The sequence below is a fragment of the Peromyscus leucopus genome, chromosome 22, assembly GCF_004664715.2.
Source record: "Peromyscus leucopus breed LL Stock chromosome 22, UCI_PerLeu_2.1, whole genome shotgun sequence".
Classification (NCBI taxonomy): Eukaryota; Metazoa; Chordata; class Mammalia; order Rodentia; family Cricetidae; genus Peromyscus; species Peromyscus leucopus.
The window spans coordinates 47095920-47168008 of record NC_051081.1 but is presented as its reverse complement, the minus strand read 5'-3'; the positions used below and the strand labels follow the sequence as shown (position 1 = coordinate 47168008).

The 72089-nt window shown below is 37.8% G+C and overlaps 1 pseudogene; it reads right to left on the bottom strand.

The window, feature by feature from the left end:
• Positions 1-26149: 26149 nt before the first annotated feature.
• On the bottom strand, positions 26150-51415 carry LOC114698820 (annotated as a pseudogene).
• Positions 51416-72089: the final 20674 nt, after the last annotated feature.

Sequence of the window (72089 nt, the reverse complement as noted above, 5' to 3'; positions counted from 1 at the left end):
CAATTTTGAGCTTCATTCAGAAGACCTGTGCTTCTTCACTGAAGCTGTTTTCCCCCCTTTGTATCCCAGTGAATTATGGCTTCTTCATCAGCAATAGTGGGACAATCTAGAGTGCAGAAGGCCACCAAGCTGCTGCTACTGAACTGATGCAGAATAGTTTATGAGAATAACTTTTTCTTTTACCAACTATTCATATCATTTGTTCACTTCCCCACATCTAAAATGGTTTTGAAATATATTTTGTCAATTATTTTCATTGGTTTTCTGTGCATGGAGTCTGCCCAACTTCTTCATGACTCTTTTGTCCGAACAAGTTTCTCATAATCTCTTTCTCCTTTCTCTTGCTATGTCCCATTTGTTATACCCTATGTTTTTAACTCTGAATGGGGTAAAATAAATACCCCATTTATTTTAGCTCAGAATTCAAGGTTAAAGCTTGCCACTGCAGAGTAGTCAGAGCAGCAGGAACTTAAAACAGTTCATTACATCACCTTCAGAGTCAAAAGCAGAGAGAAATGAATACATGGATGCTACTTCTGCTCAGTGTCATCTCTACACATTCATAGTCAGCACCTCCAAATCCTAGGAATTGCACCACCCAACACAGGTCTTTCCACGTCAATTATAATAATCAAGACATTCCCTTACAGACATGTTCACAGGCCAACCTTATCTAGAGAATCATCTATTGAGATTCCATTCCCAGATGACTCTAGATTGGGCTAAATTAATAATTAAAACTAACCATTATACCTGTTCTTTGATTTTTAATTGTACCCGATAACAAACCTATTGTAAGTAGAAAATGATTAAGCCCATAGTGAGCTTAAGTACCTAACTTAGAGAATAACCCAACTCAGCAGTCCAGTGTACCCTAGCATCCTGGGTTGAGCATTGCTTGTTCATCATCACAACAGACATGGCTCAATAAGCACTATGGTCCCTGTAACTCTCCATCATCCCATTAGAGGTTTTTGTTGTTGTTTTGTTTTTACTGCTTATAATTAGTTGCCAACACATCAAAATACATATTCTACTGAAAGTACATCACTGTGGCTTCATGGTTAAATAAAAAAGAAAGAAAAAAATTTCATTGTAATTGTATGTTTCAACTTTCTGAATCCTTAAACATCACACATTATTAAATGCATATTAACTTTGTCTTCAGCTTACTACACATTAGAAAGAGACCCAGAGGAAGGCAACTTAACTCTGAAGTGTTCTTTTGCAGGGGCGACTCTCAGAAAGGATAGGAAATGTGGTGCCCGAGGCATCGTTCCTAGGGAACTCTGTTCCTGGAAATACTGAGCAAGGTGGCAGGCATTGGTGATCCATGCAGCAAGCTTCAAAGGTTTTGACTCTGTCACCTTCTCCTTTTAGTCTGTTTTTCTTCCCAAGGCAGGGACATTGATTTTCTTTTTCTAAAATCTGTTCCCAATTTATTCATCTTAGCCTTAGGGCCCAAGTTGCAGCTTGCTATCAAGTGCTCAGACAGACACAGGTCTTCTCAGCCTGGCTGGTCATTAAGTGGGACTCTGAGACTAATTTTGGAGCAAAGTTTTTTGTGAAGAAGTGAATTTCACTTTGTGGAGATCATGTCCTTCAAGCCAATGCGATTCCCTCTGAGCTCGCGCTGTCTAGGTCTCCTACATCTGGTGGAAAGTGGAACAGCCTCCTTCTATTCAGAAGAGAGAGTTGTCCACTGAGACAGCATTTTCTTAGTTAAGCTGATCCTTTTGACCTTCCAGAACAGAGTCTTTATCCAGGATACATGAAAAATGAAAAATTACCTTGTGTTTTGTGATTTTTATCTTGAGGACCAAGTGAAACAGCAATATAGCTAATCGACTTAGGGCAAAATCACACCATCTGCACACCCAGACCAAACACTGCCCAAAACAACAGATATATTATGCTTTGTAATGGAAATTGTAATAGAAAGTGTAGACTTTCCTTTCTTCTCATCATTACTACAGCATATGAAAGTTCCGATTTTTATACATGATAGTAACTTAACAATAGTTGCTTTTAGATGATTTAAGACACCAAGGCCAACCACCCAAGAGAACCTATGTACATAGAATAGAATATGAGTGCTGATTCTGGGACCATATAATATATGAGAGCTGATTGAGGGTATCCTAGTCTGCAAAGAGAAAGCTGTGTTAGGGAAAGGGATTTTTCTATCATGCCTGGAAAGACAGCCCGGAATTCATCTTTACACCATACTTTCTCATAAACAGTCTAAAACTCAAATTGCAGAGGTATTTCTTTCCTACTGTTAGCCCTCCATGCTTAATGAGATTGCTGTTTTCTCCTGAATAATCACAAAGAGATTAAAAAACATAACAGTTAAACAATTTAAATTAAAACGTTATACAGTTTCAAAATCATATACTTTAAGAAATATTTTCATTGCATGAGCAATTAAAACATCAGAATGAACTTGGTTTTATCCTCATTATTTGACAGCTGAGATTGTTGTATTCAAAGGTAATTGTTTTATATTAGACTTCCTATTATCTGCTCAACAAAGACGCAGAAACTGAAAACTAAAAGGAAAACCATTTGAGTTTGTTCTGACACTATGAGATGAATAAAGGAGTTCTCATTATGAACTGGAGAAAGATAAATATAATAATTACTATATTGAGGTTCTAAATGTTAGTGTTAAAGAATGTAAAAAGAATCAAGGGAGGGAGAAAGCTATCGAAATTTGGCCTGAGTACAGCTTTCCTGTCCCAGAGAAGACACTGTCTCTGAGAGCAGATTTCCTGGACCTTGTTCTTACAATCTTCCTAACCCCATTGTGGCATGTTTTCCTGAGACTGATAAGTAGGACTTGTACCGTAAATGTAATGATTGTAATGGGCACCACAGGTCAATTGTTGTCTAGATTTTGGCCAGTTGTAGTTTTCCGTAATGATCTCCATCTACTGCATAACAATGTCTCTCTGATAAGGGTCGAGAGGTGCACTTAGCTGTGGGTGTAAGAGTAAGCGTGTTTAGCATGCAGTTAGTGATTATACTAGTTTAGGAAGTGGCAATGCAATGCCAGTTGATGTGCCAATGTGAATGGGGGGGTGTCACCTAACAAGAATCCACATCTAGATGAAGAGCTACAAACAATAGCTGCTAAGAGAGGGAGATTCAATCTTCTCCAGAGGTGAATCCCTGAAAGTGTATCAAATGCCATGCTGTAAACAATGTACATATGAGGAATACTAAATGGACTCAGCATGCTGCCTTTGTGTGTGTGTGTGTGTGTGTGTGTGTGTGTGTGTTTGTGTAACAATAATGATTAAGAAGTCAGGAACTTCAGAGAGCATGGGGGAGATGTAAGAGGCACTAAGGGAGTAGAGGGGTGGGTGGAAATGATGTATATACAGCATTCGTGAATAAAATTCTAAGGAAAAGAATTAGTTAAATTTAAAAATCTTGTATTGATGACAGGAAATCTTGATTAGAGATGTAGTAGTAGAGATAAATATGGGTGATTTTACATGAGACGGTTGCCTAGAAAGGAGCATGAAGAGATGCTGTAGAGAGACAGCAGAACAATGGCAAGAGGAGGTCAGATAAAATTTCCAGGCCATATCCTGATGCGATCTTCAGTACGACACTTCCTCTACCAGGATTCAACATAATCGATTGCGTTCACTTGTCGCCATAGTAATCTCATTCCATGTTTGGTTTGCTGGTTTGAGTTCATATGAGGAGTCTGTCTCTAGATGACTTATTTACTCATTATATTTAAAGTATGCATATTTATTGGGGGTTTGTGACAATTTATTATGTGTTAAACCATATCAAGTTTGGATACCTTGATACATCTATTCCTTAAATTATTTTCTAAATTTGGATCAATACCAATAGATATAAACATTTATTTTATATAATGTCATATTCTAACTTTTCTGTGAGTTCTCCTGGGTGAGATATTAGGGTACTGTCAACAGACCACTGAAACAAAAGTAGCAATGGCCATTGACAAATTAGTGAATTTATTTATTGGAGTTGTCTATAAGAATTAGGTGAGAGGTTACCTACTTACAGGATCCTGCATGGCTAACTTAGAGGCAGCTGCATCACTGAAAACATCTAGGCTCGTAAAGATGATGACCCACAAAACCTGCAATCCTAAAGCTCCTTCAGTGGTGCTCAGGAGGCAACTGGACAGCTTGGGACCACCAGCAATGGTCACCGCCGATATGACCTCGGGGCTGGGCCTTGCGACTCTTCTAAAATCAGGAATTTCCTGAGACTCATCTTTGAGGACCTCCTTCTAAATTACGATTAGTTCCTGAGTTTCAAGGTCTCCAGGGGCCTCCCTCCAGGATGGAATGTTTCAAATCGGAGGGAGTTGCCACAGAGCTCTTAGGCACATATACATTGCACACTGACCACTTAGAACAATTAGCATTTTCATTGTTCTTCTTGTTATTTTGTGTTTTGTCTTCTGGAAACAATTGTCTCTTCACTGTTTTTTTTTTTTTTTTTTTTTTTTTTAGAAGACTATAAATCATTTTTTTCCTGTTTTCTGAGACTCACCTGGTATTTCCACAGTTGAAGGAAAGTACTTTATCCTGATTTTTTTTTTCCTGTTTCAACTTCTCCAATTGACAATGGAATTGATGGAATGGAGTGTCACAGGGTTTGTAAGGCCCAAATTAGTAAATGATATGTTTCCAACGTACAGAGGAATGCCTGGCACCTCTTTTGAGAGCATTACCCCTTTGGCTAAGCAATCAGAAGTCCACCAGTCGTCAGAATGGGACTGTATGCTAATTGGTGAGGAGGAGAAGTGTAGGTAAGGAAGCTATTCAAAGTAGTCAGAGGTCATTACATTTACCTACCACATGACAGAAACGTAGTGTTCATCTTTCAATGTAAATTTGTAGCTCTGATTCTTTGAAAGTCCTTTCCTGTTGACTTCCTTCCAGCCATATCCTCATACACTATCACACTAACACATCTGCTTCATTAACATAATGGTGATGAACACGACATCATATTTTTGCTGGGAATACAGTGACTTTGTTGTAAACTTTAGTGTTTCCACTAACACCAATAGGGGATATGTATTTTTAAAGCTCATATTTCCAGTATAGAGGCTTACATGAACACACACACACACATCACCACCACCACCTCCATGACTACATTGGCAGCATAAGCTTCTGGGAGATGATACGGAAAGCTGCCATCAGTTTGATAATGCAGTCTATTGCCACTTTCCTTTCAAAGCCCCACTGTGTAGAAGACTCAGTAGTAAGTATGGGACTTTCAGAAGTGATATAATTTTCACTTCAAACAGAAAGTTGATCGACTGCATCATATACTTACTGGGGAGGAAAATAAGGTCCAAATTATGCTATAGTGAATCACACTGTTAAACAGATGTAGAAATAAAGCATAATTAATACAAACTGCAGGCACACAATGCCTTTTCACAGGTGATATTCAACTCTTAAAGAATAATTAATAGAGTATATCAAGGAAGTTGGGGTAAGGGAAAGCAACCTCCCTGGAAGCAGGCAGATGTTTATTGACAGCTTAAATCAGCCAGCATTAGTTATGTGACCTGGAGGAAGTTCCTTGACCATTTGTAGCTGGAGTCTTCCAGTATTCTAATTTAAAGGGCTCTGCATGCCTTCTAAACACACTGTTTCCTTGGTCATCCTCTGTTTCTACTAATACCTTCCATCACGTCAAGTTCTTTGCTTCCTACTTCTGTTCCTAGCTGCTCATTAGGCCCTGGTGCCACACTTCATCCTCACATGTCAAAGACAAACCACGTAAAATCCTCCTAACAATTCCTTTCCAAGCAGGATTTCCCTGTAGTTTTTTTTTTTTTTTAAATCTTACTGTTTGAAACTACCTCCCAATCAGCCACACAAGTAAGAAGAATGAGAAGAAATCTCTCTCCTCTGTCTTTTCAACTAATTACCAGGGGCAAAAATTTTCAGCTTTCAGTAATCGTTCAACTCCCTATTTCCTCCCCATATTGGTCATCGACTTCCACCCTAGGTTGACTCTTCATCTGTATTATTTGAACGTTGTTTTCTAATTTTTTTCAAATTAGTTCATTGCATCAGTTTAGTGTCCTCGAAGCCATCCAGTTCTTTCCTAAAGCATCTGATTGTAATGCCAGAGCTTTGCTGAATCTTTTCTGTGGTTTCCCAGGGCCTGAAAACCACCCTGCAAGCTCATTTGCATTGCACAGACTGGTGGTCTTGGCTGGACCTGTCATTCATCACACCCCTCTTCACTGTCTGCATGAGTCATATCTGCTCTACTGAAGTTCGTCCTGTCTCAAAATGTTACATTTTGTAGCTTTCTCTCTTTGCTGGTATTTATGGTATTTGCATGGAATGAGCTCTTCTCTCTCTCTCTCTCTCTCTCTCTCTCTCTCTCTCTCTCTCTCTCTCTTTCTCTCTTTCTCTCTTTCTCTCTCTCTCATGTATTATACATTTTTATTCTTCAGATATGACCTTAACTATGTTCAATTTGACAGTATTTTTAGCTGCAGATCTGGGAAGATTTTCAAGTTTTTGTGTTCTAGAAGCATCTTGCAGAAAGGTACTTGTTATCCAGCTATCATCTGTGAGATTCTATTCTGCACTACATAACAAGGTTCTGGAGGACACACATCCTGCATCTGATGCTAAGTATGGCATGCAGTGGCTGACCCACAGGTGATCACCAGCAAATCTTCACCAACACCTGGAACATCAGTAAAATCCGCAATGCTTTTCTCCTCTTCACCCTCTGCTCCCTCTCTCTTTATGTGTTATTCTTTCTTTTTCTCTTTTGAAAGTGTCCCGTTGTAACACAGGCTGGCCTCAAACTCACTGTGCAGCCAAAGCTGCCCTTGGGATTTGATCTTCCTGCCTCTACTTCCCAAGTGCAGGTATAACAGGCCATTTCTGGTATGATGGGCCTTTGCCATCGTGCTAGGTTCTCCATCTCCCTGCCCCCCAAAACTCTTGGTACTGAAGGATAAAAGAGGATACATTGTGTTATAGCTTCCTAGGCAACATACAGTCTTATTAAGAAGATAAACCCCATTGATTATACATGCTTAGTGAATTATGAATACCTTTGGAAAAGACTAAATTTTTTTTTCTTTTAGCTCACATGTAATGCAACTGTGGTCGTCTAGTTTGATGAACAAATAACCCCTCTTTTTTGAGATAAGGCTGTTGATCAAACCATCTTCAGATGTCTGGTGTTTGCCGAACATTAGGGTTGTTTCATAAAGCATGCATACCCAGTACCAGCTAGGAATGGGGAGACCAGAGACTACTCCAGAAGTTTCATTGGCATCAGTTGGATTCCTTTGTACAAAGCTTCTTCAGACAGTAGTGAGCCTCGTGTCAGGTTTGGGAGGAACAGTAAGCTCTCAGAGATGCAGTGGGATTGCATCATAAAGTTGGCCAGTAGGTGATACTGACATTTTTTTTTAATGAATTGTAAAACAGGCAAAGATGAAGGGTCACCTTAAAAGACATCTAATGACTTTTCCAAAGCAGAACCATGTCACTGTAATGACATAATGTTAATGAGTTCACAGATGTAACCACCATTCATGAAGGTTCCCACTGGAGCAGAAAGGCACAGTTTTTAGGCACATAAATTTTACTGTATTTTCTGGACCAGTGCTATGTAGTCATTTTAAATGAGTTTCTGTCTTCTTCAGTGAGTTTTTTTTTAAATCTAACAGTGTGAATATAATCCACACTTACAGAAATATTCATATAGCATTACAAAATATATATTATATAATCATTGGATTTCAGTTACATACCAATCGCTGGTGTGTTTATAGCATATTTACTAAAATTGTAACTGTCATTTTGGCATCTGAAGTTTGTGCCATTGACCGTGGCCTTAAATATGGAATGTCCAATGTCAGGCTGGCTAAAGATGAGCTGAGGCAGACATTAGAAATCCTGATTCCCCATCATATATTATGCTTCTTCTTCTGGTTGATGAAGCTGTTGCATAATATCATATCAAGTCTGAGAAAATGGATTGTTGTCAGGCTAGTCGTGGTCAGGCCTTTGACACAGCATAAGCACAGTGAATTCTACCTTCACATTAGTATTCTTCCTCAGTGGGATATACTTTAACTATAAATCCAATTCTAATTTCACTTTTTTTGTTTAAACTTTATTTTCTATTTCCCATTTTCTCTCAAAATACATAAAACTCTTGTATTGTGAGAACTCCAGACACAATACAACCTTTACAAAAAATCAATACATATTATTTTAGGTAGTATTAAGATCATAGTGCACCCAAGTATAGATGTAACCAATCGTCTTATTAAAATAAGAAACACAGAGCCAATGTAAAAGAGAAAGCTGAGAGGCCAGAACTCAGAGCTAAAATCTTACCTCCTGCAGTGCTCCTAGCTTCCCCGAGAGAGAGCTTCTTCCTGTTTGTCTGTCTTTAAATAGTCTTTCTGTTCTGCCTTCTCATTGGTTGTAAACCCAACCACATGACTGCCTCGTCACTGCCTGTAAGTACCGCCCTCCAGGTCTTAAAGGCTTATGTCTCCAATACTGGCTGTATCCCTGAACACACAGAAATCTACCTAGCTCTTCTAACCACCACGCTCTTGCTATGGCTCTAATAGCTCTGACCCCAGGGCAACTTTATTTATTAACATACAATTAAAATAACATTTCAGTACAAATAAAATATCACCATACCCAAGCATGGAGTAGAGTGTGACCATAGACACCCTCTTCCTAGATGCATATATAAGGTCTCCCTACCCACAGCATGAAACAGAGATACACATCTTCCCATTCATACTGGCATTGACATTATCACTCAACTCTCATCATTTATATTTGGATTTCCTTTCTGTATGTATACCCTATAGGTTTGGGGAGACATATAATAATATATATCCACCAGTCTGCTATCATCCATAATGATCCCACTCTCCTAACATATTTTATGAATTCTTTTTATTCATCTTTCCTTGTTCTGAGTCCATGAAATGGATTAATCTTTGGGCTCTTTCCATGCTAGCTTTTCCTAGAATGCTATAGTGTTAGAGTTAGGCAACCTCTACCTTTTATTATTATTATTATTATTATTATTATTATTATTATTATTATTTTACTTATTTATTTTACATCCTGACCACAGTTTTCCTTTTCTCTTCCCACTGCCTCCCTCCACCTCCCCTCCACTCCTCCACAATCCACTCCTCCTTTGTTTCTGTTCAGAAAAGGACAGGCCTCCCATGGGTATCAACAAAATATAGCATATCAAGTTGCAGTAAGGCTAAGCACCTTCCCTTGTATTAGGGATGGGCAAGGCAATCCAGTAAAGGAATAGAGCCAGCCAGGGCATTGGGGGCAACCCCTGCTCCCCTTGTTAGGAGTCCCACAAGTAGACCAAGCTACAGAACTGTCATGCACATATATGGGACCACCTAGGTCGGTCTCATTTCTTTCAGACTTAGTAAAATACTCTTAAGCTTATTGATAATGCATTTTCATATCATGATAGCTCACTCCATTTTAGTAATGAACAATACTTTATTATCTGGATTTCTCCAGCTATTTTTTTTCTGAAGGGGGTCTTGCTTTCTTTAAAGTTTGGGTGTTGATGAAGAATGAATCAATAATTATATCTTTGGTGATTTTTGTGTATATGATTTTCAGTTCTCTTGAGGAACTACTTTGAAGTGGTAATTTTCAATCATGTATTAAGTACACAGCATATATAGGTCATGTGAGACACTGGCAAATGGTTGGCTACAAGGACGACAACAATTAACTTTCTCATTATCAACCAGGGAGGATGTCTACGCACAGCATCCTAGCAGACATTGTATCATCAGAGCTGTGGATTCTGCAGATTCTAATAAGCAGGCAAGGTCTTCTTATTCTGTCTTAAATTGCTTCCTCACAATGGCCTCTGATATTTAATATTATTTAACATGCTTAGCTTGACACTTGTGCATTTTTCTATGTCCATCTTCCTTGGGAAAATGTCTATTCAAGTCATTTTTCTAAATTTCACCCAGGTGGTTCAATGCTTCTGTGTAATCATGCTTTTGAGACAATTCCTTGAAACAGATAAACCATAGTGATGTCTAAACAATGTATAAATTGCAGAGCCTATGAAGCTGACTATTGAAAAATAGGTAAAGTTCTCTATATACAGAACACTAATTACTATGAAAATTATCCTCTCAGACAGAGTCCAAGACACTAGCCAACTGACTAACTGAGAACTGTACTTCCTGTGAGGACAGAATCAAATGAAACAATCCTAAAATGTTACTAGCATATGAGCCAGCATCAGGCTGCCATGCTAAAAGGAAAACACCAAAGATTCCTTCTTGGAGTCTTTGTGAATTGGGGAGACTGAGCCTATAATAGAGGAAACTGAGGGAGTGAGATTTATAGTGTGGAATATTCAATAAAAGGAAGCCATATGTGTGTGTGTGTGTGTGTGTGTGTGTGTGTGTGTGTGTGTGTGTGAGAGAGAGAGAGAGAGAGAGAGAGAGAGAGAGAGAGAGAGAGAGAGAGAGCTCCAAAAATATACAGAAGATCCCTGAACCATGGATTTGAACCCTATGGCTGTAATGGAAGTAATTCCAATGAAGAGTGGACCAAAATCTTCAACAAGCACAGATGCAGAGAGGAGCATAAAAATACATCACTAGAAGGTTTCATGATACACATCTGTTGGCATGCTATTATCTGAATATAGCAACATGAATTATCTGGACTTTGACATGTTGAAGATGTGAAGTATAATTCACATACCTTATAGTTATTTAATATAACATTTAAATAGTATATAAAGTATATATTATTTTCTCCTCCCTCCACCTTCCTAATTGTGTGTGCACTTCAGAGATCTATGCAGATATAAATAATAATGTAGGCGTCAAGGTCACTTGCAGTGTTTATGCATCAAAGGAAATGGTGCAGTGAACTGCTCCCTCAGCACAAGTTTCTTCTTTTGACAGGGCAATCCTTTCCATTGAATGAAAATTCCTTAACAATAGCTAATTTACAGAGGTATCACCTCGCCGAGAAGCTAAAAGCTGATTCTGTTTCCAAAGTCTGTTTTATTTTTGCAAGGGTATCTTGCAGTTTTCAGGGTAATGATTAACTGACTTAAGAGAGATCCCCTTTTCCTTTGTAAAAAAAAAAAAAAAAAAAAAAAAATACTTGCCTGTTTTTAAACTACTTATTCTTGAAATTCATTTGAGATTGGTCCATTCTCTTCCTTGTAAAAATTAGACCACTATTTTTGTGAAAGTTGGTTGAATACATTTTAATTAATATCCATATCATGATTAAGCTCATGTTTTATGGCATTGGGATTAATCTGTCATTTTTTTTAACAGCAGGACATTGAAGATTTTCAAGTGCTTTTTGGTTTTTCCCATGGGGCAAAAGTAATATATATACATTGTGTCCAAGGATATGAGGGCACAGACTCTAGAGCCATTATTCCATTGAAAGTCTTTGTTCTAACAACTTCTGCTTGTTTTTCCTTTATTACTCTGTGTCCATTCTTCCCCTAAATGAATAAAAATGCGATCTGATGTGAAGAACTGAGAATTGCATCATGTAATATGCATAAAGGGTATAGAATTCGCATGCACATTTTCAAACAGTAAATGTTTTATTATTGCAATATATGTATGCAAGTGTATACATATATATGTGCATCTACAAATATGTGTTTGTGTATATTTATACATATTTACCACAGATAGAGGAAAATAAGAAAAAAAGTTATTTCGTGTCTTAGAGGGGCACAGTTAATATTTTATTCCTTCAGAATGTTTCTCTGTTAATATTTATATGAATTCATGATGATATATTTATTCATTTTGAGAGGACTGTGGCTCTCACACTTTAACAGCTGTTTAAGCATCTTGAATTGTGGCATTACAGGTTGTACCTCCCACACAACTCTTATTTAAATATTAATGATACTTTTAGATAGGTATTCTTTTAATCTAAAATCCTATAGGCAATTTTATGTGACCATAAATTCCTCATGGGAAGAAATGAGTTTTCTCCTATGTTAATGTGAGGGAGCTTTGAAACTCTGTGCTTACTCTTTTATTCTTTGATTTCTTTTAATATTTTTCCCTTAAAGGTCTTTTCTATTTCTCTACTTTAAGATTTATTCATGTACTTACTGATGATTTGAGTATATATCTCAGGAGTCTCAACATGGATTTCTGCTGCATAATATCCAAATTACAGTCAACACTTTGTCTGTCGGCCCCCTTTGCATTATCCTGACCAAGAAGAACTATTGATTGTTTAATTAGACCAACATTCATGTGGATGAAAAATGCCAACACTTACAAGCCACCCTTCACCTCCCACTTCCCTAATCTTCACATCTAGGTAAAAAACAAACATCAAATCCTTTGACCTTAAAATGTATGCTCCTTCTTCAACATTTCTTTGAAAAAAATATTTAGTGTGTGTGTGTGTGTGTGTGTGTGTGTGTGTGTGTGTGTGTGTGTGTGCGCGCGCATGCCTGGGTATATTTATGTGTATCACATGTGTGTAGAAGCCTGGTCAAGTCAGAAGAAGGCTTAGATCACCTGGAACAGTAGTGGCATTTGGTTATGAGCTACCATATAGATACTGGAAAATGAACCTGGGTAATCTGCAAGAACAGTAAGTGCTCTTTACCACTGAGCCATGTTTCCAAGACCTCTTTTCCGCCTTTTTTATTGTCTAAAAGTCAATCACGTGATGTTACTGTTATCCTTAAATCCTCTTTTTAAAATAAAATGGTTTAGTGTCCTGTTGCTGGGTCCATTGCATCTTTTGTGATGATGTAATTCGGTTCCATCGTTGATAAAGATTAAGTTCCAGCTCCACTATTTATCTTCTAACAGCTCCTGACTCAGGGACTTCACATTCTTTATCTACTCAAACTTATAAATTTGGGCAAGATGGTATTCATGAGAAACACTTGTACAAGAAATGGCTTATATATAATCACTGTAGAGTTAGGAAGAAACCATATTTGCCATGTTAGGATGATTTTTATGCTTTTATCTGATGTTCCTTTATGTTCACTTTCTCTCTTTTTTTTCAAACAGAATAATATCCCATGAACTGATTCGTTTTAACCAATGCATTATCAGTATGTACAAGAGTCTGATGCATAAGCAGAAACTTAATGGTTAATGAATATGAAATGACATGAATAGTCACACCTTATTTTGAACTTGCTGCTGTTTAGAGAGAGCATGCTATAAAATGTTATAATAATGAAATCTGCATTTGGACAACATAAGGGTGTATTTTAAATTGTTTCATTGATAGAGTAGATATATTTATATAATACCGTTACATTGCCTTTTTAGTAAAACTAAACTGGAAAAAAATCTTGTTCAGCCCAATGAATGCAAGAGCATGGGACAGAAGCAGGATCCCTGATGTTGTCATGGAAAGAACATAGCAATTACAGGCATTATTTTAAGTTTTATAGTGTACTGTTGAGTACTAAAATACATTTTTAAAAAATCTTTCTTGAGTGTTCCTACAGGAATACATTGCTGGCTTAGTTTACTCTGTAATTTTAACTTGTGACAATCAATAGATGAAGCACCTCTATAACATTAATATATTTGATGTTTACTAATGTGTGTGCCCTCTCCAATGCCTTCTTCTCATTTCCCACATACTGGAGACTGAGCCTGTCATGCATTTTGTTTGCATTAGTGTTTCTTATTGTTCATTGTTATCAATAAACACCATTGGTTTCTGGTCAAATCACAGGGAATACAGCACGCTTCTAAATGAAGTGTGAAAATTCCATCTACGACGGTGGCATGACATTACTGTATCTGCTGAGCTTTATTATGGAAATACTGAAGTGCCAATTTTGTGTAAAGTGGATAAATGCTGTAAAATTAATCAAAACACAGTGGCTCTCAGACTTTCCAAACACAATTATGTTTCAAATACTGTGGAGAGAGTATAGCTTGGTCTCATGCTGATTTCAGAGATTTTATTTTTAATGTACAATTTCAACTATATTTTCCACTTATGCTGGAATGTAATGTTCTATGTAACCAAAGAAAGGACTTTGTCTGTAGAAAAGACAATCAGAACAAGGAATGATATTTTCTACTATTAAATTTTGATCAATTTGTATAATTTCTTTGAGCTCCAATTACTGTTGTAGAATATAGTTCTTTTTGTTACTTGAAAATGAAGTGAACTAATAAAGAGCAATTAGAATAGAAATGCATGTATACATGTCTATATTTGTGTAATACAGATACATATCATGCATGTATATAATTATTACTGTCATTATTGGACATAATTGTTTTAAAGGACTACTTGGTAACCTTCTCAAGATAATAAAAGATAATTTCTATAAACACATAGAACAGAATAGTTTGAGTCAAATAGGAAATCTTAATCAGATATTTCTGTTTTTAATTATCTTATTAAAGTTAGACTTTAATTTTTTTCTCCTTAAGTTTATTTTCTTTTGTTTTTTATGATAATGTCCTTTATATGCCATTTACTGCTAAAGACTTAGTTTAGGGCATTCTAAAAGTATTTATTAAAAGTATCAACATTCTGTTAGAATCCTTACTTGACACAATAGTTTGTATAACCATTGTTTATTTATTTAATTGTTTTTTCATCATATATTTACTTTAAGAATTTTATGAGAGGATAGTTATATGAGAAAAAAGCAAAATTAATGCTCCTATTTCTGTGATATTTATGGTTTATGCAGAGACCAAACAAAAACTCACTAGGAACATGTCTTAATCACAAAGTTAGAGAAGATTTTCCTGGGACAGTGATGTACATGTGAAAATCTGAATCCAGTGAACAGGATGATTGGGACATAGTCCCAACCCATGGTCCTATAGAGAAGTCTGAGTATAGTGAGTATCTATTCCCTGGAATAACTATGGTGATAGTCATTGAATGGGAAGTTTTGACTTGGGAACCAGGATACAATAGATATCAAATGAATAGTGGGACAGAACAGAATATAATTCTCAAGGGTGATGCATATTATATTCCCTAGGACCCCCAAACTCTCAAACATTGTAATGATGGACAAAGATGTTTAAAATATTAAAAGTATTATTCTAGGAAAAATTAGTGTTACCAAAGACATCTTAGAAATTTTCCACAAGAACTTTTCAGAGAGTACTACAAGCTTACTTGTGAAGGAGACTTTCTCAGAGTCTGCGTGGAGAGGATGTGTGGGGGTTAGAGGAAGGAGAGAAGAATAGTTCAAGCAATCTTAAGTATAAGAATCCAAGCTATAATAAAAATGTTAACTTTGCATGTAGCATTAATTACTGTAAGTTTATGGTCATCATTAAGAGGCATTCAATCTTATTTCCTTGTCTTTTTTTTAAATTTTGTCTTATTTTCTCTACACAACATCCCAGAATGTGACATCTTCATGCTCCAAGTGAGTATCTGAGAAAACAGGAGAGATATCACATGTAAGAAAGCACTCATAGGTGTTTGCACCAAGAGATGCTGTGTAAGAGCCAGTGAAGACTCTGCCCACCACAACTTGATGATACCCCCACCAAAAAATTTCAAAATTAGAAAATAGTTTAGAAAATTATAATGAAATCATGTGATCATACACAGCAACCCTTAGAAGCATTGAAAATTCTCATAATTTATGTAAAAAATGTAAGTGTATATCATGGCATAAGTTGATTTCTCTATTAATTTCTTCTATTAATTTCTTCAATTAATTGCATGCATGGACATGTCACAATATGGAGTTTGCTTAGTTGTTTTGGGGTTTATCCATATGTTCTGTAGTATTTTGCTGATTTTCAGCTATTATAAATTGTATTTATTGTATGTGATCGCATGTCTATAATTTAGAAATTATAAGTTGTATAAATAAAACATCTCAATGCCTCTGTTATGAAACTCTTCTTCTTTCTCCTTTAATTTCAGGATGGCGGGAACATTGACTGAGAGGCTGATGCACAGGAATCAGCAAGCTTTGCACTTCTGTTTGTCAATGTCAAGAAGAGCGGAGCACTTAGAAGACACTCAGTAGTCCCTGACAGCTTGCTGCTACTGCAGTCAAACCTCTGTGTTGCAGAGAGAAAACTATGAGAAAGACATCTGGTTTCCATAGCAATTAAGGCCATCGGGTACCAAGTGAAACATCTTCCTATGAAAATCTGCAGGAAGGCTCAGGTAACTACTGACTCAGTGAAGGAAGTCATGTGATTGCTTCTGCCACCAATTTCTTTAATGGCTTCTCTATCTAGTCCGCATGCTGAAGCCACACACATGTTGAGTTGGCATAAAGGAGTCCTTACTTTTAAAAGAGAGGAAAACAAATGCCATACAATAATTGCATGTACAAAATTAGAAAGTGGTAATGATTGTAAGAGATAAGAGTTTATTTGGGGGCTTGAGAGAAGGCTCAGTGATAAGAACAATGGCTACTCCAAGATGGCAGTCTATTTTCTGACGCCAGCACTCATGCAAAAAATGAGTGAGGCTGCTTAGTGACATCATAGCCATATTTACACTGTAGTGAAACTCCCTGGTAACATGTAGATGATGAGAAGCTTATAATTCACTCTGTGCAACCAAATCACATGCAATCAATAATGCACCTATGTAATACTGATTATATTATATATATATATATAAATATGTATATGTATGTGTTTATGTAATATTGATAATAAATAGGTACATCTGGACTATGGATTTGCTACACTGTAATTTTTGTTGTTATTTCAGTGCATTCATTCTAGTTGTGAGAATCAATTCTCCCTCACACAGCCGGCTTTCCTGGACTGGCCGCAGCCCTGAGCATCTGCTATTTGCTCTGTCTCATGAGTGCATCGAGGGATCAGACTCAGTGATTGACCTTGCGATCTGTGTTTGTGTAAGTAGCCTCTGTGGCATTGACACAACCTGAAGACACCATAATGATAGATTTCTCAGACGTGGTGTAGTCATTAATCTGAGCATGATTCAAAATATTTTTTTATTACTTACCACACAGAAATTTTAGAAACAGATGAGTGAAAGGGTGAGGGACAAAACCATTCTTTTCCCCAATGATGTGCATAATTGTCTATAAGGTATCTGTCTATCCCCCATCTAACTATGGTCTACCTGTCATCTGTCCACTTGTCATCTACCTATCTATGTACCTATCATCTATTTATAAACCTACTGAATTTGGAATTTGGAGGTAAAATTTCTCTCTCTCTCTCTTTTTCACTATCTCTTTTGCATACATTGCACACAAACACACACACACACACACACACACACACAGAGAGAGAGAGAGAGAGAGAGAGAGAGAGAGAGAGAGAGAGAGAGAGAGAGAGAGATCTCGAAGATTATTGGCACTTACTTTCACAGTTTAATTTATTCCATTTATTCCACTTAAGGCCTTTCCTCAGACTGAAGAAGTCTTCTTCCCTTTCCCTTTCATGGTAACAAAGGTGGGGATATTGGAAAATAAAAGGTAGCAATATTCTCCTCTTCCATCTTTTCTTATGGGAGGGAAGAAACAACTAAGCTTTGAGTAGGCAGAGCTTGTAAAGAGCTTTGCCCTTAGGTTGTGAAGGCTCAGACTGGGGAACCCCCTTTTTATGAGCTGGACCCATGCTTGCCCTTTGCAGAGTTCAGCGAACTGAATTTGGGAGTGATAGTGTGCTTGGTGACTATTTGAGGTGACAAGAGTTTTACTCAGAGAAATTCTTTCACTACAGTTTGATGTTACGAATTTATTGTTTTTCTTCTTTGAGATTCTCATCAAAAATTAGTGTAAGGAAGTGTTGGTATATGATTGATAAGAGGAATAATTTCTATTTGACTATCATGCAAAAAATTAAAAAACATTCTCAGTAACAACACTGAATTAATCTCTTTGATAAGGCACATTAGCATTCATGTGGATATTAGTATGTTATTTTCACTTGTACCTGTTATAAAGTTATAAAGTGGCAAGGTATAGATTTATGGAAATGGACTAATTTAAGCTATAAGCACAGTTAGCAAGAAGCCTGCCACGGCCATACAGTTTGTGAGTAAAAAAAAAAAAAAAAAAAAAAAAAAAAAGAGTAGGTTTATGATTTCTTGCTTTTATTTTATTTTACTAATTAGGTTTAATTATTTCTACACACAATTATTTTGCCTAAAATTCTAATTAAAATGAGCAAATTTATTACTTGAAAAATTGTTTTTATTATAATTGAGTAATGATTTTTAGTTGTAATATTGCAAAGGACATCATTGAGGAGAAAGATGCAGGAGTGTGTTAAAAATGTGCAAGTACTTTTAGATTTGGACCCAGATCTGAGAAAAACAGGGTTATGTATTGAGCTGCATGTGACCATGAGGCAAGGTAGGGGATTACTGTGAAAATCTACCTTTTCCTCAAGGTTTTAAAAGGTATTGAAATTGAGTGCAATAGACACTGAAATTTAATAACTAATATTTGCTGAGTGCTTAGGCTGTTCTGAGTATGACTCATCACTACAGCAACCACAAGACTGCTTTATGTAACTGCTATCCAGAAGGAAATGAAAACATTGAGAAACCACATAATAGGAGTCAAATCAGGATCTAGAAGTCAATGCGTCACTTCCAGACACAAGCTTGCAATTGTCATCTGTAAGACCATACCTAGCAGAAGGTCTTTGATTTTTTAAATGTAATTAGGGTGGAATGAAAGATTATCTGCACTGATGGGGTATGGTTTGTTAAGCCCCTGTATTGTGGTTTTTAGTTAGCCTTTGCCTGTCACTCATATGTGCTCACTGTGAAGCCAAGATATGCTAGAACTTCATAAAACACTGATAGAATTCTATAAATATTTGGAAAGGTTATTCATAAAATTAATTATATTAAAATCTTATATTAAGTATGTGTCTGACTGAATATGAAAAAGTGTATAGACCTTTTATAGAGGCTTACCTGTCTGCTTCCTGCAAACATTATAAAAGGGAGGAAAAACAAACCCCTGATCGATAGATAGGACATTGCAATGAGGCGATAATGTCAAAATATGAAGGACAAGTGGCTACCAAACAGATTAAAAAGTGTCCAATAATACTAGTCATTAAGGAAATGTGAATTAGAACACTAATGAGACTCTATCTCACTTCAGTCATAGTAACAGTCACAATGAAAACAACAATAAATGCCAATGATAGGTGGAGCAAAGGGAACCCTTACATATGATTATCAGGAGTGTACTAGTCTAGCCCAAAACTAAATATATACCTACAGTATGACCCAGTTATACCACTGCTGGGTATTTACCCGGACGATACTAAGCCAAACTCCCAAGATAATTGTACAACTGCATGTATTATGACATTATTCATGATAACTAGGCTATGGAATTAGCCCTGGAACACAGCAACAGAAAGCCTGATGTACAATCAAATTTTATTCAGACACGAATAGTAAAATGATATAGCTTGCAAAATGATAGTTGCAACTGAAGACTATCACAATGAGTAACATAAGTCAGCATCAGAAAGACAAATGTCATATGTCTCATTCCATTTGTATCGTGTTTACGGGAATATCATGAAACTACGTGAAAAGATGCATAGTGTGCTAAGGGGACTGACTGTGGTGGGGAGGGGACAAAGAGGAAGACAAGACATCATATACTTTTACAAAAATGCCCTTACGAACCTCAAGAGTATGTACAATGAACATAGAATGGAAAATGATGCAGCAACAATTATTAGTCCTTTTAAATTGCTCAGCATTTTTTTACAAGAGAGAGGAGAAACCAGTCATCGTATTCAGCTGTAAAGCCTAAGTTGTTTAGCTGTATTCAAAAAAAGTTATTGTTTGAGAATTTCATAGATGTATATAATATATTTTGATCAATGGTAACCACCCCTCTCTCTTCTCCACTTTTTTCCCATATCTACCACCACTTTCCTTTCTCAAGTTCATGTACTTTTTAAAACCTGCTGAGTCCATTAAATACTCCCAGTATGTGCATAGATGTACGGCCAACCACAGAACCATAACAGCCTATTAGTTTGTGCACAGGTGTTGGGTCACCACTGGAATACAAGAGCCTATCAGGAGCTACCAATAAAGAAAACTGTCTCTCCCGCCAGCAGTCGCTGGTTGCCAATATCTCCTCAGCTACGGGTGAAGATACATTATCCTGTCTCCAACTCCTGCTAGAACTTTGGCTGTCTTGATATTGCACAGGTTTTGTAAGTGAAGCCACAGCCACGTGTGAGTGCATGTGTACACTGCCTGTCACATCTTGAAAACCTGAATTCTGACAATACTTCCATCTCTTCTTCCAAGGTGATCACTAGTCCTTGATGGAAAGGTGCAGGGGTGGTTGTCTGTGCCTTACCCTGAAGCACCACCCCTAGTGAGGTCGCAGGTAACTGCTAGGGACTTGCCCCCCTCTGACGCATGGCTTGGTGCTGGAGACCACACAGCAGCCTGTCCCATTCAGAGAATTCCACACCAGTTCTTCTTTGCATTTGGAATTGTTGTGAATCTCTTCATTAATCTCCATCTATTGCAAAAGGAAACATCTCTGATGAGGTTTGAGAGCTGCTCTACTCTACAGATGCAAAGATGTGTATTTAGAAGGCAGTTTAATACTATGTCCTTTTAGCAGAACAGTGATCTTATAAAGGAAAAGAAGCAGCTACATTTATAGGAAGCCAAACTTAAAATAATCTTAGGTATAGTGGCACTCAAATTTCTCACTTGATTTCTTGTTGAATAAATTAAAGGGTCAGCTAAACAGATGGAATTTTATGAAGAAATGCATATAAAGTAGAAACATAGCATATGCCAGAGTGTAATTACTAGATTATTAATTTATCCTAGCTAAATGTCTTGTCCATGATCTTATCCACATGAACCTATGTTCTGATACTAATTATAGTAACTGGGTCAGGCTAATAAGGAAAGACATAAAAAACTCTCTGGTAGATTGCACTTTTTAAGAGGACCTTAAAAGTTGTGCAGGAGTGGAATTTGTACATGTATTACAGTGTTATCACATTGGGGAGCTTAGTTGATCTAGGGGACTGGAGAGCAATCACCATCATTTATTGGCTTCTATTCCATATGTCTTTAACTCCTCCATAATGGGGTAACAGAACCCACTGGATATGCTTCCTCTTATCTGGTAGGATATACTCTACCTGCAGAACAAAATGTCTAGATATGTAACTGATGTGATTGCACTCACAATCTCACAGACGCTTTTGTTATCTGCACAACACGTGTATGAGATCAAACCAGCCAGGATTCTGGCATGGATTGGAGAGGAATTCATGACATCGTCTGAGCAGAACTAACTGGATTTGTGATTATTAAAAAGAGACGACATGGTGTTTTCAAGAGGATGGGTTGGGGGAGGATCTGGAGAAATTGGAAGGGGAGTATGGGAACGGATATGAGCATATTCATTGTAAACATGTATGAAATACTCAAAAAGAAATAAAATCTAAAACTAAAAATAAAACAAGTGGGGTGAAACTGTCAATAATTACAGAGACTTGTCCATGCAGATGTACAAGTGTCTCAGAAGTTTGACTTAGAAACTTCTGGGTAAATAGCCAGCAGTGATATAGTAAGGACTGATGAATTTTAGTACATAACATGTACAATTAAACTATAATAATTAAGATACATAATTAGCTCCATAATTAAAATATTAAAATTAGAAGAAAATAATATATGTATTATTTCTGAATTTTTATTACATTATATAGCCAATATATAAATATTGAATAAATTAATTATTGAGTTAATTATTAATAACTAATTGCAGAAAACCATGCATCAAAACCATGAGACAGCTATCTAGGGCCCTGTTCTTCATAATTATAAAATATCACACTAAGTGAAGTTTCTATTGTTCCTCACTGAGAGATGAATGTATTTAATAAAAGTGTCTGATGATTAGATTCATGTATTAGATGAAACCCCAATTCACATTGCTTTACTTGACTTTTCCAATAAAAAAAATACAGCTACAAATCCTATCCTAGTGATTAATTCTACAGTGTCATTTTGAGAAAAAAATGAGATAATAATTGTAAAACAGTTTTTTAGACATAAAGAAATGTATGTGTTCTCATGTGTGCTTGTGTCTGCTTATGTGCATGTATGTGTGTGTGTAAATGTATGTGTATGTGTAGTTTTGTGTGTGTGTGTGTGTATGTGTGTGTGTGTGTTTAGGAATTATGTAATGATATGCATTGATGTTTTCTTTTCATAGATTTCAAAGCTAAGTAAACATTTCCTTGGGAAGTAAAGATATTCATATTAATCATGACACCACATGAATGCAAAGATGGAAAAAAATCATTACATTGGAAAACTTTTTAAATCAATTTAAAACTTTTGAAATTTGTTCTGAATACTTACGACCCCCTATAAAATACCCCTGCGCACTACTTTTAAAAATATACAGTATTCTAGCATAGGAAAAAAATCACCAATTAGATAAAACCATCTAAAATTTGACATTACATTGACATCATTATTAAGTGTCAGAAAAACCTGATTGTGGGTCTTTTCTCTTTCTGTATTGAAAAGATACATCCAGTACATGGATACAGGCATTGGTAAGAAAATGAAGCAGCATTATCCTTTGATGGATGAAGAGAAAAAATATACAACTACAGATTATGAAATGTAGACCACTTCAGGAAGTCAAATTCTACACCGGGGCAATGACTGGTCTGTACAACCCAAGGGCTTTGTGCATTACAATCAGATGGGAAAATATCTGAGTCATGATTTTACTCCACTTGTAGACTTCGATGTGGATGTTACACTCATCTGCTGTATGTAACAAACTGATTGAAAACATTGACGAAGGGGGAAGTCTTTCTGTTCTATTTCTAGAACAAAGCAATATTTTCCTTGGTTACATACTGTGAAAAAAATGCTAAAAATTTCTGATATTTGGCCTATACTCAAACAGATCAGAAAAAAGGAGGCTATTTCACAAATTAGTATAATATGAACATCAATTTAAATGAAGAGGTTTATCATATTATCATTATGATTATGTATGGAAACATGGTTAACTATCATGATTTATGTGGCTCTTTTTCCATAATGATTCAGTAATAATGTACCACAAATTTAAGCTGTTGTATGTAGGGAATTTAGGCATTAAGAAGGGTTTGCCATAGCTTGCTAGGTAAGCATGTTGTTTATAAAATCAAAATCGAGGTTAAATCCTGTCTATGTATTAGTGTGGATTTAGAGAAATAATTTTACCTTTGTAAAATCATATTCCCGGCTATAAAACATGAATTGGAATAAAGGTAATACAATTTTAGAGGTGGGCAGCTGTTTTTGTGCCCACCCAATGTTCTTCTTACATTGCTCCTAACAGTTTATCTAGGATTCAAAATTAGCTCTGAATGATTAAAACAAACGTATTTTTTTTTTTTTTACCATCCTGATTCCTTGTCAATAAATCCTTTGTTATTCACCGAGACTTACACTAGTGCAGCAGCCAAACTAGCAGTCTTTGACATGGGGGAACTATGGTGATATTTTAATTGTGCTGAAATGTGATTTTATTTGTACGTTAATAAATAAAGTTGCCTGGGGGTCAGAGCTAATTGCAAGCCATAGCAGAAACTGGGCGGTGGTGGTGCACGCCTTTAATCCCAGCACTTGGGAGGCAGAGCTAGGCTGATCTCTGTGTGTTCAATGATATAGCCAGCATGGAGACACACGCCTTTAATCTTAATACCAACCATAGAAGACCTGGAGGTCTGTATAGATGGGCAGTGACGAGGAGATCATGTGGTTGGGTTTACAACCAATGAGAAGGCAGAATAGAAAGTCAATAAAAAGCACAGACACACAGGAAGTAGGTCTCTTGAGGAGAGGTAGGACAGCAGCGGCAGTGAAGGGTAAGGTTTTTAATCTCAGCTCTTAGCTATTGCTCTGACCTCTTGGCTTTCATCTCTGAATCGGCTCTGTGTTTCTTATTTAAAAAGACGGTTGCATCTACAGGGAACAGTCTAGAACACTCTTTCTTCAAGAGAGTCCCAAAGTTCATCACAAAAATATATCATTCACGTGGACAGAAGATTCCTGGAAATGTAAGATAGTCAAGTTGGTCCACATTTCAAATCATCATGGCAACCACTCTAGTTTGGAACACATTTAGCTGTAGGCAGAAAACTGTAAGTGGTAATCTTTATGTGTGTTCTATAAATTGTGTTTTACCCAGATTTACTTTCACAGACATTTCTCAACTGTGAGACATTCCATAGATACATATTATATAGTTATAGAATGATATAGAGGAGTTTTATCATTCTTGCACTAACATCTATATATTTATCTCTCTCTCTATATATACTATACATTAGTGTATGTATATGTGTGTATACATACAAATTCAATAGAAATTCTACTGAAATACATTGGATTGCATAAAACTGTCAATACACCAAACACAGAAAGCAAAATCATTTTATTCCAAGTAAAAAATCTAACTAAAGGAAGTGTATATAATTGCTTATAAATCATTGATGTACTTATTTTTAACTGCAGGTGTGGTTTTGTCTTTTAAAACTATCATTTTACACTATTATCATGAGATTTCCATAGAATCTTAATTCTGTGATATGTGCCAAATTGAAAAAGTGTCTTATTTTCCAGGAAGACTTACACAATTATATACTCTTTAGAAAGGATAGGATCCACTGCAAATTACTCCAAATAAACAGAATCCTGGGGCAATAGAATCTCATCCATAGCATATGGAGTATTCCATTTTTTAATGTAGTTAATTTATAAATTTGATTTTAAGGCTTTAGTTTATGAATTTGATTTTAAGGCTACTGTTTATAAGCATTAATTTCATTATGCATGATTATAAAATGCCCTTTGAAATAGAACTGTTTATCTTGGATCGTATTTGCATTTATTTTTAATAACCTAATTTCATTTTGACATGTAAAAATATTTAACTGCATGGAGGCTGGACATTTTTGTATTCTTGGCTAAATAACAGCACAATGAAATCATATTTTATTAATGATCACATCCAGGAATATAGGAACCAGGGGACGCTTCTGGATCGATTGTGGTGATCAGATGGTGTAAATGAATGGACTTGCACATCGATATTGGCTGTTCTCCAAAAAGTACTGATTCTGAGAAGCAGTCAGTGGTTTGGAAAGGGAGAAATAAGAATCACATGGAGTGTCTGCCTTGATGACATGTTTATCTTTGAGGAGGTAACTGTGCCTCCCAGTTTGGCTTCTCTGGAGTTTAGCCTTGACAAATCCTACCCTTGTCCTCGCTCACACCTGACCATCTCTCCTTTCATCTATCGGTGCATACTACCTGAGATTTCACCATCTCCACCTTCTGATCTCCCCTCCACAGAGCCCCCGTCACATCTGTATCATGGGCTGCTGTTAGCAAAGGCTGTCTAACAAATCAGCCCAAACACAGTGATGATTGCTGCAGGCATTCCCTTTCAGCTGTCTTTCTCCAAGAAGCTGCTTCTTCCATTCACTCTCTTTGACGTCTATCACCTCTCCCAACTCTTCCTCCGTGGGCTGTGTGCTTTTCTCTACAATGGATATTTATTGAAAAGTAATTGTTGCCTGTTATCTAGAATTGTATTTTGGATAAATTGATTAGCAGAATAAAGTATTCTAATGGCAATCCTACCAAATTGTCTGCTTTTCTCCTGCTATTGCATAAATGTTCCTTGAGATTAATTACTTACTTTTTTATCTTCAGGGTTCAGCAGAACACTCAGCATATATTTGGTGCTAAGTGATTAAAAGATGAGTGAATAGATGAATGAACAATCTAATACGCTTAGAGTTGGGGAAACTTTTATGGCTGAGACTGTTTTGATGTTGGTTCAATGACTTGTCTATACCTGGAGGTACTGGCGCATTTGATAATACAAACAATAATTTTATAGCCTTTTACTTGTGGATGTAATTTTTAATGATAACCATATCAAAATAGTAAAATAAATGACTAAAATACATATTATATAGTGTAAAAGTAAACTAATTTATATTTAGCAAAGACAGCATGTTGAGTCTGAATATGGTTGTTTTTCTTTACTGAAAATGCATTGCAATACTCCAATGGTGCATTGCTTTTCCCTTTTTCCTCAAATGCCAAAGAGTAGCATGTTGGCTTGGCATGTGAAAATAGGTAAAATTCTCAAAGTCCTTCTCTTCCTTTGTGATGACACTAGCTTTCTTCATTAGGTAGACATTCCAGATGGGTATCACAGGTCCTATGAGCCATGGACCAATTTGAGTTCTTAGAGAACTGTCTCTCTTCTTGGGAGCCAAAGGCTTCCAGGGGAAAGGTAGAACCTTGGAGCAATATTCCTTCAGCTGCTACAGATTGGTCTGTAGTGACTCAGTGGATTTGTTTCTCCACTGTGAGTCCATGGAGATGCTGATGGTGTGGGCCACTTTTTTTTTTAATGGATATCAACCACAAGCAGTTCTTCCAGGCTGAAGCCTCTGCCAGCTTGGACCTAGGTTTGGTATCTCATTGTGTGGTGAATCACTATGGGCCTGATGGGGACGGATGTGCAGAGAGGGGCAATGCAGAGTGCTTTCACCTGTCTGGCCTTGCTTCTTTGCATCTTGCATGTCAGCTGGTTTAACCAAGTGTCTGCTTGCTGCTGCCACTCCTTGTGGAAGCGAGGCTTCAGGTCTTGTCATTCAGGCTGGGTGCCATGGCTCTTTGCTGGGCATGAGAATGGCCAAGCAGAAAGGGGGAGTGTCATAATATAAACCAGAAGTGCAGATTATGCATTGATTTCATCGTGTTTGGGTGTCTAAGTCTTTCTGACTAATGTACTCCGTTCATGCAGAGCATTCTCAGTACCTTGCAATTTTACAATATCCCTGTGCTGAGGTAAATGCTAACTGTACAACACACACACACACACACACACACACACACACACACACACACACACACACTGTGCATCCTGCTCCAGTCAGACTGTATAAGACATGATAAAGGCTATATAGAATAATGAAAGAAAGTTTCCTCCTGAAAAGAATGCTGACCTGATCAGAGTCTACATAAGGAGAAGAGGAATCTATCAAAGGATAAACTGTTAGGCCCTTATGAGACCAAACATGTCCTGGTGTACTGAAACCAATGTCATCCCCTCCACTTCTTAGAGATGGAAATAGGCATACATGCCTCCTATGAACTTAGTTTTCAAACAATGAATTGACAAAGATTATATTTTAAGATTCACAATAGGATGATTTTTTTTTTTTATAGTGAGACATACATTGTGGGGTGATTGTTTAATCATTTAAATACCAAGTATTAGATCATAACTAAGTATCATTTATGCACTCTATGCTGAACTGTGCAGAAGTCTTTCAGGATAAGTAGGAAAAGGTAGAGCTGAAAGATAAGAGCTGTTTGTCAGTTATAAAAACAAAATGTTTGCACTTGTGTCTGTGTACGTGTTTATGTATGGGTGTCTGTTTGTGTCTGTGTATGTGAGTATGTGTTCATGGAGACCAGAAGTTGCTGTCTTTATCTGTTTCTCTCCACCTTATTTTGAGATAGCAGCTCTTGTTGAATCTAGGGCTCACCAACTTGGCTAACCCAGGTGTCCAGTGAGCCCCAGGGATCCACACATCTTTCCCCAGCACTGGCTTTACAAGCATGTTCAGTAGGCTCAGCATTTAAGATGATTTCTTGGAACCCAAAACACAGGTCCTCACGTTTAGGCATCAAGCACTTTAATGATTGAGCCAATGGAATCTCCCTGACTCCAAAATATGTTGATAAGATTACCATGAGTCAGAATAGAGAATTTTTTCCAGCTTAATTGATTGAGATAATCTCCTTTAAGTCTTCTGATTGACTTTGGGACTTCTGGTTGGGCTTGAACACAGAAATGGAATGGGAGGATAAATGAATCAAATTGTTACCATTTGCTGACTCACTTACCTGTTTTCAGAAAATTGAGGACAAATAGATGGAGTTGCTTTGATTATCTACTTACTCATAACCCAGGTCAATTTGTGATCCCATATGCACAAAGAATTCTTTCCATTAAGGAAGGAACAATGACGTCTGTGCATCCTCAGATCCAACCCAAAGATGAAACTGTCTGTCCATGGAGGAAGTCGAGGCCCTGCAGCTGGAAAGTTTCTCTCTGGGTCCCGCCAAGCCCCCACAGTCCTGTAGCCCACTTATAAAATAATAACTCAAAAGCTTATATTAATTAAAATTGCTTGGTCATTAGCTTAGGCTTATTATTGACTAGCTCTTACACTTAAAATTAACCCATAATTCTTATTTATGTTTAGCCACGTGTCTTGGTACCTTTTCTCAGTTCTGTCTTTACATCTTGATTCCTCTGTGTCTGGTTGGTGACTCCTGACTCAGCCTTCCTCTTCCCAGAATTCTCCTTGTCTGCTTATCCCACCTATGCTTCCTGCCTGGCTACTGGCCAATCAGCATTTTATTTATCAACCAATGGGAACAAGACATTCACAGCATGCAGAGCACCATCACCCATCAAGGCCCCAGGCACAAACATGTCCCTGTTTCAAACATCAGTGCAAATCAGGGTCTCTGGAGCATTAATTCATGTGAATTAGGGACCCATTAGCCTGTTCTTGGATTTGCTTAGTTTGCTGGCACAGTTCATGGATCTTAATAAAATTCTGTCTATTCTTGGGTTTACAGTACTATGTTTATCATTATTTATTTACAAGTTTATTACAAAGTATACTTTAAAGAATGCAAATAACCAGCTATATGGATTTTATTAAATATAAAATATGTGTGAGATGACAACATATTTATGGAATATGCTCTCTTGAGTTGGGATCATCTTCTCAGCACAAAACTACGTTCTTAGTCACTTTATTGTATGTCCCCAGGATGCATTGGTTTTTGAAGCCTCCCAACCCCATCCTTATGTTCAAGTGTGGAGACATCGCTGGATGTGCATGAGTGTAGTATAGAAACTGCAAAGAAACATAACTGGACAAATGATAGGACTGGATGTTAGAGAGGGAGTGGAGAAACTCAGCAGGGCCTGTCTGCCTTTGTGGTCAGGATCTATCCATTCCTCTCAGAGCAGAGCAGGATACCTTCTGGAATGGGGGCCTTCTGGTCTACCATCTCTCCAGGAGGGTCAGAGGATTTCTCTGTTCAGCTTAAAGACAGGTGAAGGGAGAGGAGAGTGTATTTGGTTACTGTAAACTGCCACAGGAAAGACAATTTCTGTTTATGTGCCATCAGGTAAAAAGGGAGTCAGCAAAAGAAGGGTCATAGAGAGAGATTTTTCCTTTACTGAGGCCTGAAGCACTTGGCTTTGTAGCAGAAGAATGTCTTTATCCTTTAGCACTCTAAAACAATTCTTAAGCTGCTTTGGGAACTAAAAAACACCAAATAATTTCCCCTTAGTCATTCAGGAAAATAACAAAGACTATGGGAGTTCTGAATATTAGCCAGCAAGTATGAAAAGGACTCAAACTATATGTGTATATATATATCTGTGTAGTGATAAATTGTGTACTCTAATAAAATTTGCCTGAAGACCAGAGGACAGAACAAGACACTAGATTAAACATAGAAGCCAGGCAGTGGTGGCCCACACTTTTCATCCTAGTACTCATGAGGCAGAGGTCTGTCTAGATCTCTGTGAGTTCAAAGCCACCCTGGACTACATGAGATTGATTCAGTCTAGGAGAGAAACAGTCAGGCAGTGGTGGCACACACCTTTAATCCTAGCTCTAGGGAGGTTGAGACAGGAAGTGACATGGCTGGGCAGAGAAAGGTATATAAGGCATGAGGAAACAGGAACTAAAGGCTCCTTTTGGCACAAGTGCCCCTTTCATCTGGAAGCTCTTTAGGATGAAGCCCTTCTGGCTGGAGGTTTTTCAGGCAGAGGAGTTAGTGAAGTAAAAGGTGGTGGCTGTGGCTTGCTCTGATTTTCTGATCTTCAGGCATATTTTATTAGGGTAAACAATATATCATCACATACCTGAGTATGTATGTGCACATGTGTGTATGTTTGTGAGTATGTGTGTGCTTGTGTTTACATACACATGTATTTGTATGTATGTGTGTGTGTGCAAATGAACTCATGTGTAAACATTGATTTACACATTTTTCTGCATGACTATTTTTGATACTTCAGGACATAGACAGCAAAATGACATATTACTACCAGTAAGAGCTTGGTGGCAGAGGAAGACTTCTTTCATGTATCACCTTTCTGTATTTTCTATAAAATACCCTGTCTATCACTCATTGAGAAGCTCTCTTTGACTATCTGAATGAAGCTTATGTGGTGGCAATCAGTGGGTGTATGACAAGAGATATCTGGATCAAGAATAAGTCTAATCTACCAGAGCAAAACAGTTGCACGTATGGGATCTTTACTAGAAGAAGGAATGAGGCAAAGATGTAGATTTGAGGGGAAAGGGTACCATTTGAAAACCATGAAGAGGCAAATGAATTGGTGTTGCTCTTATGGTTGTTTTTCTGCTTACTTCAGAGATCAGTGTAATGGGCCTGAAGTGATGGAGAGAAAGCTGGCTATACAGAAATGTATGAGACACTAAGATGTGTGGCCTTACCCTAAAGCTGCTGGAAACTACTGGCTATTTATGGGTACACACTTAGTATTTGTGGGTTCTGTAGTCAAACGTGACTCCCTAGGCAGAATAATGCTTGCTTCTCTGGTTTACAAAAGATGGAAAACTGATAATAGAAGGCAAAGATCAACCACTGAGGTCCTGTTGATTTCTGTCTTTGCAGAGGAAAATGAAGTGTTTCTGACGGTCTTCTACAAAGAACTAAGGACCTGTCTTTACTCTCTCAGTGGCTGTAAATTTTTATGATTCAACTCTTTAAATTTCAAATTTTCTGCATTGAAATGATTGAGATCTGGCATTTGTTGAAATGATTAGTAAGAGGTTTCACATCTCATTTATCTGTGCAGAGCTTTGATAACTCTAAAGTTATCACATCAGTAGTTTGTGATGTCACCTGTATCAACAAGATCACACAACATTCTCCATGTGGCAAAATTTAATTAGAGATCACTGTTAAATTGGCCACACTTACGGACAATTTACCTCAAGGTGGGTTAGCAGAAGTTCATATATATTGTAATTTTAACAAAAATCATCAGTAAAAAATTCAGTTGTGAAGATTTACCTTTTCCATGTATTATAAATACATTTTAAAAAGTTCAAAAATAAGACCTTGAAAGTTTGGCCACAGAAAGAAGATAAATGTTGGAGGAAATAAATACATTTATTTTGAACTAAACATTATACAACATATAAATATATTAAACATTTCATGGGTTCCCTTTCATGTGTGCAATTTAATGTTTTTATGTCAATTAACATATATAAAATAATCAAATACATTTTGATTTCCTCGCACTTTATCCTCAATTATATGGTAGTTAATCTTGTCAACTTGAATGGATCAAGAATCAAATAAAAGACATGTCCTGGGCTTCTTGTTAATGCTATTTACAGAAAGGATAAACTGAGTCAGGAAGACAGTCCCTGAGGATGGGCACCTTCTAGGGATGACCCAGATAAAAAGCAGTCTGAGAGCAAAATAATATTGCCAGCTTGCTTGACTTCATGTTAATGATCGTCCATGCTAGTGGATTGTTGCAGCTGCTTCTGTATATCAGAGCCCAGATTCCTCAGCCGTTCAATATGGACTGAATAATAGTTGCTTTCCAGGAATGCTGCTTGCTGGCCTTCAGTACCAGGGGCACACGGCTTCATTCACAGAGAAGCCATCAGATACTCACTCTCTCAGCATGAGAATGACCAATGTTGGACTGTCAAGTCCATTTCATGTATGCCAACCAAATAAAACCCCTTTGTGTGTGTGTGTGTGTGTGTGTGTGTGTGTGTGTGTGTGTGTGTGTGTGTGTATCAGTTCTGTTTCTTTAGGAAACTCTAATAAAACTGAAAGACTCTTGCATCTGGCATCCTTAGTAGTTAGTCTTTTCTGGCCTTTCTCAATTTTCTGCATCCTATAACTTGTAGGTCAATGTCTTTCTTCCTTTGCCGTCTTAGCAATAAGCTGCTGTGAACTGGTTGTTTTCATTCATCAGGTGGCAAGAGACTATCACAATGCTACAACACTGGTTTACGTCCTTGAACTACTGCATCATTTTCACAGGAGCAGGTTGTTCCTCCTAGAAGGAGCATATGGACAGGTTTTGTTCCAGGCCAAGAGCATTGCATAGCTCCCAGAGGTGTGGTTTTCATTTCCATTAATCCGTATGTCCTCATGTGATGTCTGAGGTATGCCTCTTACTGACAAGGGCCTTGAACTTGTTGCTGTGCTGTTGCTGTGACTCTAAATCCAGTATCCTGTGGGGCTCTCATCATGACAGAAGTAAGATAGGAACCTCAATCACATCTATTCCTAATTTCTGACATCAGCCATGGATCTGCATGTCTTCTGCTACAGTGGTCCTCTGACTTTCACATGCTTCCTTCAGCTATGGGAGAAACATTTAGGCTGCTGGCCTTTGCTTCTTGAAGGGCATCAAGAGTCATGAATACCCAACAGATTTTTGCCTACTTTATATAGAATACGTTTTCATCGTTTCCTATGTGTCTGAACTATTGCACCATCTATTGACCTATCTATATCCCAATCCAGTTCATCATTGGCTGAAACTTTGCCAGTGATGATGTTACCTCAGAAGTCAAGATTTTTCATTGCTCTTCCCCCACCCCCTGACAGAATCTAAGGGATACTTACTGTCAGCATACTTGAGGGTGATCAAAAATATTACAGAGTATGTTTCTTCAGAAAAAAGTCTGGAAAAATATTACAGAGTGGGATTCCTTAGTAACAGACATAGGCAGGACTTTGTGTGATGGGGGTGTACTCATTGTGAAGGAGTGAAGAAATGGGGACCAATGAAGGACATTGCATTGGAATGTTTGGGCAGCATTGTTATAGATTATGCTATTGGGTGGGGGTCATGGAGCCTGGACTGGACCTCAGGATGATCTCATTTTAAGAAATAGATGATTCGGTACATTTCTTCTCCACCATGGACTAGTTGGTGGGTGTATTGCGTCCCAGGAAAAGCGGCTTGCTCTTGGGGATAATGGCTTTTTAGAGGTAGGGTGATACCCATGTAGGGTTTCAATGAAAGCCTCATTGGGGGAAATGAGTGACTTGCTTTTGCTATGGAGACTGTGCTGATTTCACTCTAGTATTGTGTGTTGTATAACTAACGTTTTACCCACTTAGGCAAATACTGTAGTGAAAGGGAGAGATATTAACTCCGTGAAAATATGTTAATAATCACTCTTTTGTCAATTGTTTTCAATAATTTTTTCCATCCTGATGGCTTTTGAAAGAAAATATGTGTCTGAATATTAAGAGAAAAAAATGAATATCTGAAGAGAGACAGAGATGCACACTGCCATTGTTCATTCAGATGATGTTACTGGCTTTTCTAGAGAATTGGATTTTTTCCCTTTATTACAGCACTCCAAAAGTAGCTCCCTGTCATCATTAAACTGTTTACAAAGGTATTCATTTTGTCAAAAATTATTGTTCAACAGTGTACATTCATCCTCTAAATTTCATTTGTTTTTATCTAACTTCAAAATGTTATCTGCCTTCCGCATTTATTAAACATCATCTATCAGAACAGGGTCCAAGAATAGAGTCATGTGAAGGGAATTCTGAGTGCTTGTGTGAAAACTACAAGAAGCAAAGACAAGAGTCTTGCGACCTCGGTTTCTTCAAAAACACGGAATTGTTCTTGGAATGTTCTTTCCTGCCCTTCCAGGTGTAGCAGATAGGACTGAGTTTACTTCAGATTATTCTTTACAACTGGATATTGTTGTTTGTTTACATGCCTCCATGGAAAAACATATGGTTTGCCATGTGCACCTTGTTCTTGTGATTGTATACAGTTTGAACTCATGAGAACTTTGCTCAGGTGACCTTTCTTAACCCTCAGGTTGAGAATTGTCTGATGCTCTAAATAAAATTGGCTATTGCAGGAGATTCATCTGCCACCTTTTAGCCTCCATTCTCCCAGGTTCCACTGCATTTAGAGCACCAAATAGTCATCTTGGCATATGCAACAGCTTCAATAGCTGGTGGAGTTCTAGGTTTTCTACATCCATTTTCTGAGTTTGTCTTTAGCAGTGAAACATTTCATTATGCTGTCTCCATGTTGACAAAACTGTCCCTTCCCATGGGACAGATTGATCTTGACCAAAAAAAACCTTCATTTCCTTTAGGCCAGCCTAATATTAGACTTTCTCCTGTATCCAGACCCCAACCTGCACAACTTCATTTCCCTTAGCTCAGCCCAACATTAGACTTTCTCTTGCATTCAGGCCTCAATCTGTACTTTACCCTTGCTGCTAGGAAGTTCACATGGTTTCAGAATGAGGGTCCCTTTTCTTTTGTGATAGTTTAGTTTTAATTGTCAGTTTCACATAATCTAGAATCACCTGGCTGGAGAGTGTCAGTATGGGATTTTCTAAATCCAGTTGGCCCATTGGCATGTGTATAAGGAATTTCCTTGGCAACTTTAATTAATGTGGGATACTCAGTCCACTACAGACAGCACCATTCTGTGAGGTTGAATCCTGGACTTTATGAAAGTCGAGAAAATGAGCCGAGTGTGTATGCATTAATGTCTTTCTCTTTGCTCTTGAGTATGAGTGTGATGTGACTAGCTTTTTCAAGGGCCTATGGCCTGGACCTATGTGATCTGATTGGCTGTATTCTGGACTTGTGAGCTAAATCAAGCCCTTCTCCCCTGTGCTGTTTTAAGAGGAGTACTTTGTTATGACAGCAGAAATGAGACCCCACCCTCCGGTTAGACCATTTACCTTAGAAAACCTCTCATTAGAAACGCTTTCTCTGACTCTTCTATATGCACATTTTCAACATCTTTTCTCCAAAGTTTTATCCCTGAGAAGTATCTCCCAAAGCCTTGAGACCCTGCCTATCCCTATAGAAGCAATCAGACTTTGAAGGACACTTTGCTTCCTGGTGAGAAGTAACCTCCTGTCAGGGCAGGAGTGAAAACTTTGCATTTTTTTGAGGAGAGCCAGTTCGGTGTTGACCACATAATAGCTCTGCTATCCCCATTCTTAAAATCTCCTGGGGCTCTGTTTCAGCAAGTCCAGGTCACACAGCGGGCACTATCGTCTCTCTTTCCAACTGTGACAGGCTTAGTCAAAAGTCTCTTTCCTGTTCACCTGTTTTGTTTTGTGCAATGCGGTCTTTGCTTTGACAAGCTACAGAATTTCCTAAGTGTTGCCATAATTTAGTATGGCTTCTCTATATTATCTTTCAGTTTCCCTTTTGTAAGATTCAGAAGAAGCAAGCTACATCCTTTTGCATTTATAGTTTATGTTTCTAAATTTTCTGTTATAATAATTGCTTTGTGTGTGCTTATGGATGTAGAATGTGTGGGAGAAATTGAAAGAAATGCCAAAACATACATGAAGAAGTCAGAGGTCAATCTGTAGACTCATTTCTCTCCTTCCACGTGTGTGAAGGTTCTGGTCATAAAACTCTGATTTTCATATTTCTGTAGCAGATGCTTTTACTCCCTTAAACTTGGGATAATCCCAAGTTTAATAATTTAGTCATATTTATTTCTTCTTTTACTAAGTAACAACATTTCTAATTGTTTATCCAATGAATTCAGTTATAGATTTTAATGTAATTTTATGAGAGATATTATTATTATTTAAATTAATTTACTTATATTATCCAATTAAGCAATTTATAATTATATTATATGGTAGAGTTCTAATATGACATTTGCCCTGAAATACAAGCATATTGTTTAATATCCCTTTATTTGACATTTTTATCTAGATTATTATCTGAAGCAAAAATTGGGAGTAAATAGAATTGCAAGTTAATTACTAGGAAGTACATTATTAATATACACAATCCTAGACCTCAAAGGCTGACAAATTAGGAAACAATTCAATTCATGGCATTTCAATTTTGAAAGGGCATGAGAAAACTTGTTAAATCCTATGTTATTTAATTTGTGCATAGAAAAACTAAAAATTAAGGTCATCTAATCATGATCATTCCAGTGGTGATAGATTAACAATACTGAAGGAAACAAAACCTTAGATCTGAAGATTAAGATCTTAACATCTTTCCTCATTTTTTTTTGCTCCAAAAACAGATCTTCTGAGGCAATGCAAAAAATAATTTTAAACAGTTACTTGTTTTATAAAACATTCACTTTGTGTTCAATTAGCACCAATAGGAGTATCAAAACACAACATAAATGTTATCCTTGATATTTTGCTATAAAGATCACTATGTTTCACAGGGGAACTTCAGTATGTGTAAGGGGTAATTGATGAATGCATTGATCATTGATACCTTAAACAGTGTGTGTCTCAATGACATGCTGTTGGTTGCCTTGGAGAATGGGTAAGCTTGGAAGACTTTCATCTATGCCTTTCCTATTGAATATTCTCTTTTTAACAATTACTGATCTTACATTGAATGGCTATTTCTCCTTTTTCTTTTTCTCATTTCACTGTTCAGCACTAGTTACCTGTAAAGCCTTCTGTGAGTCACTACATCGAGGGAACAGTTAGCTGTATCGAAACGGGTTTTATCACAAAGATCTCACCATCCCACAGGGTCAATGAGCTACATTAGGCATTTTATAAAGAATAATCTGGATGCACTCATAAGACTTGTGAGGTAATAGTGCAAAGCAAAAGTAGCCTTTAATTTACAAACTTGAAGGCTGATGGAAGGCTTTCGAAAACCGTGGAGGGAATGTTGTCACAGAAAGATATGGGGGGTTCTGTGACCCAAGAAGTAAAAATGGCTACTGTAAGCATTGCAGCTAGGATGAAAGGTCTCTTGGTAGTCAGGAGCCAAGGAACACCACAAAGTCACTGTAACTAAGCCTTGCAGGTTACAGCCCTGATCCAGGGAACGGTTTACCCAGTGTAAGTGTAATAATAACTCTGCTCCTGCGGGGAGGGGGGGAGCTTTCCCTAGTGAAGCTCTTACAGCTCTGCCCTGCAGAGCAGAAATGAGACACCACCCTCCGGTTAGACCATTTACCCTAGAAAACCTCTCATTAGAAATGCTTTCTCTGACTCTTCTATATGCACATTTTCAACATCTTTCTCTGAAGTTTTATCCCTGAGAAGTATCTCCCAAAGCCTTGAGACCCTTCCCCAGTGGGAAAGCTTCCCCAGTGAATTTGTTACAACTCTGCTTTGGTCCCCTCCACTCTGCTCCAGGTTAAGTTATTATACCACACAACAAACCTCACTCATGAGATTTATTAGGAAGGAGGAATCCAGGAGCACGGCTGCCTAAGGTGAGAAGCAGTAGCAAACTGAACAGGTTACAGAGCTTACATAGGGTTTTTTGAGGGGTGGGGGAGCTTTCCTTTCCAGGGTGGCTTGGGATTGGTGGATTTTTGTGGCCTGATTCTGGGGCAAGCACAGGGACTGGTGGGATTTCAAGCCCTGGTCCTGGGATCAAGTCAGGGACAGGGTGTTTTTTCCTTGGTTCTTTTCACCTGGAGTCCCAGAGCAGAACAGAAGTGTAACACTTTCCCTGGGGAATCTTTTCCTTAGTGGAGCAGGGCTGTAACACTTCTCTGGAGAAAAGCAGAGCAGACCTGTTAGGCTTTGCTGGGGAAACCCTCCCCTTCAGAGCCGATTTTGTAGAGTTGTTACCTTTGCCTTGGGGAAATCTTTCTCAGGAGCAGAACTGTACCAGGTGCTTTCTCTCCTCTGACTTAGCCAGGCTAAGACCCTGAACCCCGTTGAGTGTGGTGATGACCCACTGAACAGCTCTGTCTTTGTTTGGTCTTCCCTGAGTCTTGGGAATGCCCATGACTGCAATGACATTTTCCCTCTCCTCTCTCAACTACAGGAACAAGGTCTTCCACACCTTTTCATTAACCCTTGGAATGCCTCTTGGAAAATCTCCAGCCTCTCTTCACCTGGTCCCCAATCTGAAGGGCCCTAAATGTATTCACTTTTGCAAACAAAATCTGGCCTCAATATCCCTTATAATCAATCCAAATGGCAACCTAATGGCACCCTAGGACTTAATATTATTCAAGATCTTTCTAAATACTGTGAGTGATCTGGGAAATGGAAGAAGATTCCCCCTTCCCTACTTTAAAGCTTTCTCTTTTTTCCACTCCAATCCCAGTCTGTTTTTGTCTGGTCTTTCCCCCAACAGTGTCTTTTAAGTTACCTTGAATGGACCTGTAAACTAGTTGCAATGTGGGAGCTGGAAGCTGGACCTAGTAGGGGAGAAAGCAAAGGAGCATGCCAGCCATCCCCCTTCTTCTTCAAACCACACAATCTGCCACACCTTTTCTCTTACTGGCCTTTCAGGTAGATCCCCGGGTATAGGAAACCCAAAGCCTCTCTATAGCCAAACATCACCCACCTCTCATTATTCAACTATAAAACCCCACCAACTATATAACCCAGGCTCAGTGGCCACTTTTTTGCCAAAGCCTCGGGGAACTTAAGCCTCTCATCTCTGACCTAGGAAAGAATCTTCTGCTCCCCACTTCTCCCTTTAATACCCCCAAAATCACAGTTATAAAAACCAATGGAACCTACCACTTGGTTCATGATCTCTGACATATCAACTCAGTGGTAGTTTCCCTACAGCCCATAGCTCCCATGTCTTAACATTTCAAACTGACTCAAGTTGCTGATTTGACTCTTAAGATGTGTGCAGACCATTTGTTTCTGCTGCCCATCATATTTGGTTCCAAATTCTTCAGCTGCTTCTTCTTCTACCTGTTCTAACCATCCAGCTCTCCTTGTCTACTCAATAAGTATCTTCTCTGGATCCTGGAGCCTAATACATCCTCTGGGGCTCCACCATGTAGGCAACTCTTCAGTTATTAAGGTATTTTTCCTCTCCCTCTATTGGAACCCTCCCTGTTTTCTGGTCTCCTCACCCACAGGAGCTGCCTGCTGAGCCCTGCAGCTTCCTTAAGCCCATCTGGGCTTCTGTGACCCTGTCCCTCCTGTCTCCTCCCACCTGGAGCATACAGAAAGTCCCTCCTATATAGTTTATTTTTCAATCTTTTCCCTCTTCTTCCATTGACTCCAATTTTATTAAAGCCTCACTGTGGCCTCAGTGCAATTCAAATGGCCCAAACTGGCATGCTCAATTTTTCAATAATGGCAACTTCTGCCATTTCACAAGCAAACGATCCAAAAATCTTTTATATCTAAACTTGCTTTCTCCTCTATTTTTTCTTATCTAACCCTGTCTGGGGTAGCTCTTATGTACTGATGTTTATTTTCCAAGAGATCCTTACCCATCCTAATAGCGACAGGAAACTGCTCTATATCGGCTGTCAAAAGCTGATTCAGTTCCCTATAACTCCTTATCCATCTCTCCTTCATTGGGACTTACTATTGGGGTCCAGCCCCTAAATAGACTTTTCTCAGGGTTCCAGAGGAGACACTATCAGTGGCAAGAATTAATCTGAGGGATTCTCAAAATGAACCCAAGTACACTGAGTTCTTTAGTCCATTCGCGTTATTCTTCTTAGTCAAGATCTCTCTACACAGCTTCAATTCTGTTCTCATCCTTAGCTACTCTCTGTCCCTTCCTCTCCTGTTCTCTCACTGTTCTATCTAAATTCCTTCCATCTTCGTCTCTTCTCTCCCCAATCCAGTTTAAGCACACATACAATCCACAATTCTCTGGCTCCGCCGCTTTCTGGTTGGGCAGGGCAAGTCTGCTCCATAGCTAGGAAGCCTGTATCATGGCTTGATGTAACTGATATGTGAAAGCCCTTTTGTTCTTAGTTAATTGTTAAGGGAGAGTCTAGGGCTATGAGAGAAAGGAGGGTTAAGTTTAATCTGTGCAAGAAGCAAAGGTTTGTACTTAACATCCCCCTGGCCTTTGGAGATTGTCTCCATATGGATATTTACCTTAATTTGGGAGATTAGCAGGTGGTCTTGTAGTCTTATCTACAGTCTGTCCTTAGAAAGTCTGGGAGGTATCTCACTCAGATAAAATACTTTTGTCCAGAGATGGCCCTACTCAGATACTTGCTAATAACAGTAATTACAGAAAGGCAGACTTCTGAGTCTAATGCTAAAAAATAAAGAAATAGAAGCCAGAAAAAGGGATCTTGACTGTGTGATTTGTGGTCAACTCAGTTGAGGGAAGTTATCCAAATACCCTAAATATAGGGGAAATTATCCCCAAATAATGATCAACCACACTGTTAGAAGTTCTTAGAAAAAAAAGAATCAAATGGGGCAAATCTACCATAGCACACATGAAATTCATTGCAGAAAGATGATGTATTCAAAAGCCAATAACAACAAATATGCCTTGAGCCTTGACTTCCTCTGGAAGAGTCCTTGACTTTTCCAAGTAGTAGCTTTGCTATGGTCAACTGAATTCCTACTTCATATTTCTGTGGCCTGTATGTCTATGTCTGTTTTCTCTATTTTTGTATGATGATTCCTGTCCTGAAAACAAAATCCATAAGGCATGGGACCACAGAAAAGAGGGCAGTGAAGAAAATAGAGTTAACAGAGAGAGAAGCATGGAGGTACACTGAGGGTAAGATGTCCAAGAGGAACAGGACAAGGGGGTTTTAAACGAATGGAAGATGCAACCAGACATGAGCTTATGCTGGCCTGGAGAAGATGTGATGGGACTTTCCTGTGTTGAGCACCATCTCCATGTGGTTTATAGATTAAAACTAAAAAAACAACAGCAGCAACAACAACAACAACAACAACAAAACACAAAACTAAAACCCAAACAAACAAAACACAACCAACCTGACAAACAAACAAACAAAACCAGGCTGGAGGGAGTGGTACTGTGAGAAATGAGAAAAGGTAGATTTAAATGGCAAAATCTAGAGAAAACAAGAAAAATTAGAGAAACATGAAAATACTTTTATTTTCATAAGTTTTATGATGTTGGTATTTTTAATCTGTAATTTTTGCTACTATTTTTAAATCTTTCCGTATTCTCATAATGTTACTGTATGTGTTTTCCTGAGGTAGTCTGCCTGAACCAACTGAGATCTATGCGTTTGATAATGTGACTAAATAAACACCACAGGCATTATTTCAGTTTGTCTATAATCATGGAATTGACATTTTAAAATGAACGTTTGGTGTTTGATTCTGTCACAACAGGGTCCATGTTGCTCAGACAGGCCTTAAATTTTTTATGCAGTCTAAGCTTGCCCCAAACTCTTGGTCTTCCAGCCTCTACTTTCCAATTGTGAGGATTACAGGTATGTAACAATTCCTGGCTTTATTGTGTGTGTGTGTGTGTGTGTGTGTGTGTGTGTGTGTGTGTTTCTATGATTGTCTCAGAAAGCTTCCTTTCTCTGCTTTTTCAGCACTGTGGCTATAGGGGCATATCACTGTGTCTGGTGTTTTACATGGGTACTGGATATCAAACTCAGGAATTCATGATTGCATGAAAGCACTTTATCAATGGACTCTTTCCCAATCCCCCTAAAAACTCTTTAAAAGCAACTGTATTCAACTATAGTCTTGATTTCTTTCCTCACTCCAAAGTTGCTTCATCATTCCCCAACTCAGTGAGCATTCCATTCCATGCTCCCTGTAGATGGCTCTGAATCCCTCAGAGCCAATAACTCCACTATTGCTACTTATGTCCTAAGAGAGGTGACTTCATTGCAATATGCTTCCTAATATTATTCCCCTTAGAATAGATGGATTCATAGGACAATAGAAAAAAAATGTAACAGCTTGATCATCTTCTCTTGCTTTTCAACTATATTTCTTATGATTGAAGTGGTTAACCAAATTGCTTAACACATACACAACACACACAACACACACGCGCGCACACACACACACACACACACACACAGAGTTAGTTTCACAGATAAGATGGAAACAGTGTCCTTTAATCTCTTCTATCTGTGTTAACCTTCGTCTCTATTATCTGCCTAATTGTTCATGAACATCTTAATGCCTTTACTATGAGAATTAGATGCACAATATTAAAGAGGCCATAGCCTAATGCTTATTTTTCAATACCGTGATCTCAAGGCAGCAAAGAGTTATGATATTCCTCCGTAACTTTTCTTTCACACCTGGCTGCACTGCTCAGCTGGATTAGCAGGGTGATTAGAGTGCTGCCATTTGTTATAAACTTCTGCAGTTCAGACTATTCCTCAACAGCATGCAATCTGTTGTTCTTTAAGATTACAGATTAATATAGGTCAAATTAATGTAGCATGAACATCAGGGAGATGAAATTCAAACTTAAAAACAATGTTCCCAGACTTCAATAGGAATATTTTTTTGCCAGCAAATAATTAGGTTTATTTAGGACATAAGAATGTAATTCTAGAGAACATAACTTCTCTAATAATTTTGGCACAAGAAGGGATTACAGTTGATGATATTGTCTGTTTGGATTTTAGCTATTTGAAATCCCCATGTTCTTTTCAATGAAGACTTTACTGGTGATTTCTAAATAAAGTTGTGCTTTGTATGAACAGCGTCAATGAATCACATATTTATAGACTGATTATCAGAAGTTAATAGCACAGATTTTAAATCTGAAAGCTCCTAGGTTATTTATAGATTTTTGTCCCTTTTTTGCAAAAATTTAACAAATCTTTACTTTCTTTTTAAAAAATATGTGTATTAGTGTGTGTCTGTGTATGGGTTTGTGCATGTTAGTGCTGGTGGTCATAGAAGCAAGAAGAGGGCGTTAGATTCACTGGAGCTGGTGCTACAGGCAACCCTAAGCTTCTCAACATAGGTGCCAGACTCGGATGAGTTTTATTTATAGATTTTGAAGGTTCCATTTTTTCTGTAGTGAATTCATTTTTTAATTTATGATTGTAAATAAATGACTATAACTCTTCTTTGTAGAAGCCTGCTAGTTAGAGTACACCTTTTCTTTTCCCCCTTTCTTTCTGTTCCCCACTACCAAATGCAGGTTTTTTAAGTATTTTCTCTCTGGTATAGAGTCCTCGTGGCTCACTTTTCACTCTTCAAAACCAAAGTCAGTGTTTGTTTTTCATATTATTATTTTATTTTACAATCAACCAATCTTTGGCTGATGAACTTTTTGGTCTTTATCCACTGTTACAGATGAGATCTGATTTATCTCCAAAAGGCTGTTCATGTCTCCAGCCTGAGGTACTGATGGGAGATAGTGCGGTTTAAATGACGGAACCTTGAATAAGAAAGTAAGATCATGTGGGAATGCCATTGAGAGAGACATGAGGACCCTGTTCCTGTTTATCCATCTTTCCTTCCTAGCTACCATGACAGGAACTGTCCTGCTCCACTACAGATATGCTCCTACCATAAGGTTCTGCCTTGACACAGGACCACAGTTTTGGCCATCGACTGGCACCTCAAAAACTACAAGCAAAGATAAATCCATCCTTACTATGTCTTTTTGCTTAGCTGATTTTTTTCCCTCATAAGGAAGTTGACTAACATACATCAGCTAAGTGCCCTGAGAATGAACATGGCATTTTGGAGTCATTTTTCATGTCTGTAATTCAGTTACACTGGAGGCTTCATTGTTAAATTGACCATCTATCTATGGCCATATTTTATCTGTGTCCCCCAATAAAGTTTATCTGAGGATCAGAGGAAAAAGCTAGCCACTATATTAGACATAGAAGTCAGGCAATGGTAGCACACACCTTTAATCCCATCACTCCGGAGGCACAGATTTGTCTGGATCTCTGTGAGTTCAATGCCACACTGGAAACAGAGCCGGGTGTGGTGGCACAGGCCTTAAATTCCAACACTAGTTAACCATAAAGGAGGTCTGTACAGACAGACAGAAAGTGACACAGCTGGGCGGTGGAAGTGATGTAGCTGGGCGGAGAGAGGAAATGAGTTAGCAGAACAGAAAGGAATATAGACGTGGGTATATAGGAAGTAGGTCTCTTTGGAGACTGAAGGTCAGTGAGGTGAGGTTGGCTTGTGGCTTGTCCTATTCCTCTGATCTCTCAGCTTTAACCCCAATTTTTGGCTGGCTCTATGTTTTCTATTAAGATCATTTATCATTTTGTGTACATCTACCACCACCTTGTTTCCCCCTTGCCCCCTCTTTTTTTTTTTTTTTTTTTTTTACCATGCAGCTACCTTATGCCAGGGTAGACATTTTAGAAAGGAAGAAATTGAATCTATTTTATATCCACTCATAGTAATATAAACATTTATTTTCACAACGTGTCATGTGATGCTTTGAAAGATGTATACATCGTATAATAATTAATTCAGTTGAAGAACATGCTCCCTAAGTGGTTTTCATTTCACTGGGTGGAAAACATTCTAAAGGTTTTATTCTAGCTTTATGAATTGCACAGTGTATAACTATGATTTCTTGTCCCCTACTAGCAGAGCAGAACTTCTCACTCTGGTCTGACTGTAACATTGTACCTGTTGATCAACCCCTCTCTATCTCTTGGTCTTTCTCTCCTCAGCCTCTGCTAACCTTCATTCTACTCTCAATCTACCTGATATCCATTTCCTCTGTGTGTCTATTGTAACATACCACACTATACTATGTAGTTTTGAGGCCCCAGAGATTTGTCATATCTACATCTATATCATTCTCCATGATAATACATGATTGGTTTGGAAAAAAAAAGCTCAAAGATTCTTCCTCCTATTGTGGTCCTGAAAATATTTAAACCATCTGAAAGGACTAAAATAAGAGACCATCAGCTTCTTGCTCATACCTGATACCATTTTCAGATGTAAGTTCTTCCCTAAACTTCTTACTAGGCACACCACCAGAATTTGATTAAAGTAATCACAGACATTATGTATTATGTGGAAAGGACTCTGATTAAGATTTTCAAAGAATGCCGGGCAGTGATGGCGCACGCCTTTAATCCCAGCACTCAGGAGGCAGAGACAGGTGGATCTCTGTGAGTTCGAGGCCAGCCTTGTCTACAAAGCGATTTCCAGGAAAGGCGCAAAGCTACATAGAGAAACCCTGTCTTGAAAAAAAAAATTGCAAAGAATGAAATTCATGGGAGTAGACAGAATGAAAGCACAAATAGCAGATTTTGTTAACTCCCCTCTGACATTCTGCAGGCATTAATGTTCCAACAAGATGCTCATTTGAGTCCTGGATTCACCTTTTTTATTTTTTGTATTTCGAGACAGGGTTTCTCTGTGTAGTTTTGGTGCCTGTCCTGGATCTCACTCTGTAGACCAGGTTGGCCTCACCCACCTTTAATCACAATTTTTTTTTTTAATCAGAGCTCCATCACATAGGATTGTGGAAAGTTGGTCCATGTGATTGATTTCAGCTTTTAGAAAAATTGACATTTTATTATCTAAATCCCCCATCCTAAATCACATTACAAGTATTTGGAACATTTCCAGTCTTCATCTCAGTAAATGGCCATGCATTATCAGACTCACTGAAGGTCTCCAAACAACCTCAAGTAACCATGGACAAAGATGAGACCACTCAGACCAAGTGAAGTTCTTTACTATGTAAGGTCCCAGGGACCCTTAACTATTCACATGACACAAACTGAAGTCTCCTGAGAAGGAAGTCTCTACTGAGGGGTTGTTCAGATCCTATTGGCCTTTGTGCATGTTTATGGAGGATATCTTGATTTGTGATTGATATACTAGGGCCCAGCCTACAGTAGGTGGCACCATTCTTTAGGCAGGTAATCTTGGGCTATATAGGAAAGCTTTCTAAGCATAATCCCATGAGTGATTCTCTGCAACCTACTTCCATAGATTCTGCTTCGAGCATCTGCCCTATTAGCTGAAATAAACCACTTGGGCTTTTTTGTTGGTTTTGGTCAAAGTATTTAAACAGCAGCAAAATGACACTAGCATGTTAACTTTATATAGTTTGATTAGCATAACTTCTGATGACTGATAGGTTACACACAATACATTATTTTGATTGTTTGATTACATTGACTCACATTATATATTTAATTGGAATGTTCACAACACTGACAGGCATTTATTCCAGAAATCTGGAAGGCAGGTGCTAGCACTCATTATTTGAATGTTTGTTAATATCTACCTATTTTCACATACCGCTGGTGTAAGTAAGACTGAGATAAAAGATATATGCACTTCAAGTCTCAAAAGTAGTTCCAGATACTGAAATTTCGCCATTCATTTAAAATCCAAGTTGGCCGAACATTTTTCCTTATAGTAAAGTTTTAATTTTATGTGAATCAAACAAATTTTTAAAGTTTTTCTTTTAAATAAATTGTCCTGTTACTAGAGAAAAAATACTCAAACTATCTCACCTGAGCTTCTTTGTATCTCTCTTTTAAATGAAGAATGCTTTTCAGATGACCTTTAAGTCGATGCATCCTCCCCTTCTGCTTCCTGTGTTGTCTAATATTACACATTAATGGCAGTGTTCAGCCTTTTTGAAAATTTCCTATTGAAATGCTAAACTTTAGTGATTTTAGGTTACCAGAATATCTTTCATATCAAATTATATTATTGCAATGAAGTTGGACACATCCATAAAAGATGTTAAGAATATCAACATTTGAAGATGAATTATGACTTTAAGTGTGTGATTAAATATTATTAGGAGACTCAAAAGATACTTGAGCTTAATAATCCTCAGGCAGACTTTCCAGTAGACAAGTTATCTCTACTGTTGAATGATGACTGGAGTAATCCAAATATAAAATTTAGTTCTGTTCAAGGTCAAACAATTATCAAGTGTATGATTTAGACTGACAGAATCCTAGTCTTTGAAAGTTTCTTCAGTAGAAAAGAATCACTAGGTGGATGGAGTGGTAGTTAGAGGTTAAGAGCACTGATTAATCTTCTAGAGGACCTGAGTTCAATTTCCAACATCCATATAATGCCTAAAAACCATGTAAGACCCCAGCCCCAGGAGATCTGCTGCCCCCTTTGGACTGTGAAGGTATTGCATGTACATGGTGCACAGGTGTACATTCAAAGACTAATACACATAAAATAAAAATAAATTAAATCTAAAACATAAACTCTGTTATATGTAGTACTTATAATGTTGTTTTGGGGAACAAGATAAAAGTAATAAATGCTGTCAAATTACTTTGTAAGTATAAAATAATGATAGTTATTTTAATTATTGTCATAAATTTCCTTGGTTTTACAGTGATGGTATTATAAATAAAAGTGGATTTAAGTGTCGGGGACTGCCTAACTGGTTTAGTTAGAGTATAATTTTACAAAACCAGAATAACAAGTGAATATTTATTAAAATATATCATAAATAATCACACATGTATTCTTAAATCAGTACAAGAAATGTTATATTTAAATTTTGCTGCTACAGTGATTCTTGAACACAAAGGAATATTTCAAAAAATTATTGTGTGTGACATCAATTTTTGCCTTTGTCCCTGCACGGCATTGTACTCATTCATTTACAAGATGTGTCTTCCACGACACCTCAGGCACTTCATGTCCTTCCAACTCAACATCATGAGTTCACTCCCACAAGGCCATCCTGTATTCTGAGTTGAGTAGCTCTGTAAATCTTTCCAGTTATTATTCCAAGAGCAATTTATTGATCAGCTAACCTGTGCTAGACTTCAGTGAGTCTGTGGACAGCCGGGCAGATTGATAAATACAACTGCAAGGGTGGCATAGTAGAGGTATGGTATTTGCAAGGTTGCAGAGAATTCACTAATCAGAAAGTCACTCTATTGGCCTTATTTATACCACCCCAAGATCTAGTAAATAGATTCCACTCATATTTTTGGTTAAATAAATTTTCATGTAGTATGTCCAACTTCTTGTCTGTTTGCCATGATGTCTCCATGGTTGTCATTCACTGTCCTCAAGGTTATTGTGACCATTTCTATGTTGATCACCCCGAAGAACCATTAAGTTCTCTGACTATTTCTTTTGTCCTGCTGTTTAAATCATCCATCTGAACAAAAAGCATAGCCCTGATGTAAAAAGACCTCAGTACTATCAAATAACTCCTATTAACAGGAGTAGCCATTAAGTCCATTCATTGGATCAAAATAAACAGATAGATAAAGATTCTGCCTATCAAATTTGTTATTATTAATAACTCATAACAGAGATTTAAAATGAGAATCAGTCTGTTTTGTAGTTTAGAACAAAAAACTATGTCTCATACACCTTGCATTTTTAGTGAGATTTTTGCTTTTGCTCAGAATTTTGTTTTTAGATTTTCACTGTACAGCTGGGAAAGTATTATTTTTACTTTTCATATTTTGGATCTAAAATTTATTTTTTTTTAAATTTTGAAGGCTTATCTTTATTTTTTCAAGGCAAATTCCTCTGGGTTTTTTTTTTTATGTTGTCAATGTCCTTTCTACCACATCTCTTATGAGAAGTCAGATGGTTCATTGTTTTGTGTACCAAAAAAATCTTATCTGATGAACCATTTTATTTCTTATGTAAACTTACTTCTATATCTGCCCAAAATATATTTGGGGTGACCACATTTCACATCTCTTGCGGTGAAAAAGTATACAGTCAATTTTGATTCTCTCATCTCAATGACGGTGTAAGGCACATATCTGTATGGTATAGATAAAACCCTCAAAATGAGCTATAAAAATATGGAAAAGATAAACACGAAAATACAGAAGAAAGGACTTCTGCTTAAGAGATTCTTTAAGTAAATTTATATCTTTAGAGGAAAAGCTGCTTAACATTTATCATGTTATTTTTCCTCACTAGCTGTTGAGACTTCAGGTTCCACAGCTAATGGACTCGTATTCTTATGTGAACTTCATATGTAGCAGAAATAAATGTACAAATTGAATTCACTTACATGTGTATGTGTGTGAGCATACAAAAAATACTAAAAACTCAGAGGCACAATATCTTATCTTTGAACAGCATATAGTATATTATCAGGATAAAGCTGATGCAGTCAGCTTGAATGCAGTCTTCTAAAATAATATTCAGTGGTCTGTCCTCCAAACCTCTCTAAGGATGACAGTCCCATGCCTTTCCAATTTGTTTGTTTAGATCATGTTGTCACATAGTGGAGCTGGAATATAACTCAGTTGTTAAAATGCTTCCCTAGCAAACTCCTGGATTAATCCTTGGCAAAATGTTAGATATGTTGGCATATATTTCAAGCACTAGGGCATTGGAGGAGGAAGGATCAAGAGTTTGATGTTATCCTTGGTTACACTCTATCCTGTCTCAAAACAAAAACAACAAATTTAACAAGCAACACTGAGAAGTAAATTTACTTTCTCTACTCAAAGCCCTGACAGCTTTAATGCCTACCTGAGGTGGACAGATAGAAAGGTGTTTGTTTTGCAAAACTCCAACCTTGGCAATGAAGGTAGGATCCCTAAATTTTGGTTACTCAGATAAACCAATATTATTTTCAGAAGTCTGTGTTCAAATCTGTACTCTGTATTCAATAAGCCCTGTGTTCGTTTTCAACTGAATGTGAGATAATGAGTGACCAAGTGGGATGTTACCTGAGCCTGCTTACCTTTCCACCCCTATACCCCTAAGTATTATGGGAAATCCTTGACATTTCCACAAGCTTTCACTATCCTCATACCTCATAGAATGGACTTTGGACCCCATTATTTCCAGCATGCCTGACCCTGTCTCAATGCTGCCTCGAGTTACTAGTTGAAGCAGTTCTGGACCCTCCTTAGCATCATATATTTCTTCTATTTTTGATTTAGTCTCCTTATGCACATTACTCTAAGGTGCCTTTATTTCTTTGGCATTGCTTCTTCAGTCAAAGTTCATGCAGATCCTTTAGAATCTGTATCTCATCTAAGAGGATAGATGAAACTCAGAAATTCACTTCAACAGAGATGTGAGTTAGGTTCTAGACGCTGCGTGCTATGGCTACATGGCCATAGGCAAGTAGGAAGCCATTGCCCACTTTGTTACCTTATCTGCAGAACTGAAAGACTGCCCATGTCCAAACATGGAGAGACCAGATGAATCTAAAGGACTGTTCGGTGCTGGTGGCTTAAGGTTTGTCTCTTTATATGTTCCCTTGGTTCAGCTGTCATTCAATATTGGCATTTTGCAGAGAGTGGGCCATTGGGATTTGTTTATTTTTGATAAACATGCAATAAAAGACCTGGCCATTAATTATGTTTGTTGAAGGTCACAAAATAACCCAAATCAACTAGTCGACCAACCAGCCAACGAACCAAACAAAACTTTGTGTGGGCTGGAGAAATAGCTCTGAAGTAAAGAAGGTTTACTGCTTCTCTGAAATATGCCAGTTCATTTCTCTGCCCCTTTCTAACTCCACTTAAAGTATGCAACTCCAGTTCCAGGGATTTGATGCTCTCTTCTGGAATCTGTGGGTAACTCCACATACATGGCATGTATACACACAGACACACGTACACATAAACCTAAAATAAATGACGGAAGGCAGATAATGGACACTAGTTATGATAAGAAGGTCTAAAGAGAATTGTTTTTCTAGCTCTAACTTTGTCAGGATGTTTTTGGTTTTGGTAGTGGGTAAGTGCTTAAAATATATTTAATAGTGAAAGTATAAAATCCAGAGTGAATCTATACAGCTTCTACTCCAAATGGCTATTCTAACTGTTCATTGAACTGGTAGATCTGTTCATTTTAACTGTACATCTGTTAAGAATGGTTAACTGTGATGTGAGACTTTTTTGCTTGCACGATTTTGCAGTAAAATTTAGGAGAAAAATTTTAACAGTTTTTATATTCTTCAGCCATCATAACCAAAACATGATAATAACATTGTAGCTATACCATAAATACTCAGAGAAACATACACTGTATTCGATGTCCTTTATTGTATGTTATAAAATTCATTCTATTCATCCAGCCACAACTTACTCATTTTATTTACTGCAAAACTGAATAAATAGATTCCATGTATATATCGACTCTATTTATTTACTGTTGCACATTTTTCAAAATAATTTCACATCTGTCTTGGTAAAGACTCACTAAGACTCACTGGTAGCCAGGGCAGGGATTTATCACTCCAATTTCCTCACAAGGAAACTCACTGACGGAATTACGGTGACTATAGAAACACACGAGGTCAAAGTTGAACTTAGGTGTTCTGTTCTCCGTTCTGAAATTACACAGCGAACCTCTGCTGATGCCGCGGAGACGAGGGTGGGAGTGGGGGGGTGTGAAGGAAGGGAAGAGGAGATATGCAGAATGCAGGTAAGAGCTGGGCTGAGTGTTATGTAATTTGTGTCCCTGCGTTAAACCAGCTACTACTTGAGCTGCTTCAGTTTTCTGAGGTGACCAGTGTGGCAAAGGTCCAAGAGGGATGAAAGACTTCATCTTTCACATTTATCATTAATTATATAATCATTTGATTTTAAAATATAAACAATTGCCACTGGTGTCTGAGAGTTATTTCTAGAGTAACAAATATGTAATGAGAATCACAAGCCAGCAGAATAAATCTAAGACACGTTCAAGTTAATTGGTTTTTCTCAAGGTTACCTCTGATAGTTCATTCAATCTGCAATCCGGGATTCTAAGACTAATAGTTATAACCATGATAATATTTTGATTCTTTAATAAGGCCCTATGTTATTTGGAATTCCATTATATATTGCTAGATTCTCACTCTCTCTCTCTCTCTACTTCCCTTGCTCACTGTGTGTGTTTGTGTGTTTTACATATGTATATCAGATTGATGGGTACTGTTAAATCCTCTTATTATTCTCTTCCATTTATAGAATGTTCGTGAGTCAATCTGAATAACTCTGGTTCATATTTTAAAACTCAAATTAAATTTACATCACATTCTACCCAGTACAATTTGCTTTTTTTCTTTTAATATTATTATTGGTGATGCTGTTGTTGTTGTTGTTCTTTGAGAAGGGGTCTCAGTCTCCAGACTTGGGTAGCCTAAAACTCCAAGTCCTCCTATTCCAGACCCTCGAATACGGGTATCACAGTTTGTACCACCACCCATGCCTTTGTTGTGCTCTGTGCAGTCTAATTTAGAAATGTTTTCTCTGCATTTCCGGTGCACACTGGGCTGCATTACTTATCTGATTATTTCTCTTTTTCTCAGTACATGATCCAGTACCCTTGAAGGGAAGACACATGCTGCTGTTTCCCTGGTCTTCCAAGGTCCTCAGAGCCTGGCACTTGCATTTGCTTGTATTAATGCAGTGGTAAAAATGTGAATGTACTTATTCTCCTTTCCATCACATGCCAGAGACTATGGCTTTTGGTTGCTAGGTGGTGGAGTTGCCCAGACCAGAAGCACATTTTGGATATTTATTTTTGGATTGCTTTAAGAAACAAGCATTCCCACAAAACAAGGACAAGTACAGGAAATAGTTTGTAGGCTTTTGTTGTTCTCGTTTTATTGTGTGTTGTTAAGTATGTATGGTTGTGTTTCTATGGGTGCACATAGAGGTCAGAGACAGATGCCTGTAGGTTATTGTACACTTTGTTTTTGCAACATGGTCTCTCACTGAACCTAGACGTACTGGTTTGACTAACTGGCTGACCTGGGAGCCATACTGACTGAGCCATTTCCTCAGTCCTACCTAAATTTAAGTTCATAATAGGCTTTTTGATATGAGCTTTTAATACATCAGTGATTGCTTACCCTAAATGACTGGAGAATTGTCCTTGACAGTGAGACCTCGAAATCCAGGGGCTTGAAAGCTGATGCTGTTCTCTGAACATCTGCAGAGTTGTTCTGGACTGAATGTGATACAATTGTCTATACTCCCACTAGAATTTCCTTTTTCTGAAACCAATTTGTCATCATTTTTAATAAAGAGGTTCTTTTCAGGAAGTTACATTCTAAATTTATATAGTACAAAGTGATTCTATTCATCCATCTCAAGGGGCAATCATGAGACATTAAAAGACTGAAGAACGCACTATTAATCAGGTCAGGCATTGATTGATTGATCATTGTCATTTTGACATTTTCCATTTCTAAGGTTACTGGACAAAAATGCAGAGTTTCTTTATGGGTATAAAAGCACACTGGTATATATGCTAAGGTAGCTTGAGTGTTAGCAAATACTTTGCACGTTTTCTTGTTTTGTTACCATAATAATATGAGTACCGAGAAGGGGAGATTAATTTGGGAGGATGAAGAGAAAAACTATTTTTTAATATTAAGAAGATAACTCTGATAAAGTTAATTGCTCAGTTTTGCTTTCCATGGAAAATTTTTTCTTTAATATTTTGTCTTATGTTTTTATTGTGAATTTTTTACATGTATATGGGGTATTTTGGTCAAATTCATTCCCCATTCTCCTCTAAATCCTCTTCTATTATCCACTTTTGATGCCAACTTCAAAAGCCATTGAGTCCACTTCATGCTGACTGAATGTGCATGGGTGTGAGATTCTTGAAAAAAAAAATGCAAAGCCCAAAGCAGTACCTGTGTACCTGTCTACAGTGAGACATTTGCAAGACATGACAAGGCCATCACACATGAACTCATAATGTCTGTTACAGCACTCAGCAGACCTGCACAAGATCAAGCCAGCTAAAATCCCAGCATCTATGGCCGAGGGCCTCTAAAAGTCCTATCCCTAGTTGACTAGCTATCGACAGCTGATGGCTGCTGGGGGAGGGAACATGTTTCCATGGAATTTTTGCTACTACTTTTCATTTCATGAAGAAATCACATCTTAGAGAAAGTTAGAAATTTATGCTACTTTTAACTAGTGCTTGCACTTTGGTTTTATTTGTGAATTGCCTTCAAATTTTCTTTCATAGATGAATCCAAGTTTGAAATCATTAGGTTGATACTATTTTAAACATTTTAAAGACAAGTTATGTGGTGGTTTGAATAAGAATGGAACCCATAGGCTCATATATTTGCATGCTTAGTCACCAGGGAATGGAACTGTTTGAGAAGAAATTAGAAGGATTAGGTGTGGCCTTGATGAATAGATGTGACCTTGTTGGAGAAAGTGTCACTGGGAGTGGACTTAGAGGTTTCAAAAAACCCACGGCAGACCCAGTGCCCCTCTGTCTACAGATGAGGATGCAGCTCCCTGGTACTATTCCTGAGCTGTCTGCATGCCACCATGCTGGTAACAGACTAAACCTACGAAACTGTATGCAGGCCTCAATTAAATGTTTTCTCTTATAAGAGTTGCCTTGGTCATGGTGTCTCTTCACAGCAATAGAACAGTGACTAAGACACATTACTAATTAGCTTGGCTTTGAATTGATGTTGTGGGTAGACATTATTTATTCATGTGATACTAATGTGTAATAAAACTATTATGATAAAGTAACTAGAAGAAAAAGAAAATAAAAACAAAGAAGTAATATGTCAAATTTTCCTTCTATGTACTTTGAATTACTGAAATTCAGAATTCAACTCAAAGATGTTTTATAAATTGGCTGAACTGTAAAAAAAAATCATTAGGTTGATTATTATAGATGTCTGTTTTCTGTTATTCTTCATGAATCTTTTACATATATACCCTGCTTTTTTTTCTCATTTGACTGTAAGTCTGAATACCCAATTCTCATTGCTTCTAATAATCTCAGTAGTGAGGGTGCGGTAATCTGTGGTAGTGGGATCATTTTGCCATCCACTTAGCCTTGGGGTGAGATGGCGTGTAGAAGGTGATCATGATTAAAAGGAACAGATAAGTATTGCAGTTTCTTTCTCTCCTCACTTCTGAGTGCTCCTCCACCTGCTGACCACCTCTCATTTCCAATCCTGTCACCATGGCTTCACTAGCTTGCCTATCTGTCACTTCTGCCTCTCATGTCACTTCAGATTGGCTACACGACAATCAACTTTCTTTGCACGCAACATGCGATTTGTGTGTTAGAGACTCTTAGATTTACTTTTGTATTTTATTTCATAGCTAATACGATTCCTCCATAATTATGTGTACCTAACTGACATTGATGACTTTTCACTTCTACTGGAAAAGAGAAGGAAGGATATGATTAGTAGATGCTTCCGACACATGCCCTGGTATACTTAAACCATTGCATACCTATGACTTCCACAGAGGGTTTGTTCATGTAGGCTAAGGGAACCCAAATCCATGCAGCATTTCTCTTTCAAAATCAACTAGCATGGTGTGTGTGTGTTTATGACTTCTAGAATAGGTACCAGCTTTCTCTAATTTAAACAAAAATATGATGTAGGTAGTGAAGCCTCTTAGTGAGCTAGTTTCTTAGTATTCTACAAGAAGCAAGTTAAATTACTTACAGGGGTACTCATTCTATTAGCATAAAAACCTAAGAGTCTGACCTACTAATCCATTAAAGACTATTTAGGTATGGTTGGAAAGAAAACATCTTTGTGATTAGCCAATAAGCTCATGCAATTCATTGATTGGTAACACTATTTCAATGTGGACAACTAGAACTGATTTCATCATCCACAATATAGCAACATGGATAGTTGTGCTAGGCATCTTTTAGGGTGCTGCTTTGTGTTAGTTCATGAAAATGCTCCTAGTGCAATGTTGTCAACTGCAGAGCTTTTCCTAAGTATTCCTCTCTCTGTATTTATTAGAAATGTTTTTGCCTTGATTTGCCTGTGTTAACTATTTGATAGCATAAACTTTTGTTGATTCTATAGATAAGGATTCCCTCAAAAGTATCTCCCCCAAACACCACCTTCCCAATTTCATGTGTCAACAGTTGTATACCTATGGATAAATGAGATGTTATTAATTGCAAGAGAATTCTTTTCTTAAGTTTCTTTGTTTCTACTTGGTATAAATCAACCTCAAAACTTGCCTCTGCATAGACTGAGGTTTAAATATAGGTTAACTCCACCACATTTCCATTTTATCATTTGGTATGCAGGGTTTTTTAAAACTATCTGTTAGTTTGTGATGAGAATTACATGAAATAACATATTGCCACAGTAGATAAATAATAAATGGAGTGATAAAGTCTCAAAGTTGTTTTTGTCAAACTTAACTGACATCTAATGTGTCAGTTCTAGCAAACAAAAATGGATTATACAAAGCTAAGTTTGAATTTCAGATAAAGAATGGGCAACTTGCAGGATAAAAGTCAGCTGTGGCTTGGAATACAGCACTACAAAAAAAAAAAGGTTTATTTGAAATTAAACTTTTAAGGTTTCCCCGGTGCATTCCCAGACAACCCTGTTTACCTCTTTCATTCTCTATGAGACCCTCTGGAATCTGTTAAATGAATTAGTCAGTGACAACCTTTCCTTTCCTTCTTTCAGCTATGTGTGCTGTTATTCAAAACATGCACTACCTTCCACAGTGTGCTTTGTGGTGTTCTTATTTCTGCACCTGCCCATGTCCTCATTATTTACTCTGTGGACCTGATCCATAATCTTTATGTCTTATTTACACTTATCCTTCCTATGACTGTTCCTTTTCACTCTCAACTAAAACACTGTAGCTTCTCAGAACCGTAGTTTTGAAAGAATTAATAATTAGAGTCATTCATTTCCCTTCCCTAAACAAATTATTAAAAAAAAACCAGATTCTGCAATGCTGTATTTTTTTTGAGTACTTACACACTCTGTTAAGTAGAAACTTTAGAAATCTGAATTTAGAAACTTTATCTTATGGATTGCAATTTGTACTACAAAAGGATTCTTTCTATTGACTGTCAAGTAGTAGTAAATATTCAAAAACATGGAAAGACATTTCTGTAAAAAATTGTTCTCTGGTTGATATAAAATAAATGCACTCTCACTTTAAAATTTCAGAGTACAGTGAGCTCCAGCTTGTACCTTTCTTTGTCCAAAGATTTCTTATTCTAGCACCCACAAACATTTTAAGGTGTTTTCCAATTCAACAACAATAACTAAAAAGATCTTTAAAGACTTGAAAAATCACAGAAAAAAATTAGATGATTGTTTAGTTGAGACATTTGATGATTTTTTTCCCTTGAAATATCTCTCTTTGAAAGAAAGTACAGTGCTCCAGAGTAGTTGTCCAACACAAAACAGACTCCATGGTGTATACATGAGTGTGTGTGTGTGTGTGTGTGTGTGTGTGTGTGTGTGTGTGTGTGTGTAAATGTATGCCAATGTGCATAGCTCCTCATAGAGTCCTTGGATCCCCATGAGCTTGAAGCACAAGTAGTTGGAAGTTGCCCCAAACAGGATCTGGGAATTGAACTCAGGTCATCTGAAAGAGCAGAAATTTCTCTTAACTGCTGAGCCATCTTTCTAGTCCCTGGAAAATACTTTTAAATATTGACATTTGTATAGTTTTATCTATGACATTAAATGCTTAAATAAATTGTTGGTTTTTTCAATTTCCTTTAAACTAATGGAATGTGGTAAAGAAGGGAATAAGCTAAAGACTCTTTGGAAAAAAGCCATATGGATATTGACTTCTGTAGAATCTTCCTAAAATATAGACATATACAAATATTAAGAGTTTAAATTTAAGTACTCAATAACCAAGAAACCATGCCCCAACTAGCCACCACATCGTATCCAATGAAAACCTCAGCACCAGGCTTTGTTTTCTTTGTTGAGTTATTGACTAGCAGGTGCCCATAGTCCAACTCCCCCCAAACATTATAGGCTATTAACATTGCACTAGGTCACCATACAGAACTTGATGGTAAGATATTATTATGGAAGATATTACATAGTAAGTGATAAAAATGGAGAAATCAAGCTGGTCTTGACATAGAAGAAACTCCGTCTCTGGTGGTTAACTTTCATGTTGGTGCAAGGTACTTAACACACTACCCAAGAAAAAAAGTAATCATTAATTTTACCCATCTGCAAAACTGTCAACTACAATAATGGCTATTGGGCAAAATAAGACCGATGGTGCATTAGGAGCACACATATTTTCAGAGTAATCAAACATTTTTTAATATTGGATTTAACTTCTATTGTATTGCACCTCCATGGGGTGAAAATCATACTTGTTACCATTGCCAGGGATTAGAACCTGTAGCTAGACAGGTCATGGACCCTAGGGGAGAACCCACTACTATTATTCTGTGAAATGGACAGTAACATGATTTCTAATTATTATACCCATAGATCAGCAAGTTTCTCCACTACCATAAAAACAACCTTTTAGATCCAGCAGATGGAAATTAACACAGACAACCTCAACTGATAGACATGCAGAGAATAAGAGACACAGCTCCAAATGGGACTGTCTATAGCATACTGTCTGCCCTCAAGGCTCAGAGGCCACAGTGAAAGAGGATGTAGAAAGATTTTAACAGCCAGAGGTGGTGTATCATTGCAAGAAAACAGTGTCTTTTGGACTCACAAGGGCAGATGCACATACACACAGTCAGTAATGGTTACAGAATGCGTATGGTCAGTGCAAGTGCAATCTAGACACAATCCCAGCATGGAAAAGGTGCCATTGGCATTTGACAGCTGCTGGGAGAGGGACAGTCAGTTTTTATTAAGAGTGTCACCTGTGATAAGTCAAGCATTGTCTGTGGGCACCATACAAAACCAAGAGTATTTGAGTAAAACAGATTGAGCTGGATGAATTTTCAAAAAACAAAAAAGAACATGAAGTTGAATGGGTAGGGATAGGAGTGGATCTTGGTGTAACTGTAGAGGATCTGATATAATAAATATATATACATATATATAATAAATAATAAATATGAACAAAATGTATTAATAGAAATTCTGAAGTATTAGTAAAATACTATTAAAAAGCAAAATAATAGGTCTATCAGAGAACTGTTCTTAAAAGTCAGCATACTTAAAAATACAGTTATTAATTTGGGAAATCAAATTTTTGCTTAACAAAATTTAATTTCATTTAATTATTTTCTTTGGTAGAGAGGTTATTCAGTGACTTCTTATTTGAAAAGTGCATTAACAAAATTGTACTTGGATGAAATCATTAAAGATAAACCTTTGGCTCTTAAATTCAATATATTTTCCTTTTCATTTTAAAAAGAATGTTAATTAACCCTGCTTCTCCTTCATTTTTTTAATAAGTAAGAAGTATCTCCTTCTTGAACTCTTAAAAAATCTATTAGTAATTAATTATCTATTTGCATGTGTATGTGTATGCACTTGAGTATTTATGTGTACCTCATGAGTGCAGAAGAAGCCATGAAGAGCAGAAGAAGGTGACCAATCCCCTGGAATTATAGTTGATTGTGAGCCACATTGTGGGTACTAGGGACTAAACCTTGGTCTTTTGCAAAAGCTATTAATCCATGAGCAATCTCTCCAGCCCCTTTGGGACTCTTTAACCCTCTTGCTCATGTAAGGAATAGAACAAACAAAAATAAAACAATACCAGTGTTTGTTTTCTGTGACTGACATGTTACCCTGCCTTCCTGCCCATCTAACTTCCTGTTTATTGTCTTGTGATGCCCAGCATCTCAAGAAATGACAAACCATAGAACCACATTAGTTATTTTTATTAATAATAGCTATTCTTTATTCAAACATTGAGTTGTAGTTCTCATAAAAAATTAATTTTCTTTTCTCGTGAATTTGTTCTTTTGTCCATTCAGAATACTTCAATTATGCAATCCTTTCAGATGAGATGATTGAATAGCTATTCTGCATTCTGATTTCCTTTAATTTGGAAGCCAGTCCTCTGCTCTTCTCGCATGGCTATGGAACTAGCCTTCCTTTATCCTGGTAGCAGGACAAAATACATTTAGATTGTAGTCTGCTCACAGTCCCTTCTCTCATGCCCATGAAGAGCTTACCTCATCTGTTGTCATCAGCTGTCTTTTACCTCTCCACATCTCCCCAACCTTGGTGTTTGGTGTACAAGAACCTTTGATTTCCTCCTACTAGAAACATCATGACCATCACCACAACCGTTTATTCCATGTCTCTCTTCATTGTTCTCTTCCTTCGCTACACAAATCCTTAAGTTTCTAGTCAATTCCTCCTGCCAACTGCACTAATGATTTTTCTCAGTTTCAGGCTCACATCTAATTTTCACTCAGTCATTTCACCCATACATCTCTATTCTTTACAAATTTCATCCAACTGCCTTGATGCCTTGCCTCCCCCTCTTTCCATTACAAAACCTTCCCTCGAGTCCACCTGTCATTTATTCTACCTATTACTGAGAACAGCTGGATGCAGCTCCAGGATCTCAACCTGTTTTTCCTCTGCATCCTCTTCCTCTTCATGTCATTCTGTAATACAATTAATTAAAGTCTATAAAAATGATGGAACATAATATCTCTTAAGCACGCTGAAGCTTGCATTTGCTTTCTACCGGTCTTAGTTTTATAGAAATTAGCATATTCTCTATTACATTATAAGTGGCCAATGGATATCTAATACCTATTTGAATAAAGTATTCACACCAAATGAAATGAATGTACCTTATTCACAGTTCCTTTCTAGTTTTCTTACATGCTAAGTGGTTTATTTCTATAAAATTCCAAAGGGCTTTGTAAGTATTTTCATTGAACTTCAATAAAATAATGTAGAGCATACATACTTGTACCTTCCATGGACTGGGGAGTGGAGCCAGTCATGTTCGGTTAGCAGACTTCCTTCTCTCAAGACTAACCTACAACAGCGCAGTCCACTAATGCTCAGATGCACGGATCTACTGTGCGTCAGAAAGAAATGCTTCCAGGGAGTAAGGGAAACCTTCCTAAAACGAAAGCGGAATGTTTCCATATTGGATCGATTAATACTTCACCTGGAAATGATGCTTACAGAAATACCAAACCCACACCCTCCACAGTAATAAAGGATAAAACCATAATTTGTTTTTGGACATGTACTGAACAACTTGTCTTATAAAATCCCAACTGTTTTATGGATCATTCTGGAAAGAACATTAACTGTTGACTGGATGTTTAGAGACACAAGAAGGTGAGTAAGATAAGATATTGCTGATAAAACTAGGCCACTGAGCTGAGTGGATTTCTCCTCCAGGCAATAAACAACTCAATCCTAGAGCAACTAAGAGCCACAGATGCACGGGAGCCAGATTCATCTGAAGAGAACACATAAACAAAACCTCTGCAGCCTGAATACTGCTGCCAATTGTGTCCTTCTACAGACAATGGAGATAAGAGAGGAAATACTACACCTGCAAAGGAGGAGAAAATCTGAGGCCACTTCAAGCTTGCCTCCTGCTAGATGAAGCCCAGCAGTGGACCACGTAATCCCAGGGCCTCTGTGAGGCTCTGAAGTCAAACACCTCTACTCCTGCGTTCACACTCTCTCCTGTGTGTAGCCCTGAGTAAAACTGGTCATAGGACTCTTCACCTCTCACCACCAAGGAAACAATTTATATGCATGTATGTTACATACCTTGTTATAAATGTCTAGGGATTTGAACTCCCTAGAGTTTAAAATTCACACAAATTGAGCAAATGTGAGAGATATTTCTGATTAAAAAAATCTGTTTTAATTCTGCTAACTATCTCTTTGGATGCAGACTAATATAAATGCAGGAGTGTATGAAACACTCTTTGTGGCTATCTTAGCCTGTAAAGAGGACATTTTTTTTGAGTGTTTTCTTTTAAAAACCACTGCTGTTAATCTTTTCATATTTTTTCCTGATTTTGGAATGCTTGACTTTTCAAACTGCTTCCCAAAGAGACACACACACTCAAACAATTTAAGTGGATGATGTTTATGAGACCAAATGGTCCTTCTCAGTTTTGGAGAGATGTGGGATGTCTAGGGGAAGCCTGGTGAGTCTATGCCAGAACTTCAGTGATCCATGACCTAGGGGAGAACATACTGTGATCTCTCAACTGCTTTTGGATCATGTGCATGGTTTATTTTTACTTCACAGCGGCACCATTTTCTAGTTAGTTCTTCCCTCTGACTTCTTATAGATAGTGTAAATGACTAAGGTAAAAGGACAGAATACTCCCATCTGAAATCCACAGCCTGGGCTTTGTATCTTCTATGTCACAAGTAGAGACAATGCACAGACTCATTAGAAAGCACCCGGTATGAATAGGTTGGGTGTAGAAGATAGCTTTTGAAGAGTAGCAGTGAGAACGAAGCATCATGAATTCAAACGTTGTAACTTAGAGTGCTGTCTTCTTGTTAGAGATTATGACAAAGAATCTTACATTTTGTTTTTAAGAACAAAAGAAGAAACTTCCAGAAAGGGAATAACTTGCATCACTTCCAAGGAAATTAAAGGCAAGGAAAATGGGTTTTAAAATAACATTTCTATTTTCAAACCTTAGGACTTCAGTTCATTAGTATTTTCCAGAGAACATTGCATTGGGACAACATGTATGTATCTCTAGCAGAAGCATATACAAGTGATTGTGGTGGCTAGCAAGTACAAAATCTTCAGTCAATGTCAAATGTCAAGAGCAAAGATTGTAAACTTCTGTAGGCGCAGGTGACATTTTCATCCTGAGGGTCACTGGGCAGATAACTTTCACCAGGGCTTTTGGTGATCTGCATATGAGAAATGACAATCTGTTGATTCAAATGTCATTTTTTAAAAATCCTCTTTAAATTCTTAAGATAACAACAATCTCTATGGGCAGTCACGTGGCCATCAAGTTGACACATACAATTAACCATTGTAGAAATGGATAAATAAATATATTTTTTCCATAGTTTTACAAATGCTATGGAAAGGAGTTAATTGGAGACAAGGCTAGAATAAGAATTTAGACTTTTTCTTTTATTTCTTTGCAATGTTCAGTACTTCAGGATAAATCTTTGTCTGGGGGGTGGGGAGCTTTGATATCTTGTATAAAATGAAGAAAGAAGAGAAGAAAAATATAGCTTTAATGTGTCAGGAGATTGGTGCTATGGCTTAGTGGGCAACACCATTTTCTCTGCAAGCGTGAGGACCTGAATTCAGGTAAAAAGTCTGGTGCAGGTATGCATGTTTGTAATCCCAGCATCGGGTCGGTGTGTGTGTGTGTGTGTGTGTGTGTGTGTGTGTGTGTGTGTGTGTGTATTAGGATGTAAGATAAGAAGATCTCCAGGGCTTTCTGGCCAAGCAGCCTAGCAGGAATTGTGATCTAGCTTGCTGTTCAGTGATAGATACTGGCTCAAGCCAACAGGGTAGAGAGAGGCAGTGGAGAGTACTCCACATCTTTTCCTGGCTTCCAATCCATATACTCAAATGCATGCACCACATAGACACACTCACACACACACTCACACACACACACGCACTCACACACACACACTCACACACACATACTCACACAAATACACACACATACTCACACACACACATTTAATATGTCAAAGGCATAACAAGAAATTTTATATATGTTCTCATATGCATTCTTCTTGTGAGTGAAATCAAATGTAATAAAATCTTCAAAGTTTTTGGTATGTTCCTCGAATATTACTCAAAGGTGACTTGTTTGATTTGGGGCTGTGATCTGTTTAAATTGCCAGAAGTCATCTTTGTATGTCTGGGAATCATGATTACTGCTAATAAATGTATTTAAATATGAGATATTTAACTGTCTCCAAATCCAACCACTGAAGCAATTACCTAAATGAGGAAGACTCAAAGGAATATGAACCATATCAGAACTGGACCTTGTAAAGATGAAATGAATGAATACACAGTAATCACTGATCATAAAATACTGGAAATTAATGATCAAGAGTATAGAAATACTTTCATTTAGGATTACTACATACTGTGTGTGTTTGTGTAAATAACTGACAGGTCATCCAGTCACTTTTTAATCAAACACTCATCAGACACAACTAAACATGTTCTTCTTAGGTGCAATGGGGCCAAGCCTCATTCTTTCAAATGATGATAATGGGAACCTTTCCAATACATATATTTTGCTGTCTGCCACGGCCTACCTCCTGACATTAATTTATACTCAGTTCATTTAGAAAGATTTCAATAGGAAAACCAAATGCCTCAGACACATTTGCTTTCCCTTGAATTGATGTCAGAGAGAAAGTCGAGACATCAATTTTGCTTCCAAAATGTGTCCTACTACAAACCCTACAACTGAGAAAAGGACAACAACCCAGCAAATGTTGAAATGTTAAAATGTTGGAAACCTATTCCTCATACTTGGTCGCCTTGCCCAGCCTTCATACAAGGGGAGGTGCTTAGTCTTACTGCAACTTGAAGACTGGATATGCCATGCTTGTTGATATGCGTGGGAGGCCTTCTCCTTCCTGAACAGAAACAGAGGAGGAGTGGATTGGGACAGAGGCAAAGTGGAGGTGGAGGGGAGAGGAGATGGGGGAGAGAGGAGGGAAGGAAACTGTGATCAGGATTTAAAATTAAAAAGTGGAATAAAATTAATAAAATACAAATTACCTCAACAAAAAGAAAGAAGGAAAGAACAGAAACAAAGAGCAGAAAGAAATTGGGGGGAACTAAAATAAATCTGGAAAGGTTTTGAAGAAAATGATTTAGAAGATAGTTAAAAAAAAAAGACAGTGATTTGCCGAAGCTAAGGCCGAGCATTCATAATTAATAATAAGTCTCCTATTTAGGAGCTTATTGTCAGTCCAAAGAAAATACCAACTACACCCTTGACTAACAAAAAATAGAACTAGGCCCTAAATTTGAAGACTGTATTGTTGTTGCCTCCATTCAAACAGACACAGTGGTCATTATGCTTTCTCATAGGGCTGGGACTCATTGACCACATGGCTGCCATGTCTGGATCAAAGATCATACAGTATCCAGTCTATCTAAGATACTCCTCTGCCACAATGCTCCAGTTAGAGGCACTAATTGTTTAGTGTAATGGTCACAAATCTGTTGCTGCTGGGTGTGTTCTTTCTTAGCAGAGAGTGTTGAAATTAACATAAAATATAAAAGGAATCAGAGTTCTTGCCCCCATCCTTTTGGTCTCTAAAATGGATATAAATATGAAAGCCTACTACTTAATGTGAGATGTGATACTGTGGATTTTTGTTTTTATTTTTTTAATCTTAGCTAAAATAAGGTATGTCAGAGGCCCCATTGTGACCTTTCTAACTGTGAGAGTTCTAATCTCCAAAGCTAAGAAGTGTCTTTAAAATCTGGGCTAATAGGCAGGTGTATGTGTGTATAGAAGGTCACTTTAAATTACCAGGGCATGTTGTGTGAGTCTGACATGGAGCAGGATTTTGTGGGACTCTGCTCAAGTTTGATCTTGTGTTCCACAGTACTGAAAATAATGGACACCCCCTCCAATTTTTTTAGGTGCAGCTAATGAAGTAAAATGGTTTCAGGTACCAAAGGGCCAGATACACCATCAGGCTGGTACCCTTTGTGGTCCTTCTGCTTCTTTCCCTAATGAATCCACTGAAGAGCGTGAAAGGGGGATTGAGACAGAGTAAAAAGACAGGAAAAATTAAGGTGAGGTGGCAGAGGAAAGGAGCTCTTCAACCCAGGGTCTGCACGAAGTCATTTGCAAACTGAGAAAAAAGAATTCCAGCAAAAAGTCACACTAGGATGGTTCAGCAGGTAACAGTACTTGAGGTACCAGCCTGGTGATCTAAATTCAATCCTTTGACTCAAACTCCAATACCAGGAAAATGGTCGTGCCCCCATTATTTTCAGTACTGTGGTGTAGCTGGAGTTTTCTCCAGTCATGCCTGGCCCACACAGTCAGAACAAATCTCTCTCACCTGCCAGTCCAGCAGCTGCTCAGACCCAACCAAGTAAACACACAGAGACTTATATTGCTTACAAACTGCATGGCCATGGCAGGCTTCTTGCTATCTAGTTCTTCTATCTTAAATTAACCCATATCTATTAATCTATAAGTTGCCATGTGGCTCATAGCTTACCGGTACCTTACATCTCACTTGTCATGGCAGCAGCTGGCAGCATCTCTCCATCTCTGCCTTCCTGTTCCCAGAATTCTCCTCTCCTTGTCCCACCTATACTTCCTGCTTGGCTACTGGCCAATCAATGTTTTATTTATTAACCAATCAGAGCAACACATTTAACATACAGAACATCCCACAGCACTGTGGGATACAAGGTCAAACTTTACGGAAGTCCCTGCTCAATTGGACACACTGCGCTCAGATAACCAAGTCCTGGTCCATGTCAGGCTCACACAACACGCCCCGGTAATTTAAAGTGACCTTCTGTACACACATACACCTGCTTTAAGCCTCTCAATTCTCCATCATTGGTTGTTGGTCATCTGTTCTTGCTTTCTGCCCCTCATTGTCACATTTCTGACCTGCTGCCTCTGTGTTTGAGCACATTCCCTGTCTTCTGTCACTGTGGAGGTCTCATCACACCCGTGGTCAATAAGCAATAGCTCATTCTGAAGGATCTATTGATTTCACCACAGGGTCGCAGAGCATAGCCTCCCCTGAACTAGTAATTTATGTTCTTGTCCCACTATGCTATGTTAGATGCTACACCAGTTTCTAACCTCCATGGAGGTAGTATTTTTTTTTTTGTTTTACTCTTTTGGCTCTTCGTTCTTTGCTCTTTTCGGGGGGCCCAACACCCAACTCTAAAGTAAATACACAGAGGCTTATTATTACTTATGAATGCCCAGCTTTGGCTTGGCTTGTTTCTAGCCAGCCTTTAACTTAAATTATATGATCTACCTTTTGTCTCTGGGCTTTTTCCTTTTCTTACTTCTGTATATCTTACTTTCACTCTTACTCCATGGCTGGTGACTGGCCCTTAGTGTCCTCCTTTTCTTGTTCTCTTGCTCCTTCTATCTGTTCTTCCAAGATTTATCCTCCTATGTATTCTCTCTGCCTGCCAATCCTGCCTATCCTTTCTCCTGCCTTGCTATTGGCTGTTCAGCTCTTTATTAGAGCAGTCAGGTGTTTTAGACAGTCAAAGTAACACAGCTTCACAGAGTCAAACAAATGCAACATGAAAGAATGGAACACATCTTTATATCATTAAAGGAAATGTTCCCCAACATAAACTAATGTAACACATTTTAAAATAATATTGAACATTAGCATTCTTAGATTTTCTGGCTAGTATACTTGGTCTATTTTAGTATCTCTTCTGTAAGCATTCCAATACTATTCTTAACAATAGCATTTCTGCTGGTTCAACATATTTCATGTGTACCATTAATGTTTCCTTTTCTTCTAGAAGTACTCCAGTACTTACTCAGTTCTTGAGTGTTACATTCCATATTCTGGAAAGGCATCCTCAAATCAATGACTCTCATAGTCTCGTATGATCGAGCATCTCAAAAATCCAATAACATGCATACACCTCGTACATTTCCTCTACATTCTATAGTCCATAGACCTCTTCTCCTGTCAAGTCCAGTGTATCTCAAACTGGGTGATGCTCTAATAATTGAACTGTAGCTACTGGACTCCTGACCTGTAGCTACTGGCCTACTGAACAAGTGATAACAGAGGAGCAGATTCTAAGAACAGTCTACATTTGTTTGTAAAAGAGAGCATTCTGCGTTAATTCCAAGCAAGGAATATTCCACTTCTTCACATTCAGAGGGCTCAAGAGAAGCTCAGAAAAGACCTCTTTTGTGGAGGATCCAGTTGATGTCTTCAACCCTTCTATCAAGACCCCACTCCACCCCAAGCATGGCTATGGCAGCAGCACACTAGACAAGCTTGCATGAAGAGTCTATGCTGCTGCTGGGCTCAGTTCCTCATAAGCAAATGTCCTAATCCTTAGCTTCCTCTGTCTCATCAGTGAAGGAGAAGAGCTCGCTCTGTCTCTCTCAAGATTATAAAAGAAACTCTCTGAATGACTGTTTCAGCTATGAATGGACAGCCAGCCACAATGTCAGCCTCCACTACTTTGTCCTTTGCAATAGCTGCGTGACTCCGTTGTTCTCACTTAAAGCTTCTTGAATTTTCATTTTTACTGATATGCTCAATTTTTCATCAGTGAGAAAGTATCACCTCATGGCAGTGCGATATATGATTCACCAGCACCCAGCAGTGGGTTCTCCTTGCAGTTGGGCAGCAGGTATTTATCGGCTGCTATCTCATTACCATTTTGTTTCAGTCAACAGAGTTGGAGTCCCATCGGAGATGGAATGAGACCTGCAAACTGGAGTAAAAGTGATGGGTTTGGTTTCTGGTGCGAGCTCTCTCTGAAGGCATTTTCTTCTTGCTGCTTCTTCACAGGAGAGAAACAGTTATCTCAAGTATCTCTTGCTCTCTGAGAGCAATGGTTCTGCCAGTTCTGGGCTTCATCCCCTTCTTCAAGTCACATTGTGCTCCATACAGTTACAAACAATGTGAGTTGGAGCTTTCAATCTGCAAACATAGGAATCTCTCTTCTGTTGTTCTGCCATAAGAAAAAGCCTGTCTTTGCTGTTCCTACATAATGCTGTCTCCAGCTGTGGTCCACCTGGTGTTTGTGATGTTCCTTGGGCCATGCCTCAGCAAAAGCTGTCTCTCAGGAAAGCTGGCCAAAGCCACGTGCCCCTGGTACTCTGAGCAGCACCTGAGGTAACTACACTCCGCTAAGCAGGCTCCCCCACATAAAGGCAGGCCAAATTCTGTGGGAGAACAGGAAGACGGTCATACCATGGTTCTGAAAAGCAGTGCTTGAATCACAGAACTCCAGATCCTCATGTACTTTGATTCCTTGTTTCTTTGCCTCAGAAACGCTTTCTGTCAGTATTGCCTCCATTCCTCTGCAGATGTAGAACACTAAAGCACTCACCAGAAACTTTCAATCCATGACAACCTTAGAGATGGTTCCCAGGGAACAAGCTAGCACTGTAGAAAAGCAGGAGAAGTGTTATGAAAATGTAAAAATTTAAAGTAAGGACTATTTTTTGTATATATCAAATATTAACATATCAGAACATTCATTAAAATTATAACAAGGGTAGTTATAAGAAGAATAGCTACAAAACATATATAAACTAAGCAATCAAAGCTAAAATAAATATATAATTACAATCAATATTAAACATGCATTATATACTAGTATCATTTATGAAATAGGCCTTCTAATGAACCAACCATTTTTTACTTATGTAAACTCAATAAATTGCAGTTCAATGAATTGCAAACTTACTAATTAAAACTCAAAATAAGTGCATTCTTTATTCAGAGTCATTTTTCACACTGAAAATAATCTCTCTTGTTAGAGAAGAACACTTTAAGAAGACCAGAATGTTTGTAATTGCATATTTTAATGTTATTAATTAAATGTAGATTTGAGTATTTCCACTGTATTTAGTTATAGCAAAGCTACTTTGTGGCAACAGATGTAGCCCCCTAAACATGATAAAGGATAGGTTGATGGTTGTGATGGTTTGCTGGAGAAATGGATCAGGTACTGGAATATTTGGTCCCCAGTGGGTGGTGCTGAAAGGGATGATTATAGCACATGTCAGAGTCTTTCTGAAAAAACTATATCAGTGGGGGATGGACTTTGAGATTTGATAAATTTGTTCCAATTCTGGTTCGCTCGCCCTGCTTTGTGTTTGTAGTTGAAGATGTGCTCTCTCATCTCCCTGCACTGGCCACTTTCTGCGGTGTTCCTACCACCATCAAGGATTCTTATCCTCCAGGAACTGTAAGGCAAAATAAACATCCTCATGAGTTGTTTTTCATCACACTGTTTACCATAGCAACAGAAAAGTAACAAACACAATGGTGTTGCAAACTGATTGGATATCAGGATAAAGCTAATCTTCAGATTCTATTTCTAAAATAGCATCATAGGCTATGCACCCACTTTTATTCTTTTAAAGCTTCACCACACGCAGAACAAAGAACTCAAGTACCATCAGGGTCCCATCAACTCAGTAGCATCTCTCTGAGAAGCCGGTTCTGCTTTAATTTGGTTAGATTCCTAAGGAGTAGTAAGTAGGTTAGTTTCTCATAAACTCCTGCTCTGATGTCAGAAACAGATTAGGTAGGCTGGATTGTCGGTTGTTAGTACCTTCTGTCCATGTAATCTATCTAAATCTCAGTATCTTTATTTCTGAATCAGGATTGATATTAATAATAATGCTGTGGTAAATAGTCTTATGACAGATAGGAACTCATTTCAGAGGGATTTATTTAGGAAAATACGTAGAAAAATGGCCCACCAATGAGGTGAATGGTACTTATCTTTATAAATTAGATTTTATTTGTCTAAGTGATTTGAAAACTCTAAAGCCTGCATGTAACTACAGGCATAGTCCACACTCACATCAGTCATAATCCCATGGATAATAAGAATTAATATTAATTACTGAGCCAAATTTTATATAGTGATATATTAATAATCTTCACAAAAGAACAAAATTACAATTTTCATTTTCTACAGATGAGATATTTGAAGTGAGATGGACAACTTGTTCAAACATCACTCAAAAAGTTGAACCAAGAGCCATAGTTATATCTTTTTTAATTCAAAGTTTTTTCTTTCTATACTACACTAGCATTCTAAAGACAACAGTGAGGATAAGGGGAAATAATTGCAGTATGTATTGTCTAAAGCCTCTTTCTGTGGTATGAGCATCAGGATATTTGGAAAGAGGCAAGAAGGTAACATATGAAGGAAACCAGTTGGCTGAGCAAAGACTGGGAACCTTTTCTCACCTGGGTTTCATGTAACAGAGCAGTATGAAAAAGCCAGAAACACATAAACACAAGAAAAGGCAAGCACTATTATCAATGGTCTTAACATATCTCTATTTCTGTACCTGTTTGTCTCTGAGGTGGTTTTCTTTATCCTGCCACACAAGAAGTTGGAAATCTTACCAGCTGATCCTAAGGCTCTGATCTACATGCCAAATACCCCAATGTTAAACACTTTCTTTCTTTCTTTCTTTTTTTTTTTTTTGGGTTTTTGAGACAGGGTTTCTCTGTGTAGCTTTGCACCTTTCCTGGGACTCACTTGGTAGTCCAGGCTGGCCTCGAACTCACAGAGATCCGCCTGCCTCTGCCTCCCGAGTGCTGGGATTAAAGGCGTGCGCCACCACCGCCCGCCCCATTAAACACTTTCAATGTCACCACTTAAGGTTCTTTCATTTGTCAAATTATTTGTATTGTTGTGAGAAAACACTGTGACCAAGGCAACTCATATAAAAGAGTATTTAACTGGGCATAAAGTTCCAGAGGGTTAGAGTCCATCATTGAGGAGCAAATTCATGGTAGCAGGAGTAGCTGAGAGCTCACATCTTGAACCTCAAACGCTAATCTTTTGAAACCTCAAAGCCTGTCCTAAGTGAGATTGTAGAAGAATTTCTAAGCAGTCTTTTTAAATAAAAACATGGAGCCAAATATAGGGGTGAAAGCCTTAGAGATCAGGGAAATAGGAATAGCCACCAGCTAACTTTACCTCACCATATCACAACTTCCAAAAGTGCCATGACTTCCTGTCTACCTAGACTTTTATTGCCTTGCTGTTCTGCCCTCTCATTGGCTCTTAGATCAGCTACCTCACTTTCTTGTCACTGCCTGTCTGTACAGACCTCTAGGTCCCCATGGTTGGTACTGGGATTAAGGCATGTGTCACCATGCTTGGTTCTGTTCCTTAGTGTGGCCTTGAATACACAGAGACCCTGCCTGCCAAGTGATCAGATTAAGGGCATGTTTTACCACTGCCTGACTTTTGTGTTTACTCAAAAATGGCTTTCCATTTCCTCTGATCTCCAGGCAAACTTCATTTATTAACATACAAATAAAATATCACCACATTTCAGCACAAATAAAATATCACCTCATGAGATACTTCCAACAAGGGTGAATCTCCTAATCCTCCCAAACAGTTTTGCCAACTGGAGACCAAATATTCAAATGTATGATCCTTTGGAGGTCATTCTCATTTAAACCACCACAGTCAACTTCTTATGTTCTATACTCATAATCAGGAATTATTCACAATGGGAAGTTACAGCTCACTGGCCTTGTAAGATTTCATGAGTCCAATTTACTGTGCTCATGTTCTTACTTTTAAAATTGCTGGCAATTTTATGGCCCATAATAAAGTGCTAAACTGTGTATGTACCAAATGTCATAAATGATGGAAATAGAGTATTTGTGGACTCAATAGAGACATAGACCCATTGCAACTTGACATTGTAGTTTGCTGGTAGCATAGCCAAATTGGAAGTACAAAAGCAGTTATCAAGAACATGTCTCGTTTTATCTTGTTCCAACTTTGTTTTGAATATA